This window comes from Rhinolophus sinicus, chromosome 1 (genome assembly GCF_057876585.1).
Source record: "Rhinolophus sinicus isolate RSI-liver-muscle chromosome 1, RSI-T2T, whole genome shotgun sequence".
NCBI classification, from domain to species: Eukaryota; Metazoa; Chordata; class Mammalia; order Chiroptera; family Rhinolophidae; genus Rhinolophus; species Rhinolophus sinicus.
The window spans coordinates 11,507,606-11,573,043 of NC_142501.1; the positions used below are offsets into that span (position 1 = coordinate 11,507,606).

Here is a 65,438-nt window from a genome sequence, read left to right on the forward strand (position 1 = left end):
GTGATGCTGTTTGGGTGGGGCTGACCTGGACGCAATCGCAGGTGGGGGTTCTATTGCCCTTCCCCCACCTCCTTGCCCTTTCCAACCTCTTGCTCCTCACTGCCTGTCTCCCCCAAGCCCCTAGGTAGGCCTCAGGGTTTATAGGTTTAAGGTGTGACCTTCCCTCCAAATACCCAAAGGGATGATTCTCTGGTGAGGGGATTCCAGGAGATGTGACAAAGGTGAAAGGAAAGCAATTGGGTCTTCCGCCCACCTCTCAACTCCAGTTATGTTAGCTGCCACCAGCCCAGTCCAGGGCCAAGGGCACTGAGTCCCTCCTAGTTCTGTCCCACTTGTCCCCTTTGAGCCTCAGTCTCTTCATCTATAAATTGGGTGAAGGGTGCGGGGGAGAGGAATCTGTCTTACCTGGACAGATTCTGGCTGAACCAGTCTGTTCCATGGCCTCTGGAAGGATGGGGAGGGTGTCTTCACTCACATTGATAAAATGACCCAGCAAATTTGCTATTGCAGTCCTCTTCTCCCGTCTCTGTTTTAAATACCTGAAGGAGTTACTGATTAAAAAGGCCTCATGTGATATGCTCGGTAGCCCATCCTGCAGCAGGCAACCCATTCCTCACTCATTTTAATCCATTTATTGAGTTCCTACTACGTGCACTGCACTGTTCAAAGTGGACATTTAGATTGGAGGGAGTTGGGATTGCACAGGACAGGGCTTGGCGTTGGTCACCCCCAGGGTTTGGGTGGGTGTCCCCAGCCAAGGGTCCAGTGACTCTTGTAACAGCAAGTGTAGGACAGGCCCCCTGCAGCGTTGGTCAGAGCTACCAGCCCGGGACTGAATAAGTCAGCAAGAGAATTCTGTTGCTGTGATTTATGCAAATGTGAAACTAACAAGGAAAGCCTTACTGCTGGGGTCCCAAACTCAGATGACATGCGGTGGGGAAGGTGGGGGGTGGGCAAATACTAGCAACAGTGTTGAAAATGATGACAGTGATGTGTAGTGAGCACTTAGTAGGTATAAACACTTATAAGTTTCTCACAGGGTTTATCCCTTTTTATTTTCAGAACACCACTTACAAGTATTGTCTCATTTTCTGTATGGGCAAACAGCGGCACAATAAGATCAAATAACTTATAGCCCAAGGTCATGTGGCTTGTAAGTGTCGGAGCCAGGACTTGAATCCAGGCTGCTGACTTCGGTACCTGTGTTTTTAACCTGTACAGTGTAGGGACAGTTGGGAGTGGTGGGGTCTGTGTCACACTGGAATTGCTCAGGGCAGCCACCGTTGATTATTACCATGTTGGCAGGCAAGCTGGATCTTCTAAATTTTTAGGAGAAGCTGAAAATTCAGCTTTTTATGATGTGTGCTGGTTTTTAAATATTGGCCACTAATTTTTTTAAAATGTCAAACTCAAGTAGGCCAAGTAAAAAGTGTCTGCACATTAGACAGGGAGGAAGAAAGGAAACCCACCCTATGGGATTTATTATAAAGGTCAATTCTTCCTGACTCGACCGGGCTGGGTGCTCTATCCTCCCACCCCCAGGCTCTCTGAGCCCAGTCCTCGGCCCTGACACTGAATGTCCCATCCATCACTGCACCCTGGCGCCTGCCACAGGATGAAGGAATGTGTAGATTGATGAATGGGTGAGGGAGGGAGGAAAGAAGAAAGGAAGGGAAGGGACAGTTACAGAGGTTCCAAGAATCTGGATTTGCATAACTGGATGGCAGAAGGGATCAAGGCCTCCAAAAGCCTCCAAACACACATTGCAGAACAAGCCCACAGACATTAGGACCTCTTGTGGCCCCATGAGGATGAACAGCTGCCCTGATGACAAGTTACCAAGAAGAGAGGCCCTCGCTCAGACAGGCCTGAGCAGGGCTGTGTGCTTCCTCTGAAGGGCACCAGGAAAGAGGCTCCTTGGAGACCCTTCTGTGCCGCCAATCCAGGACCAGGCTCCTTTGGAGGGCAAGAGCCAGACCCTCAAACTGAACTACCTGGGGAAGGAGCTCTGGCTGCAACATTTTGAGGCAAAAAAAAGAAAAGTTATATATATGTTGAAAATTGGCATTCTGTGTGCTTTGGAAATTTTTATTATCTCTTTGCTGAAGGACTTGCATGTAAAGTAATGATATTGCCCTGTTATTTCATGTTTCAATTTTTGTTTTTGGATAGACTACTGGAAAGAGCACTAGACTGGGAACCAGGTAACTGGGTTCCAATTAGAACCCTGCCTTGCCGTGTGACCTTGGGTGGGTCCCCCAAACCCCTGCTGTGTCTCAGTCTCCAGATGTGTTCTGGGAGCCCCACCTGCTAGGACCCCACAGTGGAGGAGGCCAGGCTGAGTGACATATGCTGAGTTTCCATTCTGTGTCTCCGATATGACTTGAGACAGCACCTTTCAAACCCCAAACCCTTGATCAGAAACCACCCCCTGACCACCCGGCTGGGAAAGCAGAGAGGGTCAGGCCAAGGGCCTGATACGTTCTCCCCCAGTGTCACCATCAGACAGGGGCCAGAGACCAAGGCCCAGGACACAAGGGGTGAGGGGCCCAGGGGTAGTGGAGTGGCAAGGAGGCACAGGAGGGGGTGATGTCAGGGGCATTCTGAAATCAGGGGGTCCTGGGTTTGAATCTCACTTCCTGGCTGTTTGACCACAGCAAATTACATCTACTCTCTGAGACTCTACTTTCTTACCTGTAAAATGGTAAAATGGCCATTTTTCTAATTATGGGATGAAACCTGTCCTGTGTCTGGTTAGCTGTATGATAGTCAGTCTTAGGGCCTCCATACGGGTCCTAGGGGCCCTTAAGGACCTTGAATCCCTCTATACATGAGAGAAGACAGGCCACCAAGGCAGTGACTCTCTTGAGGTCTCACACCTGAATCAATGACAGGCCATCCTGATGGCTTCCCACTCCTGGAAACACTGAGAAGGACCCTAAGTACTGCTAAGGGCCCGCCCTGTCAGGTGCTGCAAGAACAGAGCATCTGCCACCTGTCCCACTATCCGTCTTTCCCCGGCCTGGCTGTATCCTTCAAGGACAGGGATTCAGCATTATTTCTTTCCATGGTTTGGGGCCCAGCACAGGCTGGCACTGTGGTGGTGCCCAGCGCCTGTTTAACGAATGGGTGAGTGACTCAAGGTAGGCAAACCGAGTGCTGCAAAGGTGACAGAGGTGACCTCTGGGGACCCTTGCCTGGGAAGCCTCTGAAGGCTTGGTCAAGGCAGTGGGAGAAGCGTGTGCTGTTCATGGAAGTTCCTTTCCTTCCAGCCATGGGCCGGCTCCCATAGAGGCTGCAGGAGGGAGAAGGGGGCAGGTTACCCCTGTGTTTGTGTGGGAGGAGAGTGAGGGTGGTAGTAGCTCAGATGTAGAGAGAGAATACGCTTCAGAAGTGACTTGAGGACCCAGGGCTCCATGGACCTTTGAAAGAGCAGTCCACGGCATTGTCAATAACCAGCCTGCTTCCGTCCCCCTCGCCACCTAGAATAAACGAACTGTGTCCCCCCAAATACACGTTCAAATCCTAACCCCCTGTACCTGTGAATGTGGCCTTATTTGGAAATAGGGGTCTTTGCAGATGTAAATAAGATGAGGTCATTAGGATGGACCCTGATCCAATAGGACCTATGACCCATGTCTTTGTACAAAGAGAGGGGACACTGGGAAAGACACACAGGGAGATGGCCATGTGCCCACAGAGGCAGTGATCGCAGTTAAATGGTCACAAACTGAGGACCACCAAGGATTGCCAGCCACCGGCACAGCTAGGAAGAGGCAGGAAGGATCCTCCCCTGGAGCCTTCCAAGAGAACACGGCCCTGCTGACACCTTGGTCTTGGATTTCCAGCCTCCAGAACTGGGAGACAACAATTTCTGCTGTTTTAAGCCACCCTGTTGGTGGCACTTTGCTAGGACAGTCCTAGGACACTAATACACCACCTTGGAGCCTAGAGAGGAGCTCAGCCCCCCAGACACCTATCTAGACAGCATCTGGCTGGGGCATATGGAGCCCCTCTCCCCCTCAAGTCCCCTCACCGCAGCCCCAGGGACTATGAGTCCCACACTTTCCCAGAAGATTTCAGGGAGAGACACGGCCGGCAGAGAATGTTCTCCATGGTGAGCAGGACTCCCAACTCACCTTTCCCCAACAATGGCCTCCTTGAACTCTGAGGCTTGGCTGACTCACAGGACAGGCTGCCTAGGAGAGGTGGCTCCCCCGCTGTCTCCTCTCAAAACCTCAGTCTCTTCTTCTGTTGAGTGGGGACATGCAACTCCCAAGCCTGGACTTGAGACATCTGTTAAGGGGCCAGCATGGGGCTCAGAATTTAAAAGCCATACTGTATTATCATCGAAGGAATTGACAGTAACTTATTCATTCAGTCAACCAACGTTTGCTTGTCCTTGTGCCAGGGACTGCTCTAGGCTGAGAGCCAGCAGGGGACTCACAGTCTAGGGATGGAGAGGGAGAGATGACGAGGAACTGCTTAAGACAAGGCGCTGCCTGAAGGCCTGATAAAAATGCAGCTGTCTCGGTCCTTCAGCCTCTTCGGTGGACAGTGGTGCGTACCTGCTGTGTGTAGGGCCCCGGGAGGAGGCGGAACACACAAACAGGCGTTGCCATGGCATTTACCTGACACTGCTCACTCAGCGTTGTGTCAGTTTGCGGGGGCTGCGTAACAAAGTACCAGAAACGGACTGGCTTCAACAGCAGAAATGTACGGTCTCATAGTTCAGGAGGTGAGAAGTCCAAGATTCAAGGTGTGAGCAGAGTTGGTTCTTTCTGAGGGCTGTGAGGAAGAATCTCTTCCACGCCTCTTTCCTATGTTCGGGTGATTTGCAGGCAATCTTTGGCTTTTCTTGGCTGGTAGAAACATTACCCCGAATTCTGTCTTTACCTTCACGTGGGATTCTCCCTGTGTGTGTCTGTCTCCAAGTTTCCCCTTTTTGTAACGACTTCGGTCATGTTGGATCAGGGCCTATCCTACTCCAGTACGACCTCATCTTAACTAATTATATCCGTAGCAAACTGATTTCCAAATAAGATCACATCCGGAGGGACGGGGGTTAGAACTTCCACATATGAATTTGAGGTGACACTGTTCAACACATCACAACAGCTTTTTTGTTCTGCCAGGAAGGCAGGCAGCCCTTGTCCCTTTGGGAGACACCCGGGCTAGTGCCAGCCCAGTGGCCTCCCTCTGAGTGTCACCTCATTTTGAAAATGCCTTAAGAAGTGGGATGTTGAATAGCTATTTTCTTTCCAAACGAAGGACTTCTGTACAATGTCCAGGTCTGTGAGGCAGACGTCAGACATGTCTTCTTTATGTGCCTTTGCCCACTGCCCAGCAATAGGCCTAGACAGAACATTGTAGGTGTTTAACACAGGTTTGTGTAATGAATAAACCAGGAGTCCCGAGTTCAAATTTCATCAGGGCCTTGGTTTCCACAAATTGGGCCTACAAAGGGCATTGACGAAAGGGTTGTTGTGAGAAGTGAACGAAATAACCCGTCAAGCACTGGGCATAGCACTGAGCCCATAGTAAGAGCTCTTTGCAGCATCAGCCAGGGCCTGGAAGGCCATTATCCTAAGGCCACTGTGACGTGTGAGGAGGACACAGCTGCCCGCCCCCACCCCCAGCTCCATCCAAACCTTAAATTAAAGAGAGGCAGCTAACATTTTGTAAGTGGGTCCCGTGGACCAGGCACAGCATCTGCAATTTATATCTGTTCCATCTTTTCACCTCCAACAGCCAAGCTTTATCATCCACGTTCCACAGATGGCGCGGTGGTAGCTTGGGGACGTGACGCATCTTGCCAGATCACCATCAAATGCAGAGACTGGGATTCTGGCCATATCCTCTGACTCTCCAAGCCCTGGCTGGATCCTTGTCACCTGAGTGTGGTGGGTACACTGAGGCCCGGCCTTCAAGCCTCACCGGCCAGGCCTCCAGGGAGCTTCTCTGTCCCTGGAGAACGAAGGGGCCCAGCGTTGGTATAAAATGCTGATTGCCAGAGAGCATCGAGGCCTTCATCCTGTGTGTGTGAATGTGTCCCTTTGCTGCAGGGACAAGGGTATCCAGGCCACCTGATTGCCTAGTTGATAGAAGGAAGTCTTCTCTCCTCTCAGTGGCAGGCTGTCCCCCACCCATGGCTCTCTGAGCTCTTGGGGTGATGGCCCTCTTGCCCATGCTTTCAAATGCCTCCCTTTGCATTTTGCTGCCTCCTCATGCCAGCCCCTCCCCTCTGACTGTGGCTGATAGATCGATGACTGGCCAGGCGACAAGTACAGAGGACGTTGATTGTGCAAGAGCTTCTGCATTTCAGACTGTCCAGCTATCAGCCTGCCTGGTCCGGGGGCCTGGGCCGTTTGCCTTTCAAAGGACAGGGAGGGTACAGAGGCAGGGCTTGGGGTGTCTTTGCCCCTGGCCCGCCTGCCATTCCTGCTCCCATCCTAAGCACCTCTTCCTTGGAAAGTTTGCAATGGGGTGTGGGCCAGGGCCTGGGAAAGGGGGAGGTTGGAGGAAGGAGGAAAATTATCTGGGTTTGGGGTGAAGGGGAGTGGGACTAGGTGGGGGTTCTCAGTCCCAGGTTGGGGTAATGCACTTGGGCAGGGGGCAGGGTCCTGGACAGGACTGACCAACAGGGACGTGAGGGAAGATGGTCCCCACCCAGAATCCCTAACCAGCCCACGGGGCACCCTCCTGCCCGGACCCAGCCCTTTTCAGGTCTGGAGATGGCACACACTGTATGTACAGAGCTTGTACCCAGCGCCTCTGTGCATGGACTCTTATTCCTGATGGACACCCCTCAGGACACATGTGGACCCCATATGCCCCCAACACTTGCATACAGCAGCCCCCGTACAAAGCATACACAGGAGTATGCACATGAGTGTGTGTGACACACGTGAGGTGATGTCGCACAGGCAGCCTTCCTCACCTTCACTGGCAACTCCGTACACATGCTGACCTAGCCCAGACACATGGCACACACACCTCACACTCCACACACACACACACACACACACACACACACACGTCACAGCACTCGGAGTCTCAGATGTGAAACTTCGGGCCTAATTGTGACAAACACCAATCGGCCTGTGCACAACCAGGAAACCCAACACGTGCTTTGGAGCACGATGGGGTCAGACCCACCGTCTCTACCGCAGCTCTGCTCACTAGCACCGCAATTCACATTTGTGAATTTCCATGTTCTACTTGTTGCCACACTTGTGATTTCCATGTTCTAGTAGTCACATGAAAGAATATGAAACTAAGCAGGTGAAATGAATTTTAACAGTATATTTTATTTAACGCAATCTAGCCAATATGTTACCATTTTAACATGTCACCAACGTAAAAAAATTCTTACTGAGGTATTTGACATTCTTTGTTGGCACCACCTGGGGTGTATCTCAGCCATGCAGCGATACGTCTCAATTCAGACAGACCCCGCCCCAGAGGCTCCAGAGACATGTGGGGCCAGTGGCCATCAAAATGGGCTGCATAGCTCTATAGAATCACGTGGAAATTCAAATAATTTCCAGCTAAACAGAAAATAGCACTCTGCACTCCACTCTCTTCTCTCCTGTCCCCAGAGCACATGACCCAGTCTCCTTTTCTCTCGGGCCACTGGCTGCCCGGGTCTCACCTGTCCAGGTAAGGAGACCCGTGTGAGACCCTGCAGGTACCACACAGGCCCCTCAGCACAGCCCCCAGTCCTTGGCCCCCCACCTCATGCTCTAGAGGACCAGGGGTTGTAACTAGGCAGGAATGTCACCAGGCAACGGGCCTCGGGGGACAGCTCAGATCTCCTGCACCTGCCCGCCAGCCTCCAGGGTACCCACGGGGCAGGGCGGGGAGGGGCCGGCACTGCGTGTCTCTTGCCTCCGGACTGTTTACCTGAGCACAGTCACAGTGCTGTCCTGAAGCGAGCAGCAGGCCCATGGAGCCTGGGGCCACAGGCCACAGAGGACAAGGGCCAGACACTCCGGCCATGGCTCTGGGCCATTGATCCAGCCCCAGCTGGCCGGGTGGAGGTGGGGAGACCTTGTCCTGGACAAACAGAGGCCGTGAGGTCTGCGTGCAGGCCCGGCACCCACTTGCCACTCCCAAAGGTAAGTGGGGGCCTCCAGGACAGGGGAGCAGGATCTATGAATGACCCGGTAACAGTGTCCTCTGAGAACTGGGCCTGGCTCCTTGGAACTTGAGCCGTGTGCCCTGCTCTGAGGCCAGGTCTGCAGGGCCGCCTCTGCCAGAAAGTAACCAGGTGAGCAGGAGGGTCCACGGAGCTGGGGCTGGGGCAGGACAGGGCGGAGTGAGGCCAAGTGTATGGGGAGGTGCGGGGCAGTGGAGGAGCTGTGGGTTCTGAGTGCTGGGAGGCCTGGGTTTAGGTGGGGCCGGTGGACTCTGGGGCAGGGACAAGGCAGGAAAGAAGCCTGATTTGCTGGCCGAGTACCTCCCAGCACTCTGCAGGACTGGACATGCTGCCCCCTCCGTACCCAGGACACGACCTGGGTGGTGTGGTCTGGGAGACAGGCCCAGAGCCCCACACCACACTAAACAGGGGACCTTTAGCTCCCAGGCTCAGAGTTGAATGCAGCTGGCAGTGTGTGTGTGTGGTGTGTATGTGCACAAGTGTTTATGAAGGGGGAGTGTGGATCTATGAATCTGTGTCGCAGATAGGTGTGTGTACCTCTGTAGGTTTCTATCTGTATACATCTGTGTGTGAGTTTGAGTGTGTTTGTGTGTGTAGAAGGGATGCTCACCCCTTCCCCACACCTGGGAACACACAGTCACAGCAGCTCATAGCAAGGATTCACTGTAGGCCCGAATGGCCTCGCTGGAAGCTCCTAGAACAGAGTCCCAGCTCTGCCTGCTCTGCCCTGCCCCGGCTGGGTGACCTTGAGTGAGCCATTTCATCTCCCTGGACCTCAGTTTCTCCAATCATTAGGTAGAGACAGCAAGGTAAACATCCCAGACTGATGGAGGCTGAGATGGAATGAGGTTTTCAGTGTTGCCCAGCAGAGGGCTAGCATGGAGGAAGAGGTATAGCCTGGCCCCAGCGAGCTCAGTCCCCAGTGGGCAGCTTGAGACCCCTCCATTGGTCAGAAGAGCAGGAGGGAGTGAGGAACGGGTGCCAGGGTGGGGTCTAAGTGCTCAGATCAGAGGAGAAGCCTCAGGCCCCTATGGCAATTGGGGTCGACCCTTGCAGGGGCTCACTGTCATGGGGACAGAGAAAATGCCTCCAAGGTGAGCTATGCATCGATGGCGGTGGCCCAGGAGAGTTCAGGGGGCAGTTGCCCCTCCTGGGGCTCTCTGAGAGAGCTTCAGGAGGAGGTGAGAGCTGAGCTGAGGTGTGAGTGGGCCATCTAAAAGCTGGCCAGGTCAGGAGGTAGGCAGCCTAGGAAGAAAGAAGGGCATGGTGGGAAAGCCAAGTGGTAAGCAAGAACTTTCAAGAACCAATCTGCGTAATGATCTTCACCCCAGAGCTGGCAAAGAGCCCTTGATCCGTAACAGTTTTCTACCATCTCCGTTATTAGACTTGCTAACTGATAAGTCCGATGTCACTGGGGTGCAACAGGAAGAAGAGGGCGTGGGGAGAAAGGAGGCAGGAGAAGTTGGCCCCGCCACACATGCACACAGCTCCTTGGAGCTGTGTGGGAAGGATCTAGGATCCTAGCATTCATTCATTCAACACGGAGGGAGTACCAGGTCTGCTCTTGGAGCAGGGTACACAGTGGTGAGCAGAATAAAGCTCCTGCTCCTGAGCAGCTTACAACCAGTGAGGAGGTTGGACACGTAAGCATCTCATGCAATTGAGGTCTCAAGAAGTGCTGTGAAAAAAATGGAGAGAAAAAGGGGGTGGTCAGGGAAGGCCTCGCTGCAGAGGTGACATTCAAGCAAAGACTGGGAGGCAGTAAAGGAGCAGATCATGAAGCAAACTGAAGGAAAAGCATTTTGGGAAAGGGAACAGCAGATGCAAAAGACTATACTTGATATGTTGATAGTCTGGCAAGGAGCTGAGTGGGGGCTGCAGCAGAGGGAGGGAGAGGACAGAAAGATGCGAAAGGACCAAATGACCTAGGCCTTTGTGGGCTGTGAGAAGGACTTTGGGCCCTGTTCTAGGTGGATGGAGGCCATGCGAGGCTTGTGAGCAGGGCACGTGGTGAAAAGACTACTCTGACGGTTGTGTAGGAAGGAATCCGATGCTGAGGGTGGCCAGATGGATGACTGGCTATTGCAGGGGTCAAGTTCGCAGATGATGTTGACTTAGATGATGGTGGTTAGCCATGGCGGTACCAAGAAAGACTTGGGTTCTGGGGGCATTCGGAAAGTAGAGCCACAGACTTTTCCGATGGACGGGGCCCTTGAAACAATGGGGACACCCTTGTATAACAGTAAAAGATGGAGTAGTGTGGTCATCTTCACACCTGTCAATTGTCACAGTTGTCCATCTCCTGCTGGGCTGTCCACCCCAAGAGGATGGGAAAGGGGTCTCTTATATTCACCAATGTGCCCCCTATGCCCAGCACACAGCCTGGCACAAAGCAAGTGTTCAACACAAATACGGTGGCTGGGTAAGTGAATCTAAGATCCACGGCTCAAGCCTCGTATGTCCTGCTTCCCAGAGGCAGCAAGACGTAGGAGAGAGCACTGCGCTGAGAGTCTGGAGACCTAGGGTTCTGTGCATTCATTCCTTCATCAGGCATTCGTTCATGTGGCACGCCCTGTGGTGGGTCCTACAGGGAACCTGGAGTGATAAAGATACAGGCCTATTTTCTTGTGAGGGAGAGAAATGAAGGCCAAACCAGGAATATTGTTGATCTGACCAAGGGCTGCCCAGGAGAGGAGGTGACTTACTACTTAGGGCCTGGGGACCCATCGCCAGGCAGGTGGCCTTGGAGCCCCCTTTAAGGGTCCCCGCAGTTATTCAAGCAGAGGGTGTGGCTGCACAAAGGTGGAGTCTTGTGGGCCTGCAGGGTGCTACGCATGATGGAAGTTAGGGCTACAGAAGGGGTGGGTAGCAGCCAGGTCAGGGAGGGTCTTGGTGCCATGGTGAGGAGTCAGAGGTGGCTGGTAGCTATTAGCGGATTCTGAGCGGTGACTGGGTGGAGGTGGGCAGGGGGAATGCACTGGGGATAACGTGGAGGTTGTGCCAAAGCAGGAGCTAGGAACCCAGGTAAGAGGCTGCCCTAGGAATCCAGGTGGGAGGCAATGGGGACCCCAGGTGAACAGCACTCCCCATTTGGGCTGTGTCTAACTTGGGTTTCTACACAGTGGGTTTTCTGAAAATGGGCTCCTCTGTGATGCTCAAAGTCCTCACAGATGGATGTGAGGGGCATTTATGAGGGAGGCGAAATCCACGGGGAGCAGGCCTAGTCCTGGGGAGGGAGAAAGGAGGGGAGAGGCCTATTGAGTGGCCTGCCCTGGACTGCTCTTCTCGATGCCTCCTGTAATGGACCTATAACCTTCTCTGAGCCTCAGTTTCCCCCTTAGTACCCTGCTGATGTGTGAGGCAGTAGAGCAGAGAAGGCAGGACATTACTCTGCAGACAAACTGCTTGGCTTTGCAGCCTGGATCTGCTGCTAATCAACTGTGTGACTTTGGCCAAACTGCTCAACCTCTCTGTGCCTCAACTTTTTCACCTGTAAAACGGGGATAACAAATAAGAGAGCTTCCCTCCACAGGGTCTGTATAAGCTTACACGAGACAGTGCATATGCAAAGCACTGGAAATAGTTGAAATAAATGTCAACTATCGTCATTTCCAGTGCCCTTGAGTCCCCAGGACTGTATGAGTCATCTCAAAATAGATCCTTGGTAAGCCAGGTTTAAGGGTAAAACAAGGGTGTGGCCACCTCTGGAGGAGGGAGGGGACTTGGGGGCTGAGAGTGGGTGAGGGGCTGGGCCATCGCTGGGCTTTCCCCAATCTAGCCACCTGCTCAGCTTTCAGAGGACAGCCAGTTTCTCACCAGGGGTGCTGTGGGTACTTTGGGCAGTGGGAGGGCTGTACCACCCCTTGCAGCATATTTACCATCCTTGGCCTGGCCCCACATGTCTGGATGTTCTCTGGAAAGGGGCGTAGGGGAGTTCCATACCCAGTTGAAAATCACCAGCGGTCCCTCCCTTCCTTGCATCAGGTGGGGGCCACTCAAGGTGGTTACCAAGGCCGGATGCCAGAGCCCCTTGCCTGGGAACAATGCCAAAGAGTGGCAGGAAGTGAGGAAGCAGGAGGAAGGCAGGGAGCCCCTTGAATCCAGCTGAGATGACTTTGCACATCACTGAGGAGCCCCATTTTGGGAAAATCCACTCTGTGAAAACCCAAGACACAGCCCAAAGGACCCCCCCACACCCACACATCTGGGGATGCATTTCAAAGCCACAGTGGCATTTATGCACTTGGTAAGAGGAGACTACCTTCTCAGTGTTCTGGGATCCTTGCTCAGCTACTGGGTAGGTGGATGGAGGGCCTTCTCTATACGGTGGGAAAACCTGCCTGAGAAGCCAGATAACATTCAAAAGTTGGTTTGGAGGGGTCTGATGCTAGAGCTGCAGACCTGGGGCACGAGAGATAGGTCAATCAGCTATTATGAAACCATGATTTGTTCATTAACAGCTCATTTCCAGGAAGCCGCCCAGAGGAGTGGAAGGAGCCGAGTCAGACACTTGAACAAAACTCCCATGTATCTGCTGTGTGACCTCCAGCGAGTGGCTTAGCCTCTCAGGGCTTTCGTTTTTCTCATCTGTAACATGGGGCTGGTAGTGAGTGCCAGATAGTCAAATCATACTGGAAAAATAAAGCTAGGAAAACCGTGGAGTGAGTTGTTGCTAAAACACTGTGGGCCTCAGTTTCCTCATCTGTACAATGGGTAAAGAAACTTGAACTGTGGTTGGAGATTTTAGAAGATAATATACGTAAAGTGTCCACACCTAGTGGGCCTGAGGAAGAATAACACACAGGGACAATGGTCCCCACATCCCTGGGTGACCAGAGGACTAAATGAATGAGGCGTTAGCTTGTGTAGACCCTAAATGAATATTCGTTTATTCGTTTTTGCCTCCTTCCTCTGCCCCGTGAGGCTTTTGGGCAGAAGGGGAGATGAGAGAGACAGCAGCCCTTCAACGGCAGGCCCTGGTCCAGCACAGCACTGGCTCAGGTGCTTCTGGGGGAGGGCAGAGCAAGTTGACTGCATCCGTGTTTCCGGAAACTCTGCTATTGGGAACCAGGAGGAACAGAGAGCGTCCCTCAAATGAAGGGAAGCTGAAAGCAAGAGGAGCTAGTTTACAGAGATTGACACCCCATGTTTTCGATTTCCATCTGTGGATACAGTCTCTGGGGTGGGGTTCAGGCACTGAAACCTCCATCTGTCCTCTGACCACAGACAGGCTGGTATGAGGGCAAAGGTAAGGGTTCCAGAGCCACACCAGTCCAGGTCTGCCGCTCGCCCTCCGTGAGCCGGCTCAGGGCCCACTTTCAATCACTGCTTATCACCTGGTGGTATGATACTCTTCCTCCAAAAGGCAGGCTGTCTACTTCTATGCACCGTTGGCTTTCAGCAAAGGCTCCTTTGCACATGCCAGGCTGTTTCCAACCCTGGTCTGTTTCCCTGCCAGGATGCCTGTGGCTGAGGCCCCGCAGGACACTGGCGGGCTGGGTGACGGAGGTGATGGCGAGGAGGCCGAACCGGAGGGGATGTTCAAGGCCCCTAAGGACTCCAAGAGAAAAGTCCGAGGCTACCTTCGCCTGGCGCCCCTGTGGCTGGCCCTGGTCGTGCTGGCTTCAGGGGGCGTCCTGCTCTGGTATTTCCTAGGTAAACATGGGGGCCTGCCAGAGAGAGCCACCTAGGAAGGACTTGGGGTGGTTGGGGGGGTGGGGGGCACAGCAGGACAGACCAGGATTGCAGGCTCAGCAATGCCTAGCAACTCACCGTGCGACCTTACGCAAGCACCTCCTTTCTCTCAGTCTCCCTTCCTGTCCTGTGAGAGGGGAGTGCTGCTGCACCTATATTCTAGGTCCTGGGGCTCAGGCCAAGTGCTCCCAGCTGGGGAAGCAGTGTTCTTCCATCACGCACATAAACAAACAAGCCAAAGGAATGTAAACATTGCTTCCGCTTGCCTGCAGCCCTCCAGGGTTGCCCCTGGGGATTGGAGCCAGTTGGCTTTGCAGGAGAAGGCCACATAGTGCTGGTGGCTCTGGCACAATCAGTGCCTCTGCTCACTTGAGCCCCATTTGGGAGCTCTTCTAGGATGGAGACCACAGCTCCATCACCTCTGGGTTTCCAGGGCCCAGCATGAATGGGAATGAAGGGTAGGCAGGACACAGGACTCAGGCATCCAGGGGTATCTATGCTCACAAAGGGCTTTCATACCCCAGGGCACACATGGAATTCAACACACAGTGAAAAGGGGGCCTGGAGTTTCCAGAGCAGCTCAGAGCTTCTGTCTCTGGTCTCACAGTCCTTGATCAGTCCCCGGGAACCCCAGAAGCAACTGACCCACGTTCTGGGTCCATTTGTCCATCGTTCTGGGCATTCATGCATTCATTCATTCATTCAATAAACACGCTTGAGCACCTACTATGTCTTTCTCTAAACTCCATGTACATTGTAGAAGACTCATTCATTCATGACCAAGCACCTCCTCTACGCCAGCTCTGTGTCAGGCTCTGAAGGTAGTCCTGCGTCACCATAAAGCATGGCATGTGCCAAGACAGAGAAAGCTGAGGGGTGGGGGAGGCTTAGCAGGGACAAGTGATCAGAAACTTTCCATGAAACATCTGCAAAAGTTAGATAGTATTCTTGCTGGCTAAATCTCATGGTGGAATTTCAGGCCGATTGAAAGGAACCGGGGACGTACTATGGAGCTGTCATCGGGAGATCCGCCTCGGCTCAGCTCCAGAGGGGGCCGAGGTCGGGTAGTCTGGAACCAGCCTCCAGACAGATGCTGTTAGGAAGCCCATGTCTGACGCAGATCCGCCCGCCATGACTCAGAGTGGATGCTGATTCCGCTCAGAACTGAGCAGCACTGGCGGGTATGGAAGCTGTGCGCATTTCACCACCAGCAGGAAGCTAGCGCCCCAACTAGCATGGGGCGGCCACGGCCTCCTCCAGCTGTGGGATAATTAGTCTTCAGGGTAAACCACAGAGCGTCAGCCTGGAGAGCCAGGAACTCACCTGCCAATTGTCTTTCTTTGCAGATGAGTCTAATTTCTCCTGGTTACGATCTAGGAGTAAATCACCCCCTGGGGTGTGAGTCCTCCATGGGGCTGAGGACCCAGAGGGTGAGTGCCCCCAAGCCTCAGCTGGGGGAAGCCAATCCCCGCCCCACGAAGGGATTAGGGTAGAGGAGGCACTTCAGATGTTTGAACCATTCCTCCCAGCCTGGCCAGGCTGTGCTCTAGGTACCCGGTACTGGGGGAGGAGGTGAATCAGAGATGTGGCCTGCCCAGTCCGAAAGGGGAAATGGACAAGGCTCCGATGATGCTGGAGCAGGATAAACCCAAAGTGAGTGGCAGCATGACCCAGAAAGCAGCCCTGGAGAGGAGAGGGCGGTGACTGGCTTCCCGAGGCAAATGGGCCCTGGGCACAGGGTCTATTCTTATAGTGGAGTCTTGATGCTGCCCAACTGTATTTCTCTGGCCCTTCCCCTCTCCTGCTTTCCTGGGTGACACTGTTATGCTTTCTTCTCAAACCTATTGCACCCCACCCATTTTGCCACCTGTTTCAATGAGAAACTAGTACTACTCAGAAGAGAAGCCCCACAGATAGTGGCACCACACCCTCCCAGCTGCACCCATGCGCTCTGCCTTCCCAGCCTCCCCAAGGCGAACCATTGCTGCCTCATCTAAAGCCAGCTCTCCCGGGTCCCACCTGGTGGCCGGGCTCCAGCCACGCTCCTCTCTTCCAGCGCCATTGTCTGTCAGGTGCGTTCTCATTGCTCCCGCACCCAGTCCCTCTGGGGCCCCCGTTTCTCTGCTCCCCTTTGCAGCAAACTCCTTGAAAGGGCTGTCTCGACATGCTGCTGCCCCCACTTGTGCACCCCTTGTCTCTCTGAAACCCTTTCCCAGCTGGATCCCTGCCCGTCCCCCAGCTCCAGGAGCGCTTGTCAAGGTCGCCAATCCTCACTCAGGGGCCAGTTCTCGTCCGCATGGCATTTGACCCATAAGCAGCTCTTGACCCGGTGCTGCACCCACTCTTCCTTGAAACCTTTTCCTCACTTGGCTTCCAGGCGCCCCACTTCACAGTGGCGTCTCCTCCGTGTCCTTTGCCGGTGGAAGACCTCTCCTCTCTCCCTCGGCCCACTTCTCTCAGGGTCTCAGCCAGTACCCTTGGCGTTAAATGCCCTCTACAGCCTGATGACTCCCACTTTTATACTTTTAACCTTGAGCTCCACTTGGTCACGGAGCTGCCCCCACCCCTCCCGGGATGTCTAAGGGTCACCTCAGACCCCCCTGGTTCAACAAGCAACTCTCCACCATTCCCTCCAAACCTGAGCCCCCGCAGCCCAGCGGGGCCATTTCATGCCTCCAATGGCTCCCCCTCATTCCTCTCTTTCTTTTACCCCCCAGCCCCAATTTGCCAGCACACCTGGTCATCTCTGACTCCACAATGTAGCCTGACTCCAACCTCTTCTTACCCTCTCCATCACACAGCCTGGTCCGGGCTCCAACGCCTCTCGCCTGGACCACAGCTGGGGCCTCCCGCAGGTTTCCTTGCTTCCGCCCTGGCCTCCTTAGAACCTGTTTTCAATACAGCAGCAAATGAAATCATTTAACTTCTCTGCTTAAAACCCCCACTGCTCCCATCTCACTCAGGTAACACTAAAGTTCTCCCAGGGTCGTGAGGCCCTCCAGGACCTTATCCTCCATCTCATCTCCTGCTTTCCCCTCACTCACTCTTTGCTGTTCCTCAGACACACCAGACAAGCTCCTGCCTCAGGTCAGGGCCTTTGCAGCTGCTACTCCTGCTGCCTGGAGGGCTTTTGCTACAGATTCATATCCGCATGGCTCATGCCATCACCTTCTCTGGCCTCCATGTTGCAGCCCACCCTCAGGCCTGATTTCCACAGCCCTTACACCTCTGACATGTTGTGTAGAATGTTTGTTATTTGTTGTCTGTCTTCCTTGCTAGACTATGAGAACTTAAGGGCAGAGTTATTTCTTTTCCCTCATTGTTTTTATTCTTTATCGTTCATTGTTATACTGGTATATTTCCAAGTGCTCTCGGTCAGTCCCTACACATAGTAGGTTCTCAACAAATATTTTTGAATGAATGAATAAAAGAACGAATGGGGTATAAACCCAGGGCTGTGAATCTATTGCCTTCACATCAGTCAAAACAGTCTTTGCCAAACGGAAATCTGATGACATCATCCTCAATTTTAAACCTTTCGTGGTTTCCCTTGTTCATTGGGGAAAGACCAAAATCCTGTTCTGCTGACGTTCCAGCCTCTTGCTGCCCCTCTTCCTACCTGATTGCTCCTGCCAAGCAGACTTTTAGCCCTGGTCCTCACCACGATCTCTGCCTCAGGGCCTTGTGCCCTTCCGTCTGCCCTTAAGGTATTTTCCTTCTGCCCTTAAGGTATTTTCCTCCCTCCCCTCTTCTGAATTTATTCTCTAGTTCGCTTATCTCCATTGGAGGGTCACCTGGCCCAGGCCTGTTTCCTTTGTCTTGTCTCCTCAATAGGCCTGGTGCCTGTCCTTGAAAGCCCTCCTCATAGATGGGTCCTACTTTTTTAGTGGTCACTGGAAGAATGCCTGTCTCACCCACCGCTGTCAGTTCCTCATGGGGAGGCACATCTGTCTTGGTTTACGAGTGTAGCCCACATAGTAGGTACTACCTGGACAGCCTGGTGAGTGCAAGGATGCCCACAGGTGCTGACCCATGAACTTGACCTTCTGGGCCACATGGGGGTCCTGGCCTTCATGTCATCAGTGTCCCGGATTGATCACTATGTCAGCTTCTGATTGGAAGCCTCTGGGACGCCATCCATCTGTGGGCCTCTCTCCTCACTAAAATCTTTGGATGATGAGGATAATGATGGCGGCATCTTGAAGGCCCAAGATGCCGGAAGCTGAGCTGAGGGTTTGGGTGGAGGAGAAGGCGTGGGGAAGACAGGCGCCTTCGCCATCTGCTCCCTCGTTTAACCTGCTGGTTTCTTCCTGGCCAGGGTACAAGGTAGAGGTGACGGTCAGCCAGGTGTACTCAGGCAGCCTCCGTGTGCTCAATCGCCACTTCTCCCAGGACCTGGCCCACCGGGAGTCCAGTGCCTTCCGCAGTGAAACTGCCAAAGCCCAGAAGATGGTAGGGAAGGATTGCCAAGATGGGAGGGAAGGATTGCGGAAATGGGAGGGAAGGAACGTGGGATGAGAAGGGAGAGGGAGGGGCCTGATAATGTCAAGCCTGGTGGTCAGTCCATCTGGAGGACAAAGTGGGGCCAGAGGCCTGCTCTAGGCACGATGGGCATGGCGTGGTATAGGGTGGTGGGGAAGTTAGCGGACTCTAGCATTCTATGCACTTGGGTTAAATCCTGGTTGTGCCACTTACTAGGAGCCTGCCCTGAGAAAGTTAGGGCAGTGCAAGGATCTGTCAGCCCCCCCTCCCCCCACATCCCCTCTCCTCCAGGGGAATGCTCACTACACTAGAATGGTCTCCCATGCCAGCACCTCTACCCTCAGGCCACAGGACCGCACCAAACCCCCAGGGCAGGCTGGAAGTGCTGGGGGGTTATCCCCAGGAGCAATGCTCAGCCACGAGAGAGTGGGTGGATAAACACCCACTGGCCCTTGGTGGGGGGGCAATTCTGAGGGTGTCCCCATCATCTCCCAGAGCTGCCTGCCGGGCTGTGCCTCAGTGGCCCACAGCTCTATTCTGCTCCTTCACAGCCGTGTTGGCTGCCCTTCTCCAGTCTGCCCCCCCCCACCCCGTGTTCCCCGGAATCACTTCCACATAAACCACTTGCTTCCCATCCTTGACTCAGGATCTGCTTCAGGGGGACCACCCAAGGCTCCCTTCCCTCCTCTGTAAAGTGGGGTGATAATAACAGTGCCTGTCCACAGGGTTGTTGTGGGCTTGGAATGAGACAGTGTGGACATTATGCTGTTCCAAGTGCTTTACAAAATACAACGCCGCCGTTCCATCCTGCCATCAGCACAATAGTTGACCATGTGCAACCAGCCCGCTGAGCTCCCGTGGCTGGTGGCTATGGGTCAGGTGGGGACTCAGGAGCCGTGTGGGGCTTCTCAGAGTTGAGGAGTGACTTTTGATGAGGAGGACAGAGGTCATGGGTGATCTGATGGAGGCCAGAGCTGGTGGATGAGGTGGGGTTGGGGGACAGTGCCTGAGTGTAGGGGGAGGGGAAAAAGTAGGCGGGGTATGAGGCTTGTTTCCTGGTGAGGCCACTGCCCGCAATGTGACTTCCAGCAAGACTCTACCCCATAGGCTCCTCTGCCTGGAGAAGCTAAAGGCCTCTCAAGGTGGGAGAGGTTTGTCCAGAGTGTCACTGGGGGCTCTCATTTCTCCTTTTTTAGATCAAGGCACTCATCGCCAGCACCAGCCTGGGCACTTACTACAACTCCAGCTCTGTCTACTCCTTTGGGTGAGTCACCTGGCCCCCCCAACCCACCCCTGCTACAACCTCAGACTCAGGGAAGGGAACGGGACACTGTCGGCTTCTGATGCCCACGTTTCTTTTTCTTAATGAGGAAACTGAGGTGTGGAGAGGCAACTTGGCTTCTGCATGTGATTTCTCTTCACTGCGCCTTGTTTCCTCATCTGTAGAGTGGGCACAGACGTGTGGTAGGGATTACCTAGACAATGGCTGTGACGTGCTTATCGAGGGCCTGGCACGGCTTAGGTGAAGCCACAGAGGGGTGTTAGTGGAGGGTGGCCCAGCTGTCCCACTCAGGTCTGGTTCTGCCACTTTTGACATTGTCTGTGGCATACAATTTAACCTCTTGTGTCTCAGTTTCCTCACCTGTAAAATGGGCATGATGAGAGCACCCGCCTCAGAGGTAGTTAGGAGGCTTTCCTGTGAAGGTGGAGAGCAATGCCTGGGAGGTAGTAAGCACTCAATATGCATGAGCCGCAGTGGTTCTCCTCACCACGAAGCAGGGGGCTGGGTAGGGGAGACTGCAGGCCCTGTTCCCAGCCCCTCTCTCTTCTGCCTGCCTTAGGGAAGGCCCTCTCACCTGCTTCTTCTGGTTCATCCTCCAAATCCCTGAGCACCGCCAGCCAGTGCTGAGCCCCGAGGTGGTGCGGGCATTGCTGGTGGAGGAGCTGCTGTCCACAGCCAACAGCTCGGCCCCTGTTCCCTACAGGGCCGAGTATGAGCTGGACCCTGAGGGCCTGGTCATCCTGGGTCAGTACTGGGAAGGGGCAACGTGGGATGGTCTGGCGAGGCCTGGGAATGCTGCCCACCAGGGCTGGGAGGCGCTCAGGGTGGGCCCCCAGGGACCCAGGAGCCAAGACTGGGGGTGGGCCGGGGTGGCGGTGGTGTCAGCATTCAGGGTAAATATCAGACAGGCTGGTTCTGATAGTGTCTTCTATTTTTATTTTCATTTCATTTCATTTTATGTATTTATTTTTTGTCTTCATTTGTTCATTTCCTTTTAACAGAAGCCAGCGTGAAAGACATAGTTGCACTGAATTCCACGCTGGGTACGCTATTTTTGTTTTTTCCTCTCTACTTTTCAGTTGGTGTTTTTCTTGGCCTGGTCGTGTCAGGGGGCTACATGGCTTCTCTGGTGGGTGCAGGGAGCACTTTCCTGGAGCCATCCAGGGGGTGCCGTGGTGGACTCCACGAGGGGTCCCGAGCCTTTTTGGGACTTGTGGGGGGAGGGGAGGAGGTGTTGTACATATGTGAACATGTGTATGTGTGTCTTGTGCATAAGTGTGGATGTGTTGCCTGTATGGGGTGTGAGAGTATGACTCTAATTTTCTATCATTGGATTCAATTTGCCCACAAGCTACTGTTTGCACTGATGGTGGGAAATAATCTTGCCAGTTTGAGGTGCATCAGTTACTTTGAATTTAAAACATGGTCTTTGGGAGATATTTCTGTCACATTCAGGGATACCCTGTCCACCTTTTCCTTCCCTTTGTCAGCCAGCCAGGCTAATCTGCCCTCTGCCCCCCACCCCATCCCTGTGCCATATTGCTAGAGTCACCTTGCTTTTCCCCAAGAGGCTCACCTCTGCCTGCTGAGCCTTGGGAAGCAAGGCAGCATCAGGACCACCATGCTGCAGAATGCCAGGGTGCTTTCCACATCATCTGTGTGACTGGCAGCTCGGAGTTGTGCAGTGCACTACTTGTGCTACTGTACTGTACCCTGCGGTCCTGATCACAAGCCCCGAAATTCTCAGATTCTTCCTATACTACCTAGAGTTTCTACCCAGTGATGAGGCTGGGCTGAGGACCTCAGCCCCTCTCAGTGTGCGAGGCAGTTTAAATGCTGGTTATACCTTCGCTGACCTTCCTCTCCTCCCACCTGGCTGGTCAAATGCTTATTTCCTTGGTGGGTGGAGGTCATGGGGTCAAAGTACAATTTTCAAAGAGTTAAAATCATGATTCTCATACACAGACATAGTGAGCACATGTCAGAGATTTATTTAACTCTAATGAGAGAACCAGTAAGATAGTAAAGCTGGTCCAAAGAGGAACACAAGAAACTGATTTATCTGTCAGCTATCATATCACATCTATCATCTATCTATCTATCCATCCCTCCACCTTACACTGCATTGGTACACGAGTTGCCCTGACCCTTGGTCTGGGATAGGCCTTCCTTTTTCCCTTGCCTGTGCCTGATGTCCACTTGTCCCCAAGTTTCTGGCAGTTGCTTTGTAATTACCCTTATTTTGTTCCATGAATGTCTGAAAACTTTGCTCTCTAGAGCACAGTTTCTAATAAGGCAGGGGTGACAACTCAAATCCTTTAAATAGGCTTTTTGAGCACTTCCTCCATGCCAAGCCCCACCCTGGCACTGGGGACATCAGATGAACATGTCCCCATCCCTGACCTTGGAGGAGCTCGAGTCCCACGAGGGAGACAGACTCATAAACAGATCTCCCAACACCAAGGACCTGTGATAGAACAGAGGACCTGGAGGCTGTGGAGACAGAATGGTTCTGCCCCGGGGACAGGGGCTGCAATCCAAAGCAGAGGAAGGAACATGCCTTTAGAAGGAGGAAGGAGGTCTTCCTGACTTGAGTCCTGGAGGCCTTCACGGAGAAGGGGGCAGCAGACTCAGGCATGGAGATTGGTAGGAGTCTGTCAGGTTGAAAAGGGGGAAATGCATTCTGGGCAGAAGGAACGTCATGAGCAAGGCCAGGCGAGGAGAATGCACAGGCAGGTTCATTTACTTTCTCCCTGAGACCAGAGCTACCTGGCTTCCTAAAGTTGTTTCTGATTATCAACAGACACCAGCAATGCCTATCCATTTAATTAGACCCGCCCACCCTCCGCCAAAAGTAATGATGAAAATGGCAAAAGCAAAGCATTAGCTTGGTGCAAGATTTAAAAAATACAAATACCTAGAAACAGCCAGGCACCTTTCCCCAGCTGCTGGCCAAGGCAGATATCACAGGCTCGGTCCCTTCCCCTTGCAGATGTCAGAGGTCTCTTCCTGGGGGAGGTCAGCTCCCCACTGGAGTCAGGATGACCAGGGGTCAGGAGGAGGCAGCTGAGCAACAAGCAGCAGTAGCAGAACAGAGCATGTTCACCGCCATTCCCTTCTGGGTCCACAGACCCAGCCAGAGAAGGAGGTGGGACAGGGATTATTGCGTCCGTTGGCAGAACTGAGTGGCTAAGTGACCGGCCCAGCATCACACAGCTGCTGAGAGATGGTGCTGAGGCTATACAGTGGAGTGTGGACTCCCCGCACACCAGGCTGCCTCCCTCATCTGAGCCTCACTCTCACATCCCTTCTGCTTCCTGGCAGAACACCCATCCTCCCTGCTTCCTTGTCTTATGATGAGATTTAGATGAGATATTCATGTTCCGTGGGAGAGATTTGTTTGTTCACTTCTGGTCCTTGGTTTTTAAATCCAACACATAGTAGGTGCCCAATAACTATGTTGAATGAGTGAATGAATGAATGAATGAATGAATGGTGTAGGTGGTATTGCTCTGTAAAGCTTATGGATTACATCTAGGAGAGGAGGCAAAGCCTCTGTGGTGTGGTTGCGGGTGGGTATGTTTGTGTGATAGAGGAGGTGTGAAGTAAAGGCAGCCAATGAGATTGGTACAGCTGAGCCTCAAGTGCGGCCAGCTGAAGGGTGACAACTCAGAGGACTTTCACTCCAGCTTCATCTTTTCATCTCTCCTACACCCACCTAAAGAAAAACAGCCATTACATACTGTGTTTCCCCCAAAATAAGACCTAGCCGGACAATCAGCTCTAATATGTCTTTTGGAGCAAAAATTAATATAAGATCAGTATTATATTATATTATACCCGGTCTTATATTATAGTAAAATATAATATTTTATATTCTAATGTCTGCTCCAAAAGACGCATTAGAGATGATTGTCTGACTAGGTCTTATTTTCAGGGAAACAGGGTATATTGAGCACCTATTGTGTGCAAGGCACTATGCTGAGCACTCAAACGTGCATCACCCCTAAGCTTTGTGACAACCTTGCAAGGGTGGGTTCATTGTCCCCATTCTACAGAGGAGAAAACCAAGGCCCAGAAAAGAGGAGGTGAACTGTCTGTCCCAGGTCTGTAAAATGGGGACAACAATAGAAACTATTTCGTGGAAGCATTAAATGAGACACTGAGTGTACAGCCTTTAGCTCAATTCCAGAATGTCTCAAACACTTGCTAAGTGCAATTGGTTTCATTCTCCTTGTATTATTAGCTAGAGCTCCCTTTTTCTACTTAGGGCTGTCCCCCGGTCCCGTGGGAATACATTCCCTTCTCTCTCCCTGAAATGAACCCTTCCCTCTGCTGCTGGTGTGGCTCAGCTGTCTCACTGGTCTCCAGCGTCCTCAGGGTTGCTCCCAGCAGCCAGAGGAGTGTGACCCAAGCCTGCCCCTGCCCCTGCCCCTGCCCCAGGCCTGCCTAACCTCACATGATTCCACAGTTCCCATGGCCACAGGAGAAGGCAGGTCCCCTCCTGGGTGTGACCTCAGCTCTGCCTCCCTTCTGCAGGTTGCCCTCCTGCCTCTATGTCCCCTGCCCGCCTTGGCCTCCAGTGCTTTGCTCACACTGTGACCCACCCCCCACCCCCACTGGCACTTCTCTGCCCCACAGACCAGGCTTGGAGCCTTCACATCTGAGCTATTACTGAGGGGCTTTGTATCTGTCCATACTGTTCTCAGCACTCCCAGGCAGCAGCTGGACTTTTCTCTGGCACTCGCTTGGCATGGAGAACTCAGTGAGTGCTAAGTGAACAAATGAATGAACCAATGAATGAATGCATGCATGAGGAGATGAGATGAAACGCACAAGAAAACAGACAGATGGGACATAGCACATCTGGGCTGACCCGCATCCAGCTGCTTTCCGCACCCCACCCCTGCCTGGGCGAGGACCTGGTGGGGCTGGCTCCCTTAGATCTATCCCCGCACCTAATAGAGATCAGGGGGCATGTCCCTCTCCCCCCTCCAGGCTGCTACCGTTACAGCTATGTGGGCCAGGGCCAGGTCCTCCAGCTGAAGGGGCCCGACTACCTGGCCTCCAGCTGCCTGTGGCACCTGCAGGGCCCAAAGGATCTCATGCTCAAACTCCGGCTCGAGTGGATGCTGGCTGACTGCCGGGACCGGCTGGCCATGTACGATGTGGCCGGGCCCCTGGAGAGGAGGCTCATCACCTCGTGAGTCCCTGGGAAAGTTGGGGGTGGAGGTGGGGGCTTTGGGAAAGAAATGGTGGTGTGGGGTCAAAGGTCACACTCAGCACTCTGAGACCAGGGGCTGTGTGAGGGGCCAGATGTCTGGGAGAGAGTGAGGTTAGCCCAGAGGGAACGGGGGAGGGAAAGCTGGAAATGACTGTGGACTACAGGCAGTTCTGTCTCTTCCCTGAGCCTCAGTTTCCCCGTTTGTAACAAAACAGCTGTATTAGATGACCCCTAAGGTCAGCTCTGGGAGGTGCATGACTTGTTAGAAGAATGCTTCAGAGTCAACTTCTAACCCTCACTCTGTTGCTTTCTAGCTGTGTGCCCTAAGGCGAGTCACTTTGCCTCTCACCACCTCAGTTTCCTCACCTATAAAATGGGTACACAATCATGCTTACCTTGCAGGGTTATTGTGAGGATTTAAATCAGGCCCCTCTGTGCCAAGATCCTCACACACAGCAATGCCATTTAGTTGAGGCTGGGTCACAAAGGGCATTGAGTTGCTGAGCAGAGCAATAGGGCTTTAGGGCAAGGGGTATGATGTGGAATGCAGAAGTGACCAGATCAGAGGGCAGGAATTAGGGCATGGGGAGACCATGCAGGCGTTAGAAATGGCCTTGGTCTCCAGGTCCACAGGGTAGGGAAGGGGTATTGGGCCTACCAGACTCTGTGGGGGGTGGAGGAAGATACTGGGGTCACCAGCCTGCTGCCCTCTCTGTTGTGCTTGGGCTGGGCCAGCTTCCAGGCAGGGGTGGGGATGGGGCCTTCATGTTCAGATCAAGGGCAATCCTCGAGAGTGAGCTGGGGGAAGCTTCTCCCCAGCCCCCTCCCCCAGGGCCTCTCTGGGTCTCCAGGTTCTGAGGCTGCATGCCCTTTGCACACACCCCTGCTGCCCTGTCATGTGGTGACCTTAACCTGGGTGTGTGTGGGCTGGGTTCCTGGAGGGCTCTGGGAAGTGCAGAGAAGCCAGACACTATCTGATTACCCGGCCAAGGAGGGTGGAGACACTTACGGGCTTCCCCTGGGGCTTCTCTGAGTGCCCTCCCACCCCCACCTCCCTGCTATTGGTGGGGGCCTGGCTGCTGGATCCCTACTCACTGTGGCCCCTGGCCAGGCAGCTCGCTCCACCTCGGACCCAAGGAGAAGGCCTCAAGTGACAGACAAGATTGCACCCCAGAGTGTGAGAGGGAGCTTTAGTGGCGGTGGGAAGACAGAGCAGACCCTTGCCCATCCCTAGCTAACCTCCTGGGCATGACCTGGGCCCTTTGGTTTGTTTCCATGTGTTCCTGGGAGACTGGAGACATTTTAGTTCCAACAAAGCTTTGCTGCCAAGTAAATAAAAGCAAAGAAACCCCCACCATTAAAAGCTGAAGCCCCCATTAAAGGGGACCTCCAGGTGCCTTTTAACCGTACTATATTATCTCCCACCTCCTGGGGAGATGGGCAGGTGAGGCTGAGGAGGGCGTGGTGTGGAGGGGGAGGTAAAAGCAGGAGGGACAAGGGACTGGGGAAGCAGTGCCATCTCCCTCCCTGGCAAGAGCCGAGGCCAGAGGCCACGGGAAACACCCCTTTCCAGGACACTTCAGCCCCAGGACCCTCCTAGGGAACTGCCTTGGGATTACTCACTCCACTCTGGTTTTTGAGGCTGTGTTTGGATTTCATGTATGCACTTACCAGGATGCCTGCCGTGCCCCCATCAGCTTCCACTCCCTCTGGTCAAGTCCATGGCCGATACATTGTAGGTCGGCAGTACCTCACTGCTGGATGGTGGCGTGCCCACTGTGGGAGCAGGGCTATTAGCTTCCCAGCAATTGGTCTACTCATTAGCAAGGGCTCGGAGGATTCTGTCAGAGACAAGGGGTTGTGTGATGGTTAGTGAGAGGTGAGGGGAAGCTGGGAGCACCCCTACCTGAGATGGGTAGACCAGGGACACCTCCTGGGAGGGGGCACCAGTTGCTGTCACAGGCAGTGCCCAGTGAACTTCTATCTCTGCTGTGAACCTGTAGTGGAGCCTCGGCATGGTTCTGACCCTCAGTTTCCCCACTTAGAAACCAAGCAGTTGACTTCGACAATCTCCTCAGAGCCTTTGCGGGGCTGACATTCCAGACCTCTAAGAGCTGAGAATTCAAAGATACTGTTATTTACTCTGTGCATCCCAGGCACCAAGCCCTGGGTAGAATCCTGGGGTGCCAGACCACACTCCTGCCTTTTGTCTGTCTCAGCCCAGAAAAAGCCCAGGAGTCAGTGTGTGTCCAGCCAGAGGGTATGGTCCCCACAGATGCCAGTCAGGTCTCCCTGTGGGCAAGGCTGGGCACTCAGAGGTCACGGGGATTCTGAGGGAGTAGAGGGGGTTCTATGGGACTGGAGTCAGCTGGCATAGTCGAATTGTAAGCTTTAGAAGTCTTGGCAACCTCCTGAGATGCTGGTTTGACCCTTACAAAGCCTCTAGGCAATCCCGTGGGCCAGAGAGGGTCAGAAATTTGTCTGTGAACACACAGCAGGCTGGCAGCACACCTGGATGTACAGATTTCCAGTCCATCCTCTTCTGTTCCTCCCAGATGCCCACCCTTGCCACCTTTCTCTGTCCCCCTAGGGTCTATGGCTGCAGCCGCCAGGAGCCCGTGGTGGAGGTCCTGGCCTCAGGCTCCGTCATGGCAGTGGTCTGGAAGAAGGGCCTGTACAGCTACTACGACCCCTTCGTGCTCTCTGTGCAGTCCGTGGCCTTCCAGGGTGAGGGGGTCGGGAGTCCCTGGGGAGGGGGAGAGCATCGTGGCAGAAACTGAGGGTGCTCCCCTTCAGGCATGCCCTTCACCTTCTTGGCTCTAGTTATGGTGGGATGGGGGAGAGGGAAGGTTCTAGAAGCGCCTCTACATTCCGTTTCCCCCGCCCCACCCCAACACACACACATTCTTCCTTCCTTTATTCTCAGTCCATTTCCCTCATCTTCTCCTTCGCTCTCCCACATTCCCCATCTCTCCACTCCCTGGCTTGTCTCTCCCTCAATTCTCACTCCTCTCTCTCCTTCATCTCTCTCCTGCCTTCTTTGGTTTTCTTTCCTGGGTTTATTGGTTTTCTTTCCTGAGTTTATTGTTTTCTCCCTCCTCTCATTCTCTTCCCGACCTGGCTCTGTGTCTCCTCTGTGGGCCCCTCCCCACCCCTTTTCCCTCTGTATTGACCCGAGGCTGAGCCTGGAGGGTGGGGTCTGTGGTCAGCAGGCCTGAGAACCTGGGATTCACCCCAGACAATCTTCTCAAACTGAACGTGAACCCACAGATCTCTGTGGAGATGGGTAGGGCGCTCAGGGGAGGCCAATTATACAGCATTTCATGGGAAAGGCTCTCCCCAGGGTGTCCACTGACCCTTCCCCGCCACCACTCTCCTCCAGCTCTGGAACCCCTCCACCACCCCCTCTCTCAGGAAGAGCACACACCTTCACACCCACTGGTTGTCCTCTGGCCTGCTTCCAGAGCTCTGGGTAGGGAGGGTTGTAAACAGGCTGCTATACCCCTTTCCACTCAGTTTCCTCTCCTTCTCCTGGTGTCAACCCCCAAGGTCTCCTGACAGTGGCCCAGGTCCACAGGTGAACCTGCTGGGGTACTGGCTGCCCTCTGGGGGTCCCTGGGGCTAAGAAAGTGACAGAGCTGGCTCAGTTTCATGGGAGTCTCTGACACAGCTCCAGGAGGAAGGGAACAAGAGGTTTTAGGGAACTTGACTCCATGGGGAGGTGGCAGGGCAGCTGGGGACAGCTCCAAATCACTCGCCCTCTCACTTTGTGATTTTAGCTAAGTCACTCCGCTTCTCTGAACCTCATCTTTGAAAAGGGGACTGATTCTCCCTCCCCAACCCCCATAACTAAGGTTGTCACAGTAGTGAAAACACCCAGTAAATGGTCCAGTGCTCTACAGCAAGTGTTAATAGCTAATATTTATTGAGCACTTACTACATGTCAGGCTGTTTGAGTTTAAGCTGCTGTTTAATCTGCTCAACTTCCTATGAGGTATGTAATATTATTGTCCCCATTTTACAGATCAGGTAGCTGAGGCCCAAGGTCACACAGTCACACTCAACCACTAGACTTTACTGCTTAGTAAAGGGTTGGTGGGGTTACACTGCCTCCCTGCTGCTGAGAGGTGCAGTGGGGCGGGGCTGAGGGACCCTATGTAACGGCTGTTCTCTGGGCCCAGCCTGCGAGGTGAACCTGACCCTGGAGAGCCAGCTGGAGCCACAGGGCGTCCTCAGCACACCGTACTTCCCCAGCTACTACTCACCCAGCACCCACTGCTCCTGGCACTTCACGGTGAGCCCTGCACCCTACCCGCCTACCTGCTCTCAGCCCAGAGCACCTCTGGGGACCCTGGCTGGGAGGGGTGCACTGGCCTGCCTCTGCTGAAGCACCCACAAGCTTAGCCTTGCTTCAGATCCCTCCAGGAGGGGGAAGGTGGGTGTGGCCACAGCAATGCCTGTTTGTCGAGTGACTGACAAACTTCAGCCCTGTGTTGGCAGACCTCTTTCTCCCTTTGTTATCCTGGGAGGTGGGGTCAGCAGACCAGCCACAGCCCACGGGCTACCTGGTGACCAGCTCCTCTGTCACAGGTGCCCTCCCTAGACTATGGTTTGGCCCTCTGGTTTGACGCCTACGCACTGCGGAGGCAGAAATACGACCTGCCGTGCACCCAGGGCCAGTGGATGATCCAGAACCGGAGGTACCCACCCTGGAACCCCTTCCTCTCCCCGCAGGTACTCCCCCTGGAAGTCCAAGTCCTGGACCTCAGAGGAGCAGCACAGGAGGAGGGCAGAGGCAGAGCTGCTCAGGCCTGTGGCCCCGCCCTTTGATCTTGTCCCTGTCACCCTCCCATCCTGGCCCCAGCCTCCTTTCCTGCTCCCCATGGGCTCACACTTTTGTCATCAGACACTTTGGATGTTGATTCTAGTTAGAGTGAAATGGTTTCATTTCCTTGGGTGCTGTCATCCCATCTGGTTCCTAATTCTTAAATGAGGTGGTGCGGGAGCCACAGGACCCGGCAGTGCCTTTCCCTAAACCACCCAAGTAGAACTGGAGGCCCCGCTTCCTTTATCCCGCTCTCTGCTCTTGGTCAAAATCAGGTGGCCTCCTGGCTGGAAAACTGCACAGCCAGGGCCAATGATGCTTCTGTTACCCGAATGCTTTTCTTGCCCTTAACCCGACCGGTGACGTTTCTGAGGAAGAAGTGAGTCCCTTGGGGAGATGGGCAGAACACAGTGGGGCCGTGGCTGCAGTTTGATCAGTAGGTCAATGCCCACTGGGGCGGGCAACCTGGGGCTGCTGGGGGTCCCAACAACTGCAAAGGAGTGGGCTGGGCAGGGAGGCAGGGTGATGGAGATGGTGCAGATATGCTGTCCTTTGCCTGGGGAGAGGATACTTGCAAAGGGGGGCAGTGCTCCATGTCTAAGTGCTGAGCAGGAACTCCGGTAGAGAAAGAGAGAAGATGGCGGAGATTCAGGCACAGACAATAACGGTTGGAGGGGAAGGCCGGGAGGGGAGGGGCTGGCATGGAGGAAGAGCCCCCTAAGCCTCCACTGTTGGGGGCAGCAGCTTGGGGAGAGAAAAGGGATCTCGAAGTAGCCTTGCCAAGCCAGGGAGACCCCACCCCACGTGGGGTCCAAGGATGGTGAAGAGAAGATTCTATATCTAATAACAGATTAGGTCTCTGCCCTCCCTTCCAATGCTGGGGTCTAAGAGGCTGGGATTCTAATATGCAAGGTCTGACTTCTTGGCTTCACAGATTTGAGTATCCAAGATTCCAGTAAACTAGAGCTGGAAAGTTCTAGAACTCTGGAATGTTTGGATTCTGGAGTTGGTGTTCACATTCACTGACACTTATAGGTTGATCCTATTCAAAAGCATCAGCCAGACCAAGGTGACAGGGATTAACATGCTCATTGACCCATCACCATCCTTTCTAGGCCTTTTGCAATGTATCAGGGACTGTGATTAAAACAAAAAAGAAGAAATGCCAATGGCCCGTCATGCTATTGCAGGGTGTGGTCGGGTGGTGACACCAGATGCTGGCCCTGTGCTGTTTGGGGAGCAGACGTCATTTTGTCCCACCAGCCCCAGCACGCTTGTGGGTGGCATTTTGGGCATGTCTGCCTTGATCCTTTATGGAGTTCCCTTCGGGATCCCTCTCCCCCTGCCTGGGGCCTGACCAGACTGAGGAAAGTTGGGCTCAGCTTCAGGAGCCCCCCCAGGGACCCTGAGAGTGGCCCATGGGTCACAGCTCTTTGAATGATGACTGTGTTTTCCTACCATCCTCTCCACCGCAGAGCTGAATCTGATGTCTGCGAGAGGGGCTAGGAAGGAGTGAGAAGGGCCGTGGGTCTGCTGTTCCTGCCCTTACCCCCGGCCCCCCACCCCACGCATGGCTCTTCCACCAGCCAGGAGCCGGGCCCTGGCACCAGGCGCACGCACAGCGGCACCCAGCCTGGTGCTCAGCACTGACATTCACTTCATGGGCCCAATGGCCTGTGACATCCACAGTGTCATTATTCCATTTCCCAGAGAAGGGGCCTGAGGCTCCATGGGATTAGGGGTGTCTGATGGGTCCACAGTCAGGGCCTCTCTCATGCCCGCCGCCAGGAACAGTAGGACACATGACGGCCCACGCTATGCTCCCCATGGAGAGCCTTCTTCTTCCCTCCCCCATGCAGCCAGGAGGGGTCAGGCTAGGGGACAGGAACTGGGTGCTAGGGACTTCTCGAGGACCACAGATGGGGACAGTCTTAATCCAAAGGAATGATACTGCGATGGTGGAATTTCAGGCACTGTGACAGATTCTAATGATGTTGGCGGGTGGGTGGGGGGGAGTTACCCCTCCCAATGTCTCAAAGCATCACTGAGCTATAGAAAATGCGAGCTGAACTGGCCCTCGAGCCTAACCCTCACCCATTGTACAGGTGGGGAAACTGAGGCCTAGAGAGGATTAAGAACTTGGCCTCTTGTCCTTGTCTTTTTGCCTTGAAATGGCAGCCAGGTGGTGGGTGGGTAGGGGAGGGTAAGGCCTGGTGGGTCCAGCACCCCCACCCCTCTCCTCTCTTCCCACGCCTCCTCCAGCCTCATAGGGGTGAAGACTTGCCAGGGGAGTCTGGCCATCTGGCTTCTGCGTATAACTTTGAGGACACCATCTTCCTCATCTGTAAAATAAGGGGGCTAGGCCAGCCCAAGTTCCCAACTTTTAATTATTTGCCCATCAGAGAAATGTCACCCTATATATTGTGTTTATTAGTTCCTAGTGAAATGTCATGGTGGAAAGAGCTTAGGTGTGGAAACCAGACAGAACAGTGTTCAAATCCTGGCTCCTCTTCTTCCCACTTGGCAAGGACTCACCTCTCCCAGCCTCAGGTACCTCATCTGGAAAATGGGCATGAAATAGACCCAGGGAAGACTAAATGAGATAATGGATGGAGGACACTGGCTTCCGCAGGCCTGGAGAAAGTGCAGCTCCAGAAGGCAGCAACTATGAATGAATCACTGGCTCTCGATACTTGGTGCCAGGCCGGCACCAAGCTAAGGGGTTTGAGGTGCCATTTCCTTCATCCTCAACAAGCTAGTGAGGAAGCAGGCCCCCGTACTGCCTTCATGGACCACTGAGGAACCTGAGGCACAGAGAGGAGGCGTCATTTGCAGAAAGTCACCCAACGCGTAACTGGAGGAGCCAGAGTTGAGTAAGGCAGTGTGAGTGTAATACGTGTGCCTGCGTGCATGCATCCTTGCACGTATGTGTGCACACGTAAGTGCTCACACTTGTGCAGATTAAGAACCTCTGAGCAGCTGTGCCAGCTCTTCACTCTCTTGGCCAAGGCATTCCCGACCAATCTATTGGCACCCAGGTTAGAGGACTGACAGTTTCTGTGTCTCTCATCAGTTCAGAGCCCAGTCTGGAAAGTCCCATTTCTATCTCCTGAATCTTTTGTTAAGTGTCCAGGGTCTCCAGGTGGAGACTCATGTCCCTCTGCCCCCGGCTCCTGCCCGAGTCTGAGTGTGCCGGGGAAGGCAGAGGCGTACCTCCAAACTAGAAGCGCTGGACGGACTGTTTCCTCTAGTTATGATCTTTTTTGATAGTGATCATCCTATGTAGATGCCGGGAAATTCTTTGAATGAGCATTTGTTGGAAAATCTGCTTGTGTGGGTGGCAAAGACATGAGAGACCTGGGGAAGGGTGTAAATTTCCAGGCACAGGGTTTGTACGGAAGGAGAATCACAGTCTCTGGGCCCAGAGTGACAAGGAGCAACAGAGGGTGGGTCAGGGACAGGGTGTCTTACCCCTTAGGTGCCAGCGTAGTGAGGAGAAAAGGCTGGTCTGGGCTCCCTTCACTGGCTGGGCATTCTTGGGCACGCCGCCTCACTCCTCTGAGCCCTTGCTGCCTCCCCCACCTCCCTGCTTTCTACCTCGCTTCTCCCGCTGCCCACCTGACCCTGGCTAAGGCCTTATGCCCTTTGAGTGCCAGGAGGCAGGGGAGGGACTTGGCCTTGTGAGATTCAGCACCAGCTGCTTGGTTTCGCAGAACCCACTCTGGCTGGGCGTCACCGCAGCAAGGCTTCCCCCTTTCTGGGAACCTGCCTCTCGCCAGCTTCCTCTCCTGTGATGTCACGTTTCTTGTGATCTACCCAACCATTTCCACCTACTTCTCGCCAATGGGGACAGGCAGAACCACTGGCTTTTTCGGCCTGCTTGAGCCCCCGTTGGCCTGGCCTGGCCCAGCTGCGGGGAGGCCCTTCTGCTCCCCTGAGCCACGGGGTGGTCAGTGCTGCCCACAACTACCAAGGCTCACTAGGCATTGCTGAGTGTCTGACCCTATGCTGGGTGCTGGAAACGAGGAAGGCAGAGCTCCAGCTGCTGCCCTAGATACACTCACAGCCTGATAACGTCAGCAGCTTGCTTTCAAAGAAGTCATTTTCTCATATATTCCTTAAAACGTCCTACAAGGGAGGTACTATCACCCCCATTTTACAGATGTGCAAACCGAAGTTTACTAAGGTTGAGCCACATGCCCAGGATCACACAGCTGCTTCATGTGGCAAAGCTGGGCCTCAAGTGCAGCTCTGCAGCTCCAGGTCCAGCTTCTGGCCACCATGTCAGATGCTTCTGTCCTCCCTTCTTTAGTGTTTGCCTTCTCTGACCCTTCTTCCCATTTAAACTGTCCTTAGGGAAGGGAATGCATGCATGCGTGCATGAATCCATCCATCCATCTGCTGGCCTTCCTTCCTTCCTTTCATCCACCACCTTTGCATGCATCCGTCCATCATCCATCCACCTGTGCTTCCATCCATCCATCCATCCATCCATCCATCCATCCATCCATCCATCCATACTTTCTTCCTTCTATCCATCCATCCATCCATCCACCCACTCTTCCTTTCTTCCATCTGCCCATCCGTCCATCCACCCACCGACCCTTCTTCTATCCATCCGCCCAGCCAGCCACCCATCCAGTCTCTCTTGAATTCTTCCCTGTGTGGTGCTGCTTATATGCAAGGTTGACAGGTCCATCTGAGGCAAGCAGGAAAAATCTCTAAATCTAGAGAGGTGAGAAAGCAAGGCAGACCACAGTGCAAAAATGTGCCTTCAGCACTTGGTAGATGAGGTGAGGTGGGCTCCACCGCCTTCAGACTTCTGGTGCTTCTTGGAGAGGGCTTGGGGGGGAGGGGAGGTGGCATTTGGTGGGTGGGGAGGAGGGGGAGAACCAGAGGATGTGTACCCCCTCCCAGAGGCTCTGCAGCAGGAACAGGAACACAGATGTACAAAGCAGCCAGGCTTGTGTGTAGGTCCATGAGGCAAGCTGCTTGGGAGACAGTGGGACAGGTAGAGACCTGGTTTAGCAGGGCCACGTGTGCCTTGCCTAACTCAGGTGGCCTCAAATACCAGCCAATGTTTCGGGGGCTTATTTTTCAGGAGAAGCAAGAATCTAAATTATTATGTGAAATTAGCTGGCCACTAAACTTGAAAAATGTTTAACACTTCATGGACTAAACAGATCATCTTTCAGTTGAGTCACAACATGCGTCACTAGATTGCAGCTTCCGCCTTGAATTCTTGTCTGGCTCCTACTAACCAAGGAACATGCCCCAGAAATTCTGCTACCCCGCCCCTGGCCCAAGCCTCCAAGGTGAGAACCAAATGCTGCCCAGACTGGGCAGGTTCCTGGGGTACTGGACTGAGCCATAGGCTGATTCTGGAATTTTCTCTCGGACACCAGTACCGAAGACATCCTGTCCTCGTTAGGCGCTGGTGCCTTTCAGCCCCTGGCCAAGGCTTTGGGTAACCATGTAGGTCTCAAATTCTTCTAGATTGAAATGTTGTACTCCCCTCCAACCGGCTCTGGTTCCTTCCCGTTTTTTTTACAATTTTCAGGGGCTGTGTGGAGATTGCACCCCATGTCCTGGAACTTTAAGATGTTTAGAGATGCACTTGGCTCTTCATTTCCCCCTGCCAGTATTTCCCAGCCCCTAGCTGCCCCCAATGCAGTTCTCTGGGGATAATAATCCATGATAACATTTGTTTATTCGCTTTAAAACCAAACAAATGACAAAACCCCCTTGTTTCCTCAGTTTTAAAAGGACCAGGCTTGCTCAGGGATGCCCCCTGGTGGTGTCTCTGGCAGCCTGGGCTGTGGGAGTTGGTGTAGAGCAGTGGTTCTCAAAATTTTCCACCTCAGGACTCCTTGACATTTTGTAAAATTATTGATCACCCAAAAGAGTTTTTTTTTTTTTTTTTTTTTTTTAAGATTTTATTGGGGGAGGAGAACAGGACTTTATTGGGGAACAGTGTGTACTTCCAGGCCTTTTGTCCAAGTCAAGTTGCTGTCCCTTCAATCTCAGTTGTGGAGGGTGCTGTTCAGCTTCAAGTTGTCCTTTCAGTCTTAGTTGTGGAGGGTGCAGCGCAGCTCCAGGTCCAGTTGCCGTTTCTAGTTGCAGGGGGCACAGCCCACCATCCCTTGTGGGAGTCGAGGAATCAAACTGGCAACCTTGTGATTGAGAGGACGCGCTCCAACCAACTGAGCCATCCAGGAGCTCAGCGGCAGCTCAGCTCAAGGTGCCGTGTTCAATCTTAGTTGCAGGGGGCAGAGCCCACCATCCCTTGTGGGACTCGAGGAGTTGAACTGGCAACCTTGTGGTTGAGAGCCCACTGGCCCATGTGGGAATCGAACCAGCAGCCTTCAGAGTTAGGAACATGGAGCTCTAACCACCTGAGCCACCGGGCCGGCCCCCAAAAGAGTTTTTATATAGGTTATATAATCTATATTTAAGTATTAGAAATGAAAGCTGAGAAAACTTAAAAATATTTATCAATGCGTTTAAAATAATAAGCCCATAACGTTTTAACATAAATAACACATTTTATTTAAAAATTGTATTTTCCAAAATCAAAAACATGTAGTGAGAAAAATGTTATAATTTAAAATTTTTTGCAACTTTCTTTAATAGCTGGATTAATAGACCATAACTGGATACCCACATTTGCTTCTGCATTCATTTGGTTACCGTATCATGCATCATGTAGCTTCTGGAAAATTCCACTGTATCCTTGTGAGAGAGTGAGAGGTAAAAAGGCAAATGATAGCTGAGTATTACTATGAGCATAATTTTTACTTTAGCTCCCCAGGGATCCCCGGACTGCACTTTGAGAACTATTTGTTGGTATGGGGACAAGAATATGGTCACTGCAGCCAGACAGAATACGGAGGCTATTTAGGCCAGGTTTGTGGGGGGACGTGGGGAACATGAGGGCTCAGCCCCCCTGAAGCTCATGTTGCAGTGAGAGTCAAGGTTGCCCACCTCCCCCCTGAGCAGGCACCCGGGGTGGGTCTTCCTGGACCCTCAGCAGACTGGATTCTGGCCCTGGGTGGACTTGCTTCAAGAACCTCAAAATCCTTGAACAATGAAGCCTTTCCAAGCTGTTGCCAATGAAGGAGGGTCGGCTGAGAAGGTCCAACTGTGCCCAGCCCCCAGCCCCACACTTTGAGGTGTTGACATAGCCCCAAAGCTCATCCTCAGTTTTCACTGATTAACTCACTGATTAATTAATGGAACTAAGTGCTTAACATGTTTTAAAATTTCCGAGGAACTACCTGGCCCCTGGCAATCAGGCGACCTGCTCTGTGGGATATTCCCAGCATAGAGCATTCCCACCTGCTCTCTTCACTTCCTCCAACCTTATCTGCTGGGCATTTTTGCCTCTCTCTCTGGAGATCTTTCGAACCATATTCTGTAAAGACGTTCATGTTTGCTCTATGAGTGTACACCCTTCCCTGTGGGGGCAATCTGTGAGCCTGGGGGGCTGACCCATTTGTTCTGTGAGAGTGTCCCACCTGGGAGGGCAGGGAACCCCATATTGCTCTTTGTGGAGGATCCTGCAGCTCTGGGGTTGTGGCTGCGCCTGCTCCATGAAAGCTTGCCCATTTGCTCTGTGAGGCAAGATCCACCCAGACTCATGTGGGACGAGTGCCCTGTGCCCCCCACCCTGGCGATGGGAGGATGCCTACCTGTTTTCTGGGGAGAATTCTGTCTCTCTGCCGAGGTCTTCCCACCTACTCTGTGGGAACAAAAGCATCTTCTTGGGAGGGAGGGGGTCCAGCAAGGATTTAGGGGTGTTACCAAGGCTGGGGGATGGTCTCACCACGTGTGGCCATGCTTGGAGAGAGAGCTGCCCATCAGTACTACGCGACAGGTCCTGGAGCAGAACTGATGTCCCCTTCATGCCCACAGGTCATAGGGAGACCACCAGGGCTGTGGAGGTGTCTTGGTGGGAGGGACTGAGTGGGGGCACTGCTGCCTTCTCACTGGGCACAAAGGACGTCCTCGCCTGTCTACAGAGAGCAGACAAGTCAAGTCTTCTGCCTCTGCTGATACATGGAAGCCTTTTTCTTAGATCTCAGGTCAACAGAAATCAAATTTCCCTTATTTTATAGTGGAGGAAAGTAGGGTCAGAGAAGGACACTGACTTGCTAGGTGACGGGACTAGAATCCAGACTGAATTTTATCCTTCAGGCAGTGGGGAGCCATTGAACATTTGTCAGCAGTGCAGTGACATAGCCAGGCTGCTTTCTAGAAGATGACCTGGGGGTGAGCGGTCCCCCAAGGGAGAAAGCAAGACAGAGGAGGTGGGGGTGGAGGTGCGGCTTCCCCTTCCTCCCTGGCTGCCCTGTCCCTGCCCTGTCTGCACGGGGCCCAGGCAGTCCTTCCCTCGGACAGGCCCAGGTGGCCCTGAGTCTGTCTCTGGTCACCCCCAGGCTGTGTGGCCTGCGCACCCTGCAGCCCTATGCCGAGAGGATCCCCGTCGTGGCCACCGCCGGCATCACCATCAACTTCACGTCCCAGATCTCTCTCACTGGGCCCGGCGTGCAGGTGCACTACAGCTTGTACAACCAGTCAGACCGTGAGTGTGGGCTGGCGGGGAGCAAGGTGGGCACTCCCAGCCCCACAGCTTCTCCCGGACGCTTTGCCATCCCTGGAAGCACCAAGAGGCTGGACAAAGGGAGTGTGTGTGTGTGTGTGTGTGTGTGTGTGTGTGTGTATCTGTGCCCACGTGAACATGTATGAGCATGCACACAAATGTATGCAGCTTTGTGTGTCTATATGTGCAAGGCAGTCACGTGCTCACTAAGTGTGCACACACATATCCACATGTATGCTGCATGCGTGTGCCTAGACACAGACGTCCACAGGTACCATGTGCACAAAGTGTGTGTTCATGTGGGTACGTACATGTGTAGCACACAGGTGCTACATCTACAGGTGTTTTCATGATGACACGTCCTAACGGTGCCCTCCCTCCCCCAGCCTGCCCTGGAGAGTTTCTCTGCTCCGTGAATGGACTCTGTGTGCCGACCTGTGACGGGGTCAGGGACTGCCCCAACGGCCTGGATGAGAGAAACTGTGGTGAGCAGCCCGCCCGTCCCAGGCCTCCTCTCTCCTCACCTCTGTGCTGAGCTGAGCCTACCCTTTTGAGTAGAGACCCCCACCACATGCAATTTCCAGCTATCAGCATCCAGGAAGTGAGGCTCTCTCTCAGTGCTGAGGTAGCAAGATGGAAGCACTGAGTGGGAAAGTGGCTTTAAGTTCTGGCTAAGCCAACTGACTTTGGACAAGTCACTTCATTTCTGTTTCCACCAATGAAATAGGGTATCTCCCTGAGCTGCTGTGAAGCTCAGGTGTAAAGTAGCTGAGAAGGAGATTTGTGACTATGACGTGCAATACATGTTCTGCAGGCATCTCGAAGTCCCAGCCGGGTTCCTCTGACTCCCTCCTACCTGCCCCTTTTCTGTGTCCCCACACAGTTTGCAGAGCCACATTCCAGTGCCAAGAGGACAGCACATGCATCTCACTGTCCAGGGTCTGTGATGGGCAGCCTGACTGTCTCAACGGAAGTGACGAAGAGCAGTGCCAGGAAGGTAGGGTGGGGCGTGACCAGGGAAACCAGAGGGAAACCAATGAATGGTCTCAGCCACACAGCTTGGCCCTTCTGCATGCTTCTTTGGCAAAGGTTTCTGCCCACTTGTCCAAATACTTACCAATTCATCTGTATGTATGTCTGTATGTCCATATATCTGTCCAGCCAGCCAGCCAGCCAGCCATCTTCTGGCCTCTCCAACCAGAACTTGATTGTTTCATCACTCATTCATCCATCCATTGGCCTGTCTAACCATCTATCTCCCTATCCACTACACTGTCAATCTCCCCATTTATTGGATTACCCAACTACTTGTCTGTGTGTCCATTGTTCCACCCTCCATCCATCCATGAATGCAGGTATGCATGCATCCATCCATTGATCTCTCTAACTACCTTTTTTGTCCATGATCTTTACATCCACTCAGTTATCCATCCTTCTAGTTGTTTGTCAGTCTCCCTACTGGACCATCAATCCACCCATTTGTCGGTCTGCCCAATCGCCTATCTGTGTCCATTTTTTAACCATCCATCTATCCATCCATTCATCCATCCATCCATCCATCCATCCATCCATCCATCCCACTAACTGACCAACCAACCAACACTTGCAGACTACCCAGTGATAGGCAAGGCAGAGGGAGGAGGTGGGAGTAAAAGACACCAGAAATGTGGTCCCAGCCCTTTGGGGATGATCTGTTAGTAGGAAGACATGAGGATGACTCTGTCTGCCCAAAGCCTTCTGGACATTATGTCCAGTAGCACGTGAAGACTGGAGGGGGGGAGGAGATTAGACAAGGAAAGCTTCCGAGAGGAGGCAGGCTTGGAACTGGGCCTTGAAGAGAGGTAACATTCAAATAGGCAGGAAGAAAGGAGACCAGGCGAAGACCAGGTGTTGGATGAGAAAGTTCTTCACAGTGAAGACAGTGAGGAGCAGGTGGGTGGCTTGGTATGGCCAGGACCTGAGGACTGCCTGGCTAAGAGGGAGCCTTAGTCCACTGGGAGAGACACAGCTCTGCTCTTGCGAGCCTCGTCTGAAAGTGGAGGCAGGACCCTATGGTCAGGAGCCCCTGTCTGAGAGGGGAGACATAGCCTTGCTCTCAACAGAATAGCCTGAGGTGGGTGGGGGAGTGGGTCGTGGGCGTGGGGAAGGGACCCCCTGCCTTTAGGAGACACTGAAGGAGGCTTAGGGGACCCTTCATGATGATCAAGAGACCCTTTACCAGTTTCTTCCTGGCCTCTTCCAGGCTCCACCTTCCCTGGGCCTTGCTTTGGAGGCTCTCTCAGGCTCAGGGACCCACCCTCTGTGCCCTGCCCCCACCCCCTCTATCCCAGGGGTGCCCTGTGGGACATTCACCTTCCAGTGTGAGGATCGCAGCTGTGTGAAGAAGCCCAACCCGCAGTGTGACGGACAGCCTGACTGTAGGGATGGCTCGGATGAGCAGCACTGTGGTGAGCCTGCCCTGCCCGGCCTGCCCTGCCCGGCTGCGGGGGTCTCCCCCAGGGTGGGGTGGGCAGAAGACCCACGGGGCCCTAGCGCGTGGGAGGGAAGGAGGTGGTGCGCACCCCGGGGAGCTGGAGGGGAAGCCCACCGTTTGCTCATGTCTCTATCCTACCTTTGCTCCCTCTTCTTGGTCCTACCTACCTCTTTCCCTCCCTCCCTCTGTCCTCATTCTTTCCCTCTGCGTCTTTCCTTTTCTCTCCCTCATCCCTCCCACTTCTCTGTCTCTGTGTCTCACTGACCTCTCTCCTGCCCCTCTACCTCTGTCCATCCTTGCCCTCTCCCACCCCCACCCCCACCCCAGACTGTGGCCTCCAGGGCCCCTCCGGACGCATTGTGGGCGGGGCCATGTCCTCGGAGGGGGAGTGGCCATGGCAGGCCAGCCTCCAGGTTCGAGGCCGACACATCTGTGGGGGGGCCCTCATCGCTGACCGCTGGGTGATAACAGCTGCCCACTGCTTCCAGGAGGACAGGTGAGGGGGAGGGTGCGGGGACCGAGACCATGAGGGATGGGGTAGTGAAGGCCGTGGCAGGGCGGTATGGCGGTATGGTGTCTGAGCTCTCAGCAGACAGAGGGAAGGATGGTGAAGAGCTCCCTAAACTGGCTGTTCCCACACTTGGGTTGTCCTGGTTCTACCATGAACAACATACTCTGTGGCCCTGGACAGGTTGTTCAGCCTCTCCGTGCTCTGCATTTGGTATCTTGTTTTAAGTTGGGTCAGTGATTCATTCATTCATTCACTCATTCATCCATCCGGCAATATCCGTTGTGCTCCTGCTATGTGCCAGGGGCTGTGCTAGACACTGGGGTACAGCAGAGAGCAAAACTGCTGGACTTGTCACAGGCCATAACCCCTCCTCCTGGTGTGCCTCCAAGAGGGGACATCCCACCCAGCCTATGACGTCTTCCCCATCTGCATGGTGGTGGGCTTACAATGCCCCTCTCCACCCCCAGCCCCTGGACTCTTCTCCCCACACCTTGTCCTCTGCCCTGGGTCTCTATAGTCCCAAGCCAAGGGCCTGGAGCCACCAGGGCACCCTCTCCTCACATCCAGAATCAGACATCAAGTCCTCTCAGTGCTCGAGACGAATCCTCAACCATCACCCCTCGGTCACCCTGGCTGCCCAGAGCCAATCTCCCTTTTGCACCCTCTGCCCAGATAGCAGGGGGTATTTCTGAGTGTGGTCTGACCACCTCGCTCTCTTTCACTCCACCCCAGTTCTCCTCTGCCCACAAGGTAAAGAAAGACCTGAAGGCTCACCTGACATCCAGGGGTCTTCGAGGTCTAATCTCTGCTGATTCCTCCACATTCAACTCCCACCCCCTCCTGGTGAGGACTAACGAGTTTCAGTGAGTTCACAGCAGCCTAGTCAATAAAATGTGCAGATAAAAAGGAGGAAAATACTTGCAATTGCCTGGCACTGTGCTCCTTTTTTACAGTCTTATTGAATTAAGAACACGGGAGTAGCAGACACCATTCCCATTTCACAGATAAGAAAACTGAGGCTCAGAGAGGCACACACATATCTAGGAATGGTTGCAGCTGGGGCCAGAACCCAGGCCGACACTGAACACTACCTTTTGCTGCCTACCCCGCCTTCCAGAGCAGGACGGGGATGTGGGGGGACGGTGTCCCAGGCGGGGAAGCTGGCTACCCTAAGGGTCTGGAATGGGTGAGGCTGCCGCTGCATAGCACACCCTCCTCATCCCCAGCATGGCCTCCCCGGCGCTGTGGACGGTGTTTCTGGGCAAGGTGTGGCAGAGCTCGCGCTGGCCGGGCGAGGTGTCTTTCAAGGTGAGCCGCCTGTTCCTGCACCCATACCACGAGGACGACAGCCATGACTACGATGTGGCCCTGCTGCAGCTGGACCACCCGGTGCTGCGCTCACCCGCCATTCAACCGGTCTGCCTGCCTGCGCGCTCCCACCTCTTTGAGCCGGGCCTGCACTGCTGGATCACAGGCTGGGGTGCCCTGCGTGAGGGTGGTGAGCAGGCCTGCGGGGAGTGCAGATGAGGGCGGTGGGCCTCCCCCAACATCTAGTCTGGAGGGGACAGGGCGAGGCTCCACTCCTGAGGCCTGCTGGTCCTGGGCTTAGGTTGGGTTGGATTTCACAGAAGGAAACAATCTTTTACCACCTGTGGGCCCCTGCCCTCCTGGCTCTTCCCTTCCAATCTGAAGGGCATTTAAGGAGAACTGAAGTCATGGAACGTTATCTTGGGGGATACGTGTGGGGTGAAGGGGCAGGTCAGGGACCCCACAGCCCACAGGCAAGCTCCAACCCTCTGCTCCTTGGATGTAGGGGGAAGGGGGATAGAGATATGTGTGTGTGTGTGGTGGGGGTGGCAGGAGAGACTCTTAATTAAGGTTGGATTTTAGAGGGACATGATTTCGTTTAATCTACCTAATAACCTTAGGAGTGGCTATTATGGCCCCATTTTATGGATTGGGAAATGGAGATTGAGACATTTAGCTGTTGCTCAAATTTACATAGCCAGAGGGAGTTGGAGCAGAGACTAGAACCCAGGACTGCCTGCCCGAGCCCTTGCTGTTCCTGCTACTGCCTCTCAGAAATAGGGATTCTCCCCTTCCTACCTAAACTGACCACAGCTGGCCATACCTAGAGGCCACCTCTCTGTATTCTGTGAATATAGGCCTGGGTTGGCAGAATTATGGCCATGCCCTGCACCCTTGGTGGTGGTGGTGGCTTTAAAAATGTGTAGTGATTTACAATCTGGAAGCAGGCAGGACTGTAGAGCTCATTTAAAGGCGGGGAAACAGGCTCAGATGAATGAATGACTTGTCCAAGAGGATGATGGACAAGAGTGGGAAAGCAAGGATTGGTTCATTCACTCATTCATTCATTCGTTCAATGACACATGTTGAGCACCTACTATATTCCAGCCATCGAGTTGGGCTAACGGGATACAAAGACGAAAAGAGAACATTCTTCAGGGAGACAGACAGTGCTAAGAACTGACCTGGAAGGACAGGTACAGGCAGCCTAGAGATGCCTACCTAGGCGGGGTCAGGGAGGCTTTCAGGGGAGGGGCAGGCTAAGCTGAGGCTTGGAGGATGAGTGGGCAGTGTCCTGAAGAAAGGGGAAAGGCATGCCCGTAAGGGACAAGTGGCCACCCAGGGAGCCCTGAGAACACCCAGCACCAGAGGAAAGCCCGGGGCAGATGGATCTGGGTGATGATTGGCAGGAAAGACAGGCAGGGCCTCTTGGGCCACATAAGGATTGTGCGTGAGCCAGGGGTTCTCTTCTGACCTGTGCTTTAGAACCACCTGAGGGCTTTAAGAAAAACACCCATGCCCCACCCCCACCCCAGGCAAACAGACCATCTCCAGGTGGGACCAGGCGCAGTGTATACTGAAGCTCCCCAGGGGTTCTACACTCATCCCTCATGGGGAAACACTGTGCTGGACAGTGAGGAGATGCTGACGAGTTTTAGGGGGAGAGTGAGGGGTCAGAGGTAGTCCTGGAAAATTCCCCTGGGGCAGTCACAGAGCAGAGGGAAAGCAGCCAAGAGGCCTCAATCAGGAGGAAGGAGGGGAGGAGACTCTAGTACAGACAGGCTTTGGGTGGCGCTCTGTCCCATGGACCACTCAGAGGCATTGCCAGAACAGTGACCATGAAGTGGAGCGGCAGGGGCTGGGCAGGGTAGGAGAGAGAAAGGGTCTCCTGAGAAGCGAGGGAATAGTAGAAGGCAGAGTGGGGGCTCCCGGGTACCTCAGATCTTCTCACCTCTGCCCTTGACCCCACGTGGCAGGTCCCACCAGCAACGGTCTGCAGAAGGTGGACGTGCAGCTGATCCCACAGGACCTGTGCAGCGAGGCCTACCACTACCAGGTGACCCCCCGCATGCTGTGCGCCGGCTACCACAAGGGCAAGAAGGATGCCTGCCAGGTGACTCCCATGGGGCTGGGCAAGAGGGAGAGGGGGACGCTTACATCACCCAGGGCCTGGCCTTTCTCTCACATCAGCTTGCTGAAGCCACAGGCTCCCAGCAAGGTGGGGATGGCTGTCCCCACTTTACAGATGATGCAACTGAGGCTCGAGGTGGTTGAGAGACTTGCCCCAAATTGCAGGCCACCAATCAGAAGAGACCTGTGGCGGGCAGGTCTGAGGCTCAAACCCAGTTCTTCTCCTTGTTCCTTGCCCACCGCAAGGCACTTTGCTCAGGGTGACACAGTAGAAAGGACTAGAAGGAGCCCACAGAACGCGGCAGAGGTGGATGGAGCATGGGGACACATATCCTCAGTTCCACGACGGCCAGGACCCGCTGGAGGCCCGGCCAAGTTGCAGGGGAAGCAGAGGCTTCAAAAAGCGATGTGACTTTCTTGCTGTCACTCAGAAAGCCCCTAGCAGTCAGAAGCCTCGCCTGGAAGGGGAGTCCCCTTACCCTGATGCGGCCTTGTCCCTCCTCTCCTTTTCAGGGCGACTCAGGCGGTCCACTGGTGTGCAGGGAGCGCAGCGGCCGCTGGTTCCTGGCGGGCCTGGTCAGCTGGGGCCTGGGCTGCGGCCGGCCCAATTACTTCGGCGTCTACACCCGCATCACCGGTGTGATTGGCTGGATCCAGCAGGTGCTGACCTGAGGCGTTCCCACCAGCGGACTAGGGCCCACCTCCCAGACTCAGAGTGCTCAGGGCAGCCACCAGGCGGGGGAACAAGGATTCTGGGGCGGGAAGGCCCTTTGGAGGCAGGAGGTGGCGTCCCCTCCCCCAGCCTGCTCCCTGACACCACCGGAGAGGCACAAGGCGGGAGGAGGGCCCTTAGCTGGTGGTCCAGACTTCCTTGGAGGACCCGGGATGGTCACCAGGCCCAGCTGAGGGGTTCATACCCAGCCTGTCACCTCCTCATTCCCGCCCCTCTTTCCCTTTCCTCCACTGCTGACTTTGGGGGGAAATGGTTCAGCAGCAAAAGTGCACTTCCAGGTCCAGCAGGAGTGTCTGAGTCCCTCACGCCCACCCCTCAAGCAGTGTGGGCTTTCCGGGCAGCACCCTCTCCACAGGGCAGATTCCAGCCTGTGAAGCCCCCAGCCTAACTTGAAGGGGGTGGGGTAGGTGCTCAGAACACTGGAGATAGCCAAGTGGGCCAGCTGCCACCATGAGCCAAAGGGTGGGGTGCTCGGGGGTCCAGGGTCCTCACCCCACCCCTCCCTGCCGCCCAGGCCTCTCTCACCTGGAGGTGAGCTCAGCTACCCTGTGGAATAAAGCCGTCTGATCCAAGACCCTGCTCTGGGGATTGAATGGGGCCCTGGGCACCAACCCTAGTCTCAGGAGCAACCCCAGGAAGGCAGTGGTTTGGTGACCCTCAGGTCAGAGTGAGGGAGGGGACAAGTGAGGGCTCCTTCTGGAACCCTGGGAGGAAACGGGAGCTCATAAAGGCTCACAAACACCCCCATGAACACAGCAGGGGTTAGGACAGGAGCCTCTGCAGGCCTGTCCCCTGGCTCCAGTGACCACTTCCCCCACCAGCGTGACACTCACTCCCTTTGCCCTCTTGGAGTCATTCATTCAGCATCTCCCTTCTGTGTGCCAGGTACTGTGCTGGGGCCACAGACACGCATGGAATTTGGTTCCTGATCTCAGGGGGCGGGGATGACGATCCAGTGTGAAGAGGCTTTGGGGTGGCCTCTAACTTGGGAAGTCAGAGGAGGCTGCCTGGAGATGAGACTTGAGCTGGGCCTCCATGGTAGCCAAGGTCATTCCAGCCAGGGGCACAGCATGTGCCAAGGTATAGAGTTCCAAAAGAACGTGGCATATTAGGGAAGAGTAAGCTGTTTTTAGTTAAAGAGAGGTTGAGTGGGGGAGGATTAAAGAGGAACTGGAGAAGGGCAAACTGAGCTCAGATGACAAAGAGCTTGGAGTTGAGCTAAGGACTTGACCTCGGAGCCCTGGGGAGCCATGGAAGGTTCTATAGCAGGGGAGTGACATCGAGTGGATGCACATTTATTTTATTTTATTTTATTTTATTGGGGAAGGGGAACAGGACTTTATTGGGGAACGGTGTGTACTTCCAGGACTTTTTTTCCAAGTCAAGTTGTTGTCCTTTCAGTCTTAGTTGTGGAGGGCGCAGCTCAGCTCCAGGTCCAGTTGCCGTTGCTAGTTGCAGGGGACACTGCCCACCATCCCTTGTGGGACTCAAGGAGTCGAACTGGCAACCTTGTGGTTGAGAGCCTACGCTCCAAACAACTGAGCCATCCGGGAGGCAGCTCAGCTCAAGGTGCCGTGTTCAATCTTAGTTGCAGGGGGCGGAGCCCACCATCCCTTGCGGGACTCGAGGAGTTGAACCGGCAAGCTTGTGGTTGAGAGCCCACTGGCCCATGTGGGAATCAAACCGGCAGCCTTTGGAGTTAGGAGCATGGAGCTCCAACTGCCTGAGCCACCGGGCCGGCCCTGGATGCACATTTTCAAACCACCACTGGCACCAGTGTGGAGGGAGTGGGAAGCAGCGAGGCTGGTGAGGAGGTCACTGCACAACTCCAGGGAGGAGGACGGGGCCTGCCCTGAGAAGAGCAGTGGGGATGGACGTGAGATGGAAGGACCTTCATTATCCACCAAGTGCCTCGGTGGATGGGGTGGGGTGAGGGAGTCACCCAGGACCACTCCCAGGGGTCTGGCCTGAGCAGCTGGCCAGTGGAGGACCTACTGCCTGAGCTGGGGCACCTGGGGAGGGAAAGGCTGTGGGAAGGTGTCGTGAACTTGGGGTGCCTGTCATGAACTTGGAGGGAGGTGTCCAGGAGGCAGGTGGCACTTGAGAGAGGCTTGGAGGGGTTTCAGAGCCACCACCCATGGAAGGCGACAGAGGAGACTGAGGAGGTTGGGGAGACAGAGACACCGCAGACTGGCCCAGAGTAGGAGGCTGGAGGGGAACTGAGAGGGGTGCAGTCTTAGCACCCAAAGCGATGGCCTGAGTCGGGAGCCATGGGCCAGGCCCTGGGTCACTGGCGCAGAGGTGACAAAGAGGGGAGTCAAGTGTGGACAAGCCTTTCTTGAAGCCTAACTGAGAGGAAAGGAAAGGGAAGCCTCAGAGACCAAGACTTGAGGGAGTTTTAAAGATGGAGCTGCTACATGTCCACGGGTGGATGAGGCAGCTCGGGCAGAGGTGAGGAGCAGAGCCAGGGAGCACAGTCACCTTCTAGGACCTATCCGTGGGAGGGAGGCGACAGCAGGTAGAGGGACTCCTTTGGGGCGGGGGTAGGCTCTTAGGGTTCTCAGAGGCGCGGGCAGAACACTGCGTTGGGTGCTTTGCTAAAATACAAGATTGGGTGTGGTGGTGGGTCATCTTTAACAAATCTCCTGGGCTCTTGCAAGCAAAGTGGGACACAAAAAGTGAGGTCAGCTTCAGCAAGCAGAGTAACCTGAGGGGAAGTAGTGAGGCCCCCAGACTGCTGAGTGGGTGGGGGAGCCTCGCCTGGCCCTGGGGAGGGCCTCTGCCTAGGGGATCACTGCTTTGCAGGGGTGTCCCCCAGCAGTGCTAAGCTAAGCAAGGTGGACAGTCAGCAGGACTAGGGAGGGGAAGGAACTGGCCAGGTGGGGTGGAGACAGAGTCCTGGCTGGGTAGGAAAGAGAAGCCCGGGTCCAGGACACTCTGACAGAAGGTGGCGTGGGTACCTGGGTGTTCTTATTTCCTGGGACTTGGGGCAGAGGGTGGAGCAACAGGGAGGGGTGGAGGTGACTAAAGGTATCACGGCAGGAAGCAGAGGCGTCCTGGGGGGTTAGGATGGAGCAGCAGCGGCCTGGGGCAGTACAGGATGAAGCCAGCAAACAGAGAACAGTCTGAACAGTGGGCTGAGTCTGGGAAGTGGGATGACAGAGAGCCGGGCTTGTGAGGACCTGGTTTCGGGGCCCAACTCCCAGAGGGCTGCCTAGAGGCAGGAAGAGACTTGTATGACTCTAAGGGCTGGGCCTTGGACGTCAACCAGTCCAACCCTTCACTTTATAGATGAAACTGAGGCTCAGAGAGGGGTAGGCACTTGCCCAAATTCCCCCAGCAAGGCAAAACTGGTATCTTCAGTGTCTGGCCACTGGGCAGAGGCTCCAGCCATGACCCCTCCCCCCTACACACTTAGGAGAGTGACAACAGGGCAGGGTCCCTGGGCTTTAGGAAAAGGCCGTTACCTTTGAGTCATCTACCCCGCCTTGAGTTTAGCCCCTATCCTCAAAAGTGACCCAGAGAAAGAGAGGGAGACGGCCAGCACGGCTGTTTCTTCGTTTTATTACGCGGTGGGGTCATGGGGTCGGACACAGCTGAGAAGTACCCAGCCAGGAAGTCATATGCGCAGGAGGTCCCCTGGGCAGAGGAGGTGTCCCCCTCTCCCTCATCACGTTCCTGAGTAGCCCCACTGTCCCTGCTGGGCCCGTGCCTGCCTCCTTCTGGCCAGGGCACTCTGCCCCAGCAGTCCAGGAAGGGTGGGAGCAGCCCAGGTGAAGACCCAGTACCCCCCCTCCTTCTGACAGAGCCAACCCCACCCCTTCACCCCCCACCCATACTTGAATCTCATCTGGAGCTAAGCAGGTCCCTCCCCCTTGAGGGGAGGGTGAAGGGGGGTGCCCAGACTCTGGCGCTTACACTCCCTGAGGGAGGGCTTTCTGAGACCCTGCTCCTCTTAGGTGGAACCTCACAACAACCCTGTGAGGTAGGTGAGGGGAAGAGCGAACCCACTGGGCACAGAGGGACACTAAGGCTCAAGGAGGCGTTGTGACAGGGTCAGGAGGGGTTGTATCCGCCATGCAGCTCGGGGTCTCGGGGGAGGGGACATAGGGGCCGGGAAGACAAAGCTGGACAGAGCCACACTTTGGCCACAGGCAGGTGGCTCTGCCCAGGGGTCCCAGGGCCCACCCCGGAGGCAGAGGCAGGTCACAGCCCCGCAGGTGTAGACAGAGGTGGCAGCGGGAAGAGCGCTTCCTCCACCTTGAGGTGGGGGCCCACCCCGTGGTACAAAAATAAAGGACTTCAGATCGGAACCCCAAGTCCCTGGAGGTGATCTGGGGCCTCACATCCGGGTGCCTCTGGCTTGTAACAGCTAGAAAATAAGAGAGGAAGGGGCAGGGGGACGGGGTGGGGTGGTCAAAACACCGGGAGGGGGGTGAGGGGGGCGGGGCCGGTGAGGGGGGGTGATGTGGGGCCAGGAGAGGGCAGAGAGGAGATTGAAATGGAGGAAGGGAAGGGTGGGGGAGACAGGGAGAGAGAAAGAGGTAGGTGAGTCACAGGGTCCCTTCTGGGAGGAGGGAGAGGGGCTGAGGCCCAGAGAAGGTGGACTCAGAACCCAGGAGGAAGGGGAGCAGGAAGGAGACCCAGCTTGCCTGTCACAGAGCCCGTTGCCCCATCCTGGGTCGGGAGGTGGCTGCCTAGTAGGCCAGATTCTGTCAAGACTCTGGCCTGGAGACAGGGGTGGGGGTCAAGGCCAAGAGAGGCAGGTCACAGACAGCAGCTATCTGTTCCCATTTAAGAGGCAACTAACATTTTAGAAAGGGACAGTGACTTGCCCAAGGTCACACAGCAGGCAGACAAATGGAGTGGGTTGTAGGCACCCAGCCAGGGCTTTTTCTGCCCCACCCCCATCCTTAGCTGGCTCCAGCCCACTCTTATAGACCAAAGGAATCCAAGTATGGCCTGTCCTTTCCACCCCCACAGAAACAGGGAACCCAGTGCCATGAGGCTGTGATGCAGGAACTCCTATGTGCCAGGGTGAGGCCAAGATATATGGCTCATCTCCCTCCCCTCCTTCCCAGCCCAGCTCTGGTGCTGACGGGCAGGTAGGAGTTTCCGCCCCCCAACTTTCTTCCCCTCTCAGAGCCCCACACCCAAGGCCAAGATAGGCTGAGAAACTGGTGAGGGGAGAAAATCGGCCGAAAGTTTGGTCCAAGTCCAAGGAACAAGAGATGAGTACCCTCCTGGCTTCCGCCCCTCCCTCCAGCTCTGCCAAGCTACAAACCAGGGATGGCAGCTCTGGGGGCGAGCGAGGGGCCGAGGAGAGGCCCTCATTGTAAGCGCAGCCTCAGGTCTGAGGGGTGCAGACAGGAACCTGCAAGGAGGAAACGTGAGGAGGAGGCGAGGAGGTGAGGTGCCAGGGCGGGGTGGCCCAGCCTCAGAGGTGCCCGGTGGGGCCGGTGGGCCCCGAGGAGGTGCAGGGACACCCCTCCTCCCCAGGCTGGGAGGCAGGAGCTGCCAGAAGGGGTGCAGGAGGCGGCAGGCAGGATGCTCTGAGATGCAGGGCCGGGGCGCCCAGGTGGAGGGCACGGGGGACTGGGACCAGGGTGGCCCCGGGATGGAGGTGTGAGCAGGCAGAGAGAAAGCCCGGACAGGGGCAGAGAGGGAAGAGGCAGGGTGCAGATGAGATCCAGGAGGAAGAAGAGGTGCATGAAGATGAGGCAGGACCTCCAGCGGGAAGCGGAGGAGGAGCAGGCGGTGGTGGGAGGGAGAAAAGGTTAGCGGGATCCTGAGATGACTGGGCTGCAAAGAGAAAGTGAGAGAAGGGATGGTTATGCAGGTGAGGCGCCAGGCAGGCGGCTGAGCTGACCCTGGCGGCCCGCCCCCCAGCAGCCCCGGCCCCCCGGGTTCTGCAGCTGGCTCCAGCAGGGTCTCCGGCTGGTATGAGCAATCAGTCTCCTTGGGGGTTGGCTGCACCTTTCTCCTGTGTATCTGCCTCCACCTGCACCTGTTCCACCTCCACCTCCTCCTGCTCCTGTTGCTGCTCCTCCTCCAGCTGCTCCTCCGTGCTCTGTGAACCAGCGGCGGACCCAGGGAAGAAAGAGTGGAGAACTAACGAGGGGCCTGCGGGCGGCTGTCCCCACGGGCCCCAGCTCCGGGCGGGCGGGTGGCCTAGATGAAGAGGGGCCTAGCAGATGGGAGGGCTACCGCCAAAGTCCCTTGGGAAGCCTGGGATGGGCCTGGAGAAACCAGCAGGATGGGCCCTGCTGGGATGCTCATGGGGCAGGCTGGGGAGGGATAGAAGGGGACCGGGGTGGGTAGGTGGCTGGGTCCCTTGAGGGGCACCTGGGAAGGCCTCATTTTAGGAGGGCTAACGAGAGTGGAAATGAGGTCAGGGAAGATGCCACTCAGATCTGGGATGCCAGCCACAGGTTCTGGCACGCCAGGTCCTGAGGCTTTGGTCCAGAGAGGCAGAAGCAGCAGGTTTACTCTCCACCCTTCCAAGGCAGTGCCAGGCACTGGCCCCGATGGGGGTGGGTGGGCAGGGGAAGTCACAGGACATGGAGGCAGACAGACAGGAAGCCAGAGTTTGTATGTTTCCAATGCACAGGGATAGGCCCCAGAAGAAATGGTCTCCCTTCTTCCCAGCCTGGCTTGCTGCCTGTTCCATTGGCCCTAGAGAAGGCCCTGGAGGCTTCCAAACAGCTCTGGGTCCAGGGTGGACCTCTGCTCAGGCCCCTCCCCACTGCCAGCTGAAGCTGCCTCACAGGCCAGGGTGGAAACCCAGGGCTGGACCCCACAGGGCTCCTGACCCCTCTCCTGTGGAGTGCTGGAGAAGGGGGCCTGGAAAAGGCGCAGGATTACCACATCTGACTTCCCCGCCCCAGCCCAGGCCCACTAGGGACATTTGCCCGCCCCTGGGAATAAAATGGCAATTTGGATCCCAGAAGTTCCAAGCCCGACGGCACCTGAGAGGACACGGTACATCCTGCTCACTTCTCAGAGAACACCATGAAAGAGGGGACGGGACTTATCCAGGGTCACACAGAGCAGGCACACTGTGCCCAGACTCCTAGTCCAGAGCACCCGCCTCGTGCCACACTGCTCTGTGGCCACCATGTGACTACCATTCAAGTGGCATCTAAGTCACTGTTGCTGCTCTCTCGGGATGGTCCTATCTCACTGCTCCCCCAGCCTGGGCCTGGGTAACTGGCGTGAGCAGACAGGACCTTGGGTGGCATGGGATGGATGGCATTGGCTATGACCAGGAGTTATGGGTGTGCAGCAGGAGGGAGAGAGAAGAAGCAGGGATGGCTAGGCGGATGGCAGGGAGGAAAGAGGAAAAGGGGGAAGGCTGAGGTTGGGGGCTCACCTTGGTTTTGCGGCTCGAGTCGGAGCTCAGCCCGTGTGGGGAGCTGTGGAGCTCCTTAGACACCACGCACAGGAACTCCGCCTGGTCCTCGCTGCCGTAGTTGTAGGAGGAGCCAATATTCACCAGCTGGAGGGACGGCGCACGGGGAGAAAGATGATAGGTTGGGGTTGGGGGACGGTGGGGAGGGAAGAGGTGGACATCAGTACTTGTCAAGATACCAGCTTGTGTCCTGATCTGGCCCATTGCTGGGTTTCTAGAGGATACCACTCGGGGGCTGAGAGTCAGTCTCCTCCCCTTCCCCTACCGACACCTCTGGGGTTATTTCCAGAGCAGCTTCCACACCTGCCTTGGCTGGGCCTGTTCCCTGGAGGAAGGCGGCAGTATCACTACTGCTCTTCTCAACCCTCACCCCCACCCCAGCCCAGATCTAGCAGGCCACTTCCTAAAAGCAGGAGGCCTGTAATGGGCAGGCTGTCACCTTCTGTCCCAGAGGTGCTTGAAGCAACCCTAGAACCAGGTTGGCATGGTGGAGCCCCAGAGAATATTCTGTTCATTCTTAAAAGCAGAAGTAGAACAGGTCACCCACTTCTCAGGCCAGAGGGCTAATGACTAGTGGCCCCTGACCTACTGGCTAGGCCTCAGAGAATCCATGCAATTGCCAGACTCTCGGGTAGGCTCTCAAAGGTGGCCCCACCTATGTTCTGAGGTCCCTAGAATAACCACACCCACAGGAGGACCCCCTGTGGCTGATAAAGGCCCTGCACAGGACGATTTTCACTCAGCCCTCAGGGACCCTCATTCAGCAGCAGAGAGAAAAACATCAGCCACTTTGGCAGATGAGGCTTGAGAGGTGGTGACCTCTTGGAAGTCCCACAGCCAGGAAGAATGGGATAGGAGTTAGAATCTGGGATCCAGAGGCGTCTCAGGGGTCTCATAGACTTAAATACTTCTAATTATTTGCATGATGTCAGCTCATTCCGATGTCTAGAGTCCTGCCCTGAGCTAGAGACCTTATCAGTGATTCTTCTAATCTTCCTGACAGTCCCGCATCAGATAAGGAAACTGAGGCCCACAGCAGAGATGTGACTTGCTCAGGGTCACACGGCATGTCACTGTGAGGCCTAGATGTGAACTGGGCCTCTGGCTCCTGGACAGGGGCCCCTTGCTCCACACTGCCCGGCCTTCTCCCTGCTTCAACCTCCACGTGCAAGGGAACGTGGGTGGGTGTGGATAGAGGCCTAGCCAAACCCTTCTCCTCCTCTAAGGGCAAATTTGGCCTCAGGTTAACTCGCTGGCTCTGTTCCTCTGGAAACCTGAGACAGGTGAGACATCAGCTGTATTACTAGGGCAACAGCGCTTACTCTAAAAACTCCTCCTGAGGGGTAACCTGCATCTGGATTGGGAGGAACTAGAGGTCACTACAAGGGAAGTCCCTACTCTGGGCTTCCCTGAATGTGGCAATGTCTGTAACCGGACATGTGCCTTGCGAGGACCCTGGAAGCTGTGCCTGTGGAATTGTTCCAGGAGCTGTTGACCCACGGTGGACTCCACTCACCTGTGTGGATCTCGACTCCTTGCACCTGAGTGGTCACTTGGGGGCCAAAGACTCGCTCACACTACTGTCTAGACCGCCACCCGGATACTGTGAGGACGCCCACCGAGGAGGACGCCCAGAGCTGCCCTGTGGCAAACAGGGCTTCTATCCTCCCTCCATCTTGGTCAGTCAGTCTGCCGCCAAGCGTGGCCTTGCCCAACCCTGTTCAGTTTGACTTAAGAAGACCCCCTGGGTGGGGGCGGCAGTGGGGAAGGGAGGGGCTGGGGCTGCAGGAAGGGAGAGGCCTGCTTTGCATGGAGATTGGGAGGTCCCAGGTGTGGCCCCCCAGGACCCCCACCCACCTGCTCAAAGCGCCAGCCATCAGACATGGTGGAGACCATCTGCGTGAGTTCTTCCTCCTGACACTGCAGCACACGGTACACGTGCTTGGGCGGGACCTGCGGGCAGACGGGAGGTGTGGAGGGCACCTGTGGGAGCCACGGGCACCCCAGCAGGGGGACAAGCACCTGCCTTCCCCCCAGCTTCTTCTGTCTCCCCATGCCATATACCCCTAAAAGGAGAGAGGGAGGGGAGCGGGCAGGGTGGGAAGACAGGAGTCATGTTCTGAGACGGGAGCTACGTGCCGAGCACTTGACAGTCACGATCTCACTTACTCTCCCCACTCTGAGTTACGCGATTTTCACGGAGGCTCAGAGGGGGTTAGGTACTTGCCCAAGGTCACCCAGCTAAAGAGTGGCAGAACCAGAACTGAAACACAGATGACACAAGAGGGAAGGGAGCGGCTTGGGGGACATGCTGGGTCACTAACTGAGGCAGGCCCTCCAGGAGACATGGAGCCTCCCCACTTCAATCTGGGGCTAGGAGATGGTGCCTCACTACCTGTCCCTTACCCACCACATCTCCCCAATGGTAAGCTGAAAATCATTCCAGCTCTTCCTACAGACTGGTCACGGAGGCCCAGGGTCCAAGCTCAGGAATGCCAGCTCCAGCAACTTGTGCTGTGCCCGCCAGCGGACTGCCTGATCCCACAAAACAGACAATTCACTAACCCTGCATTGCCCCTGGCAGGCCCCCCTATACCCCCACATGGACCCCATTTTGCCTGTGAGGAAGGGAAGGGTGGGCCATTCTCAGCACCTCTGTATTCCACAAGGAGAAATCAAGATCCAGAGAGCAACGTGCGTGGCCCAAGTTCACACAGTGAACAGATCCAAGGCAGGGATAGAAGCAGTGTCCATCTCCAGGCTGGGCTTTGCTGGGCGGTCTGGGGGCTGGACAACCACCCCTCCCCTTATAGGACAGCTCAGCCTCCCCAAGGAAAACACTGTTCCACTTCTGCCAACTTTCTCCCACCTCCCGCACTCTCCGCCCTCCTCCCTCTCCCCACCACCCCCTGCTCTGGCCACGGGTGCTGCCCTGCTGCTCCCCTGCCCCCTGCCCCCCGCCCCCTGCCCCCCGACCCCCGCCCCCCGACCCCTGCCCCCCGCCCCCCGCCCCCCGCCCCCTGACCCCTGCTCCCTGACCTGCGTGACGGTGTAGTCCTTCTCCTCCATCCGGTCTTTGATGATGCGGATCAGGGGGCCGATGTTGTAGAACTCCGCTTCTTCCAGGACCCCTGGCAGACAGAGCCGCCCCCAGGTCACTCCCACTGCCCTCAGGCCTTGTCCTCCCCTTATCCCCTCCACCTCCAAACCTGCCTTCCTGCTCCAGTCACACAAGGGTAACAAGCATCTTTGAGCTCAGGGGTCAAGCAAAAGGGGATATTTCTTTCCTTGGATCCCATACTCCTTGTGGAAGGGGCGAGATGCGGCCACTCGGTGGTCCGACATTCTGCTGTACGGAGTATGGTGACCAAGGGGCGCCTGCCTCTCCCCTAATCGGGGGCTGCTTTAGGGCCCGTTGGGACTGGGCCCTAGGACGCCACAATGAGAAGGGCCCTGGTTGACCCCCTATTTCATGTTCCCATTTGTGAAGCACATGCCAAGTGCCAGGCACTGTGCTAGGCATTTTCCATTCTGTATTGCAGTGAATTCTCAGAAATAAAAGTAGGTACTTCGTTGCCCCCAATGAACAAAGGGGGAAACTGAGGGCCAGAAAGAGAAGCAGCTTGTCCAAGACCCCACAGCCAACAAGCAGCAGAGCCTGGGATTCAAACTCAAGGTCCTGACTTCACAGCCCACTGGAAAAGCATAACCCTTGTGCATGAGCATATCCCTAATGCCCACGCTTTCCAGTTTGCAAACCCCTCCTGTGCTCAGCACAAGCCCCGAGGACATGGGGCAAGCAGGCGTCATCATCCCCATACAGTTAAGGGAACTGAGTCTTAGACACTAAGCGAGCTACCTCTCCAGTGAAGTGGAATGACCCAGACCTGTGGACACCCCGAAGCTCCTTCAGGGCAAGGACGCTTCTGATCATTTCTAGAATTGGCCTCTGGGCTCCCTGGGGACAGGGCCCATGTCTGATCTACCCTGTTGTCCCTGGTGCCCACACAAAGTAGGCAGTCAGTACTGCTGCTGCCTGAGTGTCCCTTGTGGAGCCCTGCAGATGACAAACAACTAACATTGCGTCACTGGTCCTCGATGCCAGGTACTGCACTAAGTGACACCGGTGTATTAGCTCCTTTATCCACACAGCAGCTCAGCAAGGTGGGTGCTATGGGAACCCCATTTCACAGATGTGGGCCTGAAGGCACAGAGGGATAAGTTACTAGTTCCCGGTATCACACAGCTATATAGTAAGTCTCCTCCCAGGTCCCCCAAGCCCCCTGAACGAGGGCCCTAGCCTTGTCTGAAGGTGCTAGGAGTGGCAGGCATGGAGAAACCCAGAACCTGTAAACAGTTATTGTCTGTGATGCAACTGAAGTGTTTACCTCCCCTCCCCAAGGGACCTGCTTGGGGTACCTGTGCCCTCGGAGGGGCTGCCAGAGAAGTTGTGGGCCCTGCTGAGCCGGTACCTATAATGGGCTCTGATTTTGAAGTCCTGGCCCACTGGGGACCCACTAGAGGGACTTTAGGACCCAGTGAGAGGAGGGATGGGCTATGCTAGACATCCACAGGGTACAAGCGTTGGGACTTAAGACATGTGTTGTCGCAAAATATGCTTTCCCCAGTGTACATCACCACTCCCATTTTACCTACATGACGAGACTCAGAAAGGAAAAGTGCTATATTCAAGCTGGCCTGGCCAAGTCAGCTGACCCAGGCCCAGACCCACACCCTGTGCCCCAAGGAAGAGTTGATTTGGCACTAACTGAAGTCCTTGCCCGGGCTGGTGTTCTGACAAGAGGCCACACCCCCAGGCATGGCTTCCCCACCATCTGCTGGGCCCAGATGTGGGCATCTACAGAACCTCAGCCACCCAGGCCTGGGAGAATGGAAACCCTCTCTGGGGAGCAGGCTCCCTCCTTCCCCACCTCCACCCACAACCAGCACTGTACCGCAGAGGCTGCTGGATTTCGAAGACCCACCCGTTCCACCCACCTAGCTGACTGCATCTGAGATACTGGATAACTCTGCCCAGCTCTACCCCATTCACACCTGGCTTCCCAGGAGGCCAGGAGAAAGGGCATCGCTGCCCACAATGGAGGCTGCCGGTCTCCCTGGCTCCCTCTAACCTCTGCCTGTGGATTTCTGTCACCTTCCCAATAGCACCCAGTGAAAGCTTGAGCCAGTCAGCTTGGCAGAGTCCCTAGGCTCAATCTGGGCAGAGGCTTTGGGATTCAGCCCTGTCAGGGATGAGAAGAGGCCCCTCCTGGCTGGGAGAAATGGCTTTAGACCTGCACAGAAAGCCTGGCAGGCTGCAGAAGGCAGGGCTAGGATGTGGGCCCGGCCAGCCCCCTGGACCAACTCACCCTCCTCAGCCATGTCCTTGTCCAGCACCAGCTTGCCGTGCCGCAGGAAGTTCAGGATAGGCCCGAAGTAGGTGGGGTCACGGTCAATGAGGTAGGCCCCAGTCTCATCCTGCGGAGGTGAGGGGAACAGGCTATGAGAGGAGAAGAGAGAGGCCTTCTCCCGCCCACCCTTCATTTCAGGCCAGGTAAAGGATTGGAGGGAGGGAGGATAGAGTCTGTTCTTCCCTGGAATGAAGTGGCATGATGGAGCAAAAGGGCTTTGGGGTCAGATACACCTAGGTTCGAATCCCGCCTCTGCCTTTTCCTGACTGTGTAAACGTAGGCCAGTGATTTGGCCTGTCTGAGCCTCACTCCTCTCCCCTATAACCAGGGGGTCACTGTAGCATCCAGAGAGGTCTCAGTGGCACCTGACGCAAAGCAGGGCTCAGTGATTGCTCCTCTTCGAGGTTGTTCCCCTAAAGCCAGCCCTACAGTGTCTCCACCAGCTCCCCAGTCATTCTGGGGGTTTTCAAAGGAGCCGCTCTCATTGGACACCCTCAGCCTGCAGGGAGGCAGGGCGGGCAGCTGCACAGCTCTACAGAGAGAAAACGGAGCATCGAGAGGTGAGGGGACTTGCCCAAGGTCACGGCATCAGATGGTCAGGGAATGAAGGGAAGAGGGCTTTGGAAGTCATGTCCAGACCAGACTCCTCTAGTTACAGACAGGAGGCTGAGCCTGGGGCAGGGAAGAGTCGGACCTAAGGTCATGCCTGCGGTTTTCAGCAGAGCCGGGATGGGACCCCAGACCTGGCGCCTGCCAGGCCAGCACTCCTCCCAGATGAAGCGCAGCTCAGAAGGCACCCTGGGCTTTCTCCACCCAGCTCCCTGCACAGCTAGGCCACCTACACCCCAAAGGGCAGGAAGCAGCAGCCTCAGCCCCTCCTTCCCCAGTGCAGGAGTCCCGTTTGGGAAGGACTGAAGATCCTACATGTCTGTCTGTCCCCACAGCCCCAAAGGAAGTGGGAAGAGTCCGATCTGACCCACCAGCCTCCTGGGGTGGGAGCCCAGGGCAGCACTCAGAAGCTCCAAATGGCTGCGGCCTGGCGTTGTCCCGTTGCCAAGGCAATGGTCACATTCCTCACTCTCAGATTCACTTCCTCCTCCCCTCCCGCAGCCAGTTCTTCCCGCCTCCGGTTGTTTGGAAATAAAAGCAGCTGCGTTCCCAGCCCGGAGCGCGGGCCAGGTCGAACAGCCCCGATCCCAGAGAACTGAAGCCCCCCCCCCACCCCCCCAGGCCGCCCACCCCGCGGGCCTCACCCGGTCGGACTGCAGCTCTTCCCCCTGGCACAGGCGGCTGAGGAAGGACTTCTGCTCCCGGCACAGCGTCTGCCGGGTGGTCAGGAACACCGTACCCCCCACGTTGAGCCGCACCCACTTGCCCCAGCTGCCCGCAGCGCGGCCGCCCGCCCCCGCCGGCGGCGCTCCCTCACCGGCCTCCATCCTCATAGCTGGCCCCGGCGTTTGCATCCTCTGGGATCCCGGCGGCTGGAGGCGGGCAGGTACTGTGCGCGGGGCATGCCGGGAGCTGTAGTCCGTGCCGCCCGGGGCTGGAATGACCGGCGAGGGTCCCCGGATGCCAGCAATCCGCTTTCCCCAGCCCCGCCCTACTTTGCCCTTCCCGGGAGGAGGCGCGCAGGTCGGGGTGTCTTGAAGAAGCCCGTTTGCCAAATGACTGTGTGTTTGGGGAAGGTCAAGTTCCGGTCATGGGGAAAATAGTGAGTTGATAACCCAAATCAACAATCCTCTTATTTGTTCTCCACTTTATTACTTCCTCTTTGTCCAGGCTAGATTATCAAACAGCTGATAAATATGAAAAGAAACGTTTCCCTTCCAGAATGCCATAGCATTTATCTGTTATCTGTTTTCTAATATTCTTTCATTCTGCCCTTTGTGTCGGGGAGGGTTGAAGGGAGAGCAGCTGGGTTCCTTGCCCACATCAGTTCTTTGAGGGCAACCGTAGTTGGGCTTCCAGTCGTCGGAGCACCCACTGTATTCCAGATGCTTCGTGTATCTATATTATTCACTGAGGCTCTCAGCAGGTCTGTGAGGCTAATGTGACTGTACTGCTGTACAGATAAGGATTCAAATGAAGTGACCTTCCTGACTCACGCTGGTGAGTCGCGGGCTGGCACAGACCCAGGTGGGTTCCAAGTGCATTTCTACCACCAAGGCCCCTTTCCTGCTCCCCTGTGGGTTGTCAGTGCTCCTTGGGAAATATTTCTAGGGAGGAATAGTGGCGAGGGCACTAAATTAAAGTTAGGAGAACCGGGTTTTCATTCTGATTTTTGTAGGATGAGGTGTGGGGAGAGATCTCAGTTTTCACATCTGTAATTGGAGAGGAGGAGGAGGGATTGGTTGTGTGGGTTCCCTTCTGAGCCAGGTAACTTGGAGGTGGGACTGACATAGTGCATACTGCAGGATGGGGGGAAAGGGGCAGCTCCTGTCGTCTGGGACCAGGGAGGGACTCGGGCTGAAGGGGAAGCTGTCCTCCTTAACATCCTCTCCTTTTCAGTGTTTCAGTCCTGGTCCTGGATTAAGAGGGAGGGGGTCTGAGGCTCCCCTCATTGATCCCAGTGTCACACACACTGGGCAGCCTGCCCCTGTGCTGGGGAAGGTTCTCGGTTACCACCCAGGTCTCTGTTTTCGCTGTAAAACCTTTCCTCTTGGCAAAGATTAGGTCACAGAGGCTAGAGTCTTGTTCCCAAGAACTCACCAGTACATTCTTGAGCAGCTTCCTCTCTGAGTCTCAGTTTTCTCTTTTGGAAAATGGGAATTACAGTAGTCTTAGAACACTGCTGTGAAGATTAAATTATATACTATCTGTAAAACACTTGGCATAGTCCCTGGCTTGTAGTATATTGATTGAATGTAGTGGAGTACGAACTAGTCTTGAAAGCTCAGCAGCATTCCTGGCGCTCAGTGAGTTCGCCACCATTGTTAGCTAAAACAAAACTAGAGCAGGAAATACTTCTTTATCCACTTACGGGTTGTAGGCAGGGCATGATGTGGTCAGATTTACAACTCAGATCCCTCTGGGGGCCAAGCCCAGGGCCAGGGCTCATTGCTGCCCTGTGGGCTGGGGCCTGGAGGTGTCAGTGGAGGCTGGGCCTGCACCTTTGGTTTCAAAGTGGAGGGGAGGCTTTGACTGAGCCACTCTCACCCTGCTCCTTCCTCAGAGCCCCCCACCTCCCCTGGAGACCTGCGTTCTCTCAGCAAGCACCTAAAATGTTCCCACCTGAAGCAACAACCTCATTGATGAGGGCCACAACTAAGAGCTATATGGCAGGGCCCAAGGCTCTTAAATGGAGCTGACAGATGCCACCCCATCCTCGTCTGTGTCTGGGCTTTGCCTGGAGGAGGCCATGTTTAGGTGACAGAGCATGAGGGGGAGGGGCACACCCACCGCTGGAAAAGGACTCCGACCCCTCCCTCCCACCAGCCATCTTCAGTGCATTCAGTGCTATCACTGTTTGTTGAGCGCCAACTATGTGCCAGACACAGAGAGGAATATGTCAGGGGTGGTCCCTGGCCTAGAGGGGGCTTCAGTTTGGGGAAGCGGGTGCAAGAGGCTTTGACAAAGCACGGAATCCCAGACAGTCCTGTTTGTAAACACAGACTGGTACTCTTCATAGTTTTTTTGGCCAACTTCCCCATTTGGAAAGTAAAACCAAACATTCTTTAGATTCTTTCTGGGACGATGGTTATTCTGGAAGAGGGCCAGACTTCAAATGCCTGCCCATTACATTGCCCCTTGCTTTTTAATATGGTCCTGAATTTGACTTGATAGTGAACAGGACAGAGGTAGTTAAGGGGTACAGGCTTCCAGACAAGGATGCCAGCCCAGCCTTTGTGGCTTGCTAGCTGGGTGACCTTGGCAAAGTCATTTAACCTCTCTGAACCTCAGCTGCCCAGTTTCTAAGTTGGGAATTATAATAGTCCCTAGGCTCATGCAGTTGTTATGAGGATTCAGTGAGCTGACATATGCAGCCATGTGAATAGCACTCAGCACACTGCCTGAGCAAAGCTGCCATGAAGACTGGCTTCCTGAAACCAGTCTTGCCGCCCTCTCTATTGCTGGTTGGATCCAAGATCAATGCCTGAGCCAAAGGCTGCCCTTTAAGATCCTCTCCCATCGGCCAGGGATGAACCACCTGACCATATCCTTTCTGCTGGGGTTGGAGGGAGAGGCAGAGAGAAAGACCACAAATGACCCAGCCTCCAGAGCAGAGGGATTGCCATTTCCTCACCCTAAACCCCCAGGACCTAAAGGGACCCGGGAGGCTTTCTACTACTAGACAGAGAGAGCTAAAGGAACATAAAATATATCCCCGAGTTAACAACTGAGCCCGTTAACTATTTTGACCCTCTCGTCTTCTTAGCAGCAGCCTCCATATCGAGCAGTTCCGTTCACATCTGCTGTCCGTTTCATGACTAAGATGTCATTTCATCCCTGCTGGGTGTTTTGGATTCAGTTCTCTTTCTCCCCAAGTTTGGAATGTCAGAACATTCTAAATAGATGTTGACTTTTTTTTGATTGTTGTTCTTTATATCCAATCCAATCCTATCACTGCCTTAGTCATCAGTTCTGCCTCTTACCTTGTAGAGGGGGTTGTTGCTTCTAGAGCAGCACCTTTTCAGGTCACCCGTGGAGAGAAATAGACATATCCGGTCAAAGAGTGTGTTCCAACCAGCCAGAAATATTCCAGAGGCCTGTGGTGTAGTGTTTGGATCTCTGCCGCACGGCTCCCTGGCTGTGAGACATCTGGCTAGTTACATAACCTCTGTAGTTGGGGTGGCAGTGATGCTGCCCCAGCCCGGGTCTGTGCTGGTCCACATCAGCCTGGCCCCTGTTCTATTTAACCAGGGGGTCGGGGCTCTGGATTCCCAGGCCACTCCTGACCCTACAGGAGTGTAGCCAGCGATTCGGCTCCAGCAGCAGGGGAAGCACCAGCCTGGCGGGTGCCTTGGGGAGCCTCCTGCGCCGCACCCTTGCCCAGGTGGTCCATCTGCTCCTGTTGGTTCCCCTTTCAGAAGCTTATCTCCGGGGGACTGATGTCCTGACAGTCAGCTCTTACGAGCCTCCTCCAGGTACCCCACTCTTCCAGGCAGACGTCCCTCTGGCTCCTGTGGATGTCATTCCATAGCCTAAATTAGGGATCCATGATCAAGCTTCAACCAAAAATCTACTGCCAGACCCCTGGGGCACCTTGGACCCCTGCCCTTGCTGCCAGAGATTTACGAGCACGTCCATGGGCCTGGCTCTGCGCCAAGCACTTCCATGGGTTACTTCTGTTGATCCTAACCCAACAGAGAGATGTGACCATAACTTTCATTTTACAGAGGAGGAATCCTGGGGGTGGTCTGTGTGCTTTCCCGGCCCCCAGATTTCCCTCCTGCGCCTCCACACTCCCTCACCTGGGTTGCTCCATGGCCAGCGGGGAATGAGGGTGGGAAAAGAAAGGAAGGATTTTCTTTGCCTGGTGCCCATGTCGTCTGGTGTAGCTTTGCTCTGGCCAGAGCAATGATCCAGGCTGGCTTGGTTTTTCCCCTGGAGAATTGTTTTGAGGGTTCTTTGGAGCCCCTGTTGCTTGGAGTAGCTCACACTGCAGTTTCCTTCCTGGCCAAGGCCCCTTCTGGTTGGCTGCCTGGGACACCCCCTCAATGACCACCTCTATTGGGTCTCACTGCCCACCCTCCTCCCACCCCACCGCACAGCCCTCATGCATTAACCCTTCCGGACAGCTCCAAGTCATTTCTCTTCACCCAGGTCCTCAGCTGGTCTCCCGGAAGCCACGTGCTCCCCACTGACAGGTTCACCTTGCACAGCCGTATCTGCTGATTCCACTAACATAAAATTTACATTGAAGTGGTCCAGAATACACCACTGTGCATAAAAAAATATTTTGAGCTGAAGGCATATGAGAATAGATTCCCCCCCCCCCCCCAAACTCCTTTATCAGCCTAAAAGCAGACTCCTAAAAGAATTCAAAAGAACTTTATTGTCATAAGTCTCTCCAGGAGCCACCAGGAGAGACTGATTCTTATCATTGGGGCCTGGAAGTCTGAACCACATCTAAAGAAATATTGTCACAAAATTATCATATCTCCCATCTAGTCTCCTAAGGACCCATTTAGTTTTCCTAAAAGTATTATAATTTGTTTTCCCATAAGTGCCCTTTCCCTCTTCCCCTATTAGGAAGTCGTTTGTTTTCCTCTAAGTGCTCTTCTCCCCTCCCTGTCCCTTACTAAAATGGTATATAAGCCCAAATTCCCTCCTTGAGTCACATTTCTTTGTGAACTCCCATATGTATGTATGTATACGTATATGTATGTATGTTTGTATTAGGTTGGTGCAAAAGTCATTGTGGGTTTTGTGGCAATTATTTTAATCTTTTAAACTGCAATGACTTGCACCAACCGTATGTATACACACACACACACACACACACACACACACACACATATGAAATGTCAAACTTGGCTTTTCTCTGGCTGATTTCTTTTTTCAGTTTAATTTGCAGGCCCCCAAGCACGAACCTGAGAGGACAAGATTATTTTTCTTGACACCATCTTAAGCATTTTAAGTGTATAGTTCAGTGGCATTAAGTACCTTCACACTGTTGTGATACCATCACCCCTGTCCCTTTTCATCTTGAAAAACTGAAACCTGTATCCGTTACATAATAATTTCTGACTCCCCCCTTCCTGGCTCCTGTATCCTTTCGACACGTCCCCATCACTCCTGGAGCACTTCCTTAGTTTCTGGCACAGCAAAAAGATCCAGGCTCACATTATATTTTCCCTGCCCAGCAGCTCCAGTTCCTTTTGATGGATAATGGTATGTAGAAGCAAGATCTGAACAGTAGGGCATTTCATTGCACTAGGGGACATTGCTTCTAGGTCCTCTCAGGAAATAGAGCTCGAGCTAAGAGACATGCACGGCTGCATGTGTGTACACACACACACACACACACACACACACACACACACACACACACAGTATTTATTTCTATATCTATCTTAGAAATCCTGAGCTCACATTGGTACCTCCCATTCCAACCCAGCACCACAAATTTCTTTCTCGCTTTCTCCCTTTCCATCTTTGTTTTTCCTCTCTCCAATAGGGAGAATGTCGGTTTCCTATCTGCAATATATTTTAAGTCCTAGTTTTGTCATTAGCAACGCAGAACACTGA

The 65,438-nt window shown here is 54.7% G+C and overlaps 2 protein-coding genes across 7 annotated transcripts; one reads left to right on the forward strand and one right to left on the reverse strand.

The window, feature by feature from the left end:
* Nucleotides 1-7,903: 7,903 nt before the first annotated feature.
* TMPRSS6 (transmembrane serine protease 6) lies at nt 7,904-45,999 on the forward strand. Of its 2 annotated transcripts, none has more exons than XM_019719657.3 (18): nt 7,904-8,120; nt 13,620-13,816; nt 18,174-18,307; nt 19,534-19,601; nt 20,179-20,363; nt 20,621-20,662; nt 24,618-24,822; nt 27,434-27,570; nt 29,025-29,137; nt 29,434-29,543; nt 38,107-38,252; nt 38,657-38,755; nt 39,154-39,267; nt 40,601-40,717; nt 41,071-41,239; nt 42,481-42,752; nt 44,539-44,675; nt 45,206-45,999. In XM_019719657.3, exons 2-18 carry the CDS (start codon nt 13,621-13,623, stop codon nt 45,362-45,364), a joined length of 2,403 nt encoding a protein of 800 aa, XP_019575216.3. In that variant the 5' UTR covers nt 7,904-8,120; nt 13,620; the 3' UTR covers nt 45,365-45,999. The 2 variants fall into 2 exon arrangements, with proteins under 2 accessions (XP_019575216.3, XP_019575217.3); XM_019719658.3 differs by lacking the exon at nt 7,904-8,120 and adding an exon at nt 8,128-8,272.
* Nucleotides 46,000-48,971: 2,972 nt separating this feature from the next.
* On the reverse strand, nt 48,972-59,804 carry KCTD17 (potassium channel tetramerization domain containing 17). 5 transcript variants are annotated; one of them, XM_074326340.2, is made up of 9 exons: nt 59,501-59,804; nt 58,206-58,314; nt 55,876-55,967; nt 54,694-54,789; nt 52,798-52,923; nt 51,402-51,495; nt 51,141-51,227; nt 50,710-50,788; nt 49,585-49,797 (listed from the first exon to the last, which is right to left on the reverse strand). In XM_074326340.2, exons 1-9 carry the CDS (start codon nt 59,708-59,710, stop codon nt 49,728-49,730), a joined length of 963 nt encoding a protein of 320 aa, XP_074182441.1. In that variant the 5' UTR covers nt 59,711-59,804; the 3' UTR covers nt 49,585-49,727. The 5 variants fall into 5 exon arrangements, 4 of the variants coding, with proteins under 4 accessions (XP_074182436.1, XP_074182440.1, XP_074182441.1 ...); XR_016020707.1 differs by having other exon boundaries at nt 48,972-49,797; nt 50,710-51,227; nt 59,501-59,802; XM_074326335.2 differs by lacking the exons at nt 50,710-50,788; nt 51,141-51,227 and having other exon boundaries at nt 48,972-49,797; nt 59,501-59,795.
* Between the last annotated feature and the right edge of the window lie 5,634 nt (nt 59,805-65,438).

Bases quoted from the DNA above. Each gene is read 5' to 3' on its own strand.
- KCTD17 (XM_074326334.2), bottom strand. From the start codon at position 59,710: ATGCAAACGCCGGGGCCAGCTATGAGGATGGAGGCCGGTGAGGGAGCG. The intron at 55,968-58,205 runs GTGAGTTGGTCC...TCTGTCTGCCAG, and splicing joins CAAGGACATGGCTGAGGAGG to GGGTCCTGGAAGAAGCGGAG. The intron at 52,924-54,693 runs GTGGGTGGGGGT...CCGTCCCTCCAG, and splicing joins ATGGCTGGCGCTTTGAGCAG to CTGGTGAATATTGGCTCCTC.
- TMPRSS6 (XM_019719657.3), top strand. From the start codon at position 13,621: ATGCCTGTGGCTGAGGCCCCGCAGGACACTGGCGGGCTGGGTGACGGA. The intron at 18,308-19,533 runs GTAGGGAAGGAT...CTCCTTTTTTAG, and splicing joins CTGCCAAAGCCCAGAAGATG to ATCAAGGCACTCATCGCCAG. The intron at 20,663-24,617 runs GTACGCTATTTT...TCCCCCCTCCAG, and splicing joins TGCACTGAATTCCACGCTGG to GCTGCTACCGTTACAGCTAT.